The sequence below is a fragment of the Chelon labrosus genome, assembly GCF_963514085.1.
Source record: "Chelon labrosus genome assembly, chromosome: 15".
NCBI classification, from domain to species: Eukaryota; Metazoa; Chordata; class Actinopteri; order Mugiliformes; family Mugilidae; genus Chelon; species Chelon labrosus.
Genome location: NC_140348.1, coordinates 8,268,760 through 8,340,848, shown reverse-complemented (window position 1 = coordinate 8,340,848; position 72,089 = coordinate 8,268,760). Strand labels below are relative to the sequence as shown.

General features: G+C 41.2%; 3 protein-coding genes across 3 annotated transcripts; 2 read left to right on the top strand and 1 right to left on the bottom strand.

Moving 5' to 3' along the window:
* The first annotated feature begins 11,878 nt into the window (after positions 1–11,878).
* On the top strand, positions 11,879–21,593 carry LOC311500345 (myelin and lymphocyte protein-like). The gene is made up of 4 exons (XM_084561688.1): positions 11,879–12,477; positions 19,228–19,392; positions 20,157–20,297; positions 21,100–21,593. Exons 1-4 carry the CDS (start codon positions 12,391–12,393, stop codon positions 21,172–21,174), a joined length of 468 nt encoding a protein of 155 aa, XP_084417814.1. The 5' UTR covers positions 11,879–12,390; the 3' UTR covers positions 21,175–21,593.
* Positions 21,594–22,751: 1,158 nt separating this feature from the next.
* On the top strand, positions 22,752–29,051 carry LOC311500346 (myelin and lymphocyte protein-like). The gene is made up of 4 exons (XM_084561689.1): positions 22,752–23,227; positions 26,691–26,858; positions 26,975–27,097; positions 28,343–29,051. The coding sequence occupies exons 1-4, from the start codon at positions 23,135–23,137 to the stop codon at positions 28,415–28,417; spliced, it is 459 nt and encodes a 152-aa protein (XP_084417815.1). The 5' UTR covers positions 22,752–23,134; the 3' UTR covers positions 28,418–29,051.
* A 1,088-nt stretch (positions 29,052–30,139) lies between these two features.
* On the bottom strand, positions 30,140–53,397 carry mrps5 (mitochondrial ribosomal protein S5). Its single transcript, XM_084561439.1, has 12 exons — positions 53,343–53,397; positions 52,532–52,684; positions 50,001–50,126; positions 49,518–49,631; positions 48,949–49,068; positions 46,482–46,516; positions 36,274–36,364; positions 35,744–35,790; positions 35,237–35,294; positions 32,091–32,153; positions 31,830–31,966; positions 30,140–30,925 (listed from the first exon to the last, which is right to left on the bottom strand). The coding sequence occupies exons 1-12, from the start codon at positions 53,389–53,391 to the stop codon at positions 30,701–30,703; spliced, it is 1,218 nt and encodes a 405-aa protein (XP_084417565.1). The 5' UTR covers positions 53,392–53,397; the 3' UTR covers positions 30,140–30,700.
* Between the last annotated feature and the right edge of the window lie 18,692 nt (positions 53,398–72,089).

Below are 72,089 nucleotides of genomic sequence, written 5' to 3'. Positions count from 1 at the left end.
GCAACAGTGTGTAGGTACACCTGACACTGACAGATATCTATTGTGGTTTGACAGAGCTGGCAGGGGTTCCCATGGAAGTGTTTGTGTGTGTGTGTGCACCTGCAACTACATTCCTAACGGAGCAGCTAGTCCAAGGTGTGTCTCTCGTAACACTGCTTGCTTTGTTGTGGGTGTGTTTGTCTGGCCGTTAAGACAAGCCTAGAAGTCTTACAAGTATTACATTTTATTATGCCACAAGATAACGTTAGCCATTAAAGCTCAGTGGGAGAATTTAAAAGAGTAGAAGATAGTGAACTCTGGAGTGTTTTTAACAAAATCAACAGACTACATTATTATCAGTGCTGATTCATATCGTCGTCGTCTTCCGCTTATCCGGGTCCGGGTCGCGGGGGCAACAGCTTCAGCAGGGAAGCCCAGACAGCCCTCTCCCCAGCCACTTCCGCCAGCTCCTCCGGAGGAACCCCCAGGCGTTCCCAGGCCAGACGAGAGATATAATCCCTCCATCGTGTCCTGGGTCGGCCTCGAGGTCTCCTACCGGTGGGACATGCCCGAAACACCTCTCCCGGGAGGCGTCCGGGAGGCATCCTTACCAGATGCCCTAGCCACCTCAACTGACTCCTCTCGACGTGGAGGAGCAGCGGTTCTACTCTGAGCTCCTCCCGTATGTCCGAGCTCCTAACCCTATCTCTAAGGCTGAGCCCGGCCACCCTACGAAGGAAACTCATTTCGGCCGCTTGTATTCGTGATCTTGTTCTTTCGGTCATTACCCAAAGTTCATGACCATAGGTGAGGATTGGAACGTAGATCGACCGGTAAATTGAGAGCTTCGCCTTTCGGCTTAGCTCTCTCTTCACCACGACCGACCGGTTAAGCAATAATAATAATAATAATAAATTTTATTTATAAAGCACTTTACATCAAATATCTCAAAGTGCTACAGGTTAAAAAGAAGAAGAAAAGGTTTTAAAAAAGAAAAAAACATCTAAAGGGGACCAAAAGCTTTGCTAAAAAGAAATGTCTTAAGACCTTTTTTAAAACAGTCAGTTGATTGTGGTGCCCTCAAGGTGTCAGGGAGGGCATTCCACAGACGTGGGGCAGCAGCACAGAAGGCCCTATCTCCCATGGTCCTCCGTCTGGTTCTGGGTATGTGGAGGAGGTTTGATTGAGTGGAGCGGAGGGAGTGTGTTGTGTTTTGTGGATTGATGATTTCTTTGAGATAGGGGGGTGCGTGTCCATGGATGCATTGGTGAGTGAGGAGGGAAACTTTGTACTCAATCCTGGTGGAGATGGGAAGCCAGTGGAGTGAGTGGAGAATGGGGGTAATGTGCTCATGTTTCCGCACTCTCATCAGGATCCTAGCTGCAGAGTTTTGGATGTACTGAAGCCTCTGCAGACTCTTGCTAGGAATCCCAATGAGAAGTGCGTTACAGTAGTCCAGTCTGGAGGAGACAAAAGCATGAACCAGCTTTTCAGCATCTGAGAGGGAGAGAATGGGGCGGAGTTTGGAAATGTTACGGAGGTGGTAGAAGGAGGTCTTGCAGAGGTGATTTATATGGGCTTCAAACGTGAGTTGAGAGTCCATTTTTACACCAAGATTAGTGACTGTTGATGAAAGGGGGATGTTGGCGCCAGAGAAGGTGATGCTGGTTATGGATGATGATTTGGTCTGGTGAGGGGTGCCAATCAGTATGGCTTCGGTTTTGGAGCTGTTTAGTTGGAGGAAATTGTGCTCCATCCATGACTTTATCTCCTCCAGGCAGGAGGTGAGTTTTGATGGGGATGACAGTGAGGATGGGGTTGCAGCTGTGGCATTTACATAAAGCTGCGTGTCATCAGCATAGCAGTGGAATGAAATTTTGTGACGGCTAATGATTTGGCCAAGGGGGGTGAGGTAGAGGATGAAGAGGATGGGGCCAAGCACTGATCCCTGGGGGACACCGCAGGTGACTGTGTGTGGATGTGATTTGGAGTGACCCAGGGAGATGTATTCTGTCCGGTTTGTGAGGTAGGACTTGAACCAACTGAGAGCAGTGTCATTGAGTCCAGTGGTGAGGTGGAGCCGGTTTAAAAGAATGCCATGGTCGACAGTGTCAAAAGCAGCAGAAAGATCCAGGAGGATGAGGAGGGAGGGAGAGCCACCATCAGATGACATGAGGAGGTCGTTTGTGACTCTGACGAGGGCAGTCTCTGTGCTGTGAGCGGAGCGGAAACCGGACTGGAATTTTTCAAAAAGGTTATTATGTTTGAGGTGGTCCAGAAGGTGGGTGGCAACTGCTTTCTCAAGTACTTTCGATATGAAGGGGAGATTGGAAATAGGCCTATAGTTGGATAGGACGTCCGGATCAAGAGTGGGTTTTTTGAGTAATGGTCTGATTATGGCATTTTTTAAGGCAGGGGGAACGTGACCAGTTTGGAGGGAATGATTTATAATAGCGGTGATCAGGGGGGTTAGGACAGTGATATGGGTTTTCACCAGGGAGGTTGGGAGAGGGTCCAGAGGACAGGTAGAGGATTTCATCTTCCTGATGATGTTCTGCACCTCTTCTGATGAAACCACAGGAAAGCAGATTAGGGGTTGTGAGACAGTATACGCTGTAGGAACAGTTTGGGTGGGAGGACCAAAAAGGGCAGAGCGAATATGTGCAATTTTTGATGTGAAAAAATCCATGAATTTATTGCACTGCTCTTCTGTAGTGGCAGTAAGTGGAGGGGGTTGTGGTTTGAGAAGGTGATTTACAGTGGAAAAAAGCTGCTTGGAATTTCCTGGACTGTTTCTGATGGCATCGGAGTAAAACTGTGACCTTGCATCTTTGAGGGACTGAGCATATTTTTGCTGTTGCTCCCGGTACATTTGTTTGTGGACAGTGAGGCCAGAGGCTTTGAAGCGCCGCTCAAGGACTCGCCCTGCTGCCTTCATCTTACGAAGCCCATCTGTGAACCAGGGAGCTGAGCGGGTGAAGGTGACTGTTCTGGTTTTAACAGGGGCATGGAGGTCCAGGAGGCTGCTCAGATGGCTGTTGTAGTAGTCCACTGCTTCATCGGCTGATGAAAAGTGTGTGGAAAGATGTTGAAAGTCTGCTGCCAAGAGTTCTGGGTTTATGTTTTTTAGGTTTCTGAAACAGATATTCCGCTTAGGCTTGGAGAGGCTGGATGGGGATTGCAGATCCATAGAAATGGCCTTGTGATCAGACACACCTAGGTCATACACCTGCAGGTTGGTGAGAGGGGCAGAATTTGTAATGACCAGGTCCAAGGTGTGTCCCCTGGTGTGCGTGGGGACATCAACAAGTTGTTTTAAATTAAAACAGTCCAGTATCTGAAGAAATTCAGCTGCAAAAGGGGAGGAGGGGGTGTCAACGTGGATGTTCAGATCACCTAAAATTATGACATCGGCAGAGGATGTGCAGAAAGTTGTGAAAAGATCTGACATCTCAGTGATAAATGACGGGTTTGGTTTTGGTGGTCGGTAAATGAGGAGGAACAGCACAGGGGAAGGGGACTTAGATTTAAATGCAAGGCATTCAAATGAAGACAGTTCAGGTAATGGTTGCAGAGATAGCTCCAGATCGCTGCGATAGATAACTGACAGGCCGCCACCGCGTCCTGTGCTGCGAGCTTTCTGGAGGTAGCTATATCCCTGGGGACAGCTCTCATTTAAAGAGGAAAAAGTATTTGGTGGGTGCCAGGTCTCTGTAATGCACATATAATCCAGACGTTTATCCAGGATATGGTCATGAATAAGGCAGGATTTGTTTGTAATAGACTGTGCATTTAAGAGTTCAATTTTGCTACTTGATGATGCAACAGGTCTTTGCACTGGCCGTAGCAGACTTAAATCCACTCCGCGTTTCCCATTTAGCTCACTGAGAGGTGTTGCCATGGAGACACCCAAACTACTTATCCGGACAGAGCTCTGATGACGTATGCGTGGAGCGACCGGGATGGTAGGACTTGTCTGTGAGCAGACAAACTTTCTACGGGAACTTCTATGGATGTAGCGCGGGCAGCGGGGAAGTCCAAGTTGCTTAATCACTGCAGTGCATGGTGGAGTGAAAAAACTGTTGAGATTCATCAGCTGGTTGACGGTGTAACTCAACATAGTGGTGGTGCCGGCGACAGCGTGGAAGAAGTGCAGGTTGTTTTTAGCCGCGTAGCCAGGATGCTAGCTACAAGGACTTCCAACTCTGCGGCGGCGGCGATGGGTGGTTTCAGACTTCCCAGATGCACTTCACGATGGCAGGGACAAGCTGAGCCCAGGTTGTCCTGTGTCCACTTTGCCAGCTGAGGTAGCAGCAGCGATGACCAGTTCCAGGGAGTCTCCGAGCAGGTGTTGTGCGAGCAGCAACCGCTAGACTCGAAAACTACCTGATACTGACGTTATTTTGGCCCAGCGTCAGGATGGAAAAGGAGAGACACCAGCAAGTTCGAGTCCAACACAGCTCCCACCACACAAGCAGACAGCAAGTCCAACAGCAGTGAAATAGGCCTCGCCGATGGCAACCAGCAGAAAAAAAATAAAACAGTTGATCACCAAAACAGTGCACGCAGAACGCGAACCGGAGACAGACCCCACAAAACGCAACAAAAGTGTGGAAAAACAAAACAAACAATCAAAACAAAAAAGGCTATCTATAACTGTACAGCTAAAGTAACGAACATACAAGAATTTAAGAAAAATAATCGGGAATAAAATAGTAAAAAATAAAAAATCTAAACAAAAACAGGTCAGACAGAGCGGCTTGAGCAGCCAGCGTCCCCGTTCCCATAACAAGCACTGCAGATGCCGCTCCGATCCGCCTGTCGATCTCTCGCTCCCTTTTACCCTCACTCGTGAACAAGACCCCGAGATACTTGAACTCCTCCACTTGAAGCAGGACCTCCTCCCCGACCCGGAGTGGGCAATCCACCCTTTTCCGACTGAGGACCATGGCCTCAGACTTGGAGGTGCTGATCTTCATCCCAGCCGCTTCACACTCGGCTGCGAACCGCCCCAGCAGGAGCTGAAGGTCGCTGTTCGATGAAGCTAAGAGGACCACGTCATCCGCAAAAAGCAGGGACGGGATCCTCCGATCACCGAACACAACACCCTCCCCCACCCGGCTGCGCCTAGAAATTCTGTCCATAAAAGTTATGAACAGAACCGGTGACAAAGGGCAGCCCTGGCGGAGTCCAACCCTCACTGGGAACAGGTCCGACTTACTACCGGCTACACGGACCAAACTCGCACTCCTTTGGTACAGGGACTGAATGGCCCTTAGTAAGGAGCCATCCACCCCATACTCCCGGAGCACCCCCCACAGGATGCTCCTGGGGACACGGTCGTAAGCCTTCTCCAGATCCACAAAACACATGTGGACTGGTTGGGCAAACTCCCATTTCCCCTCCAGCACCCTAGTGAGGGTAAAGAGTTCAACCATCGACCGGACCCTCTTTTCCAGCACCCTGGCATAGACCTTGCCAGGGAGGCTGAGGAGTGTGATCCCCCTATAGTTGGAACACACCCTCTGGTCCCCCTTTTTAAAAATGGGGACCACCACCCCGGTCTGCCACTCCAGAGGTACTGCCCCCGATGTCCACGCAATGTTGCAGAGGCGTGTCAACCAAGACAGCCCTACAACATCCAGAGCCTTGAGATACCCAGGGCGGATCTCATCCGCTCCCGGAGCTCCACCGCCGCAGAGTTGTTTTACTACCTCGGCGACTTCTGCCCCAGAGATTGGATGGTCCAACCCCAGGCCCTCCGGCTCCGTTTCCTCTATGGAATACGTGTTGGTGGGATTGAGGAGCTCCTCAAAGTATTCCTTCCACCGCCCGACTATATCCTCAGTTGATGTCAGCAGCTCACCACCCCCACTGAGAACAGTGTGAGCGTGTTGCCGCCTACCACCCCTGAGGCGCCGGACGGTTTGCCAGAATCTCTTCGGAGCCGATCGATAGTCTTCTTCCATAGCCTCACCGAACTCCTCCCACGCCCGAGTTTTTGCCTCAGCGACTGCCCTCGCCGCAGACCGCCTGGCCATCCGGTACCGGTCAGCTGCTTCAGGAGACCCACAGACAAGCCATGCCCTGTAGGCCTCCTTCTTCAGCCTGACGGCTCCCCTCACCTCCGGTGTCCACCAGCAGGTTCGGGGGTTACCGCCGCGACCAGCACCAGCGACCTTGCAGCCGCAACTTGCAACAGCCGCCTCCACAATGGCGGAGCGGAACATGGCCCATTCGGACTCAATGTCCCCCACCACCCCCGGGACGCGGTTGAAGCTCTGCCGGAGGTGGGAGTTGAAGACCATGTTGACAGGTTCCTCCACCAGGCGTTCCCAGCAGACCCTCACTACTCGTTTGGGCCTACCAGGTCTGCGAGGCGTCTTCCCCTGCCATCTGATCCAACTCACCACCAGGTGGTGATCAGTTGACAGCTCTGCTCCTCTCTTTACCCGAGTGTCCAGAACATACGGTCGCAGGTCAGATGATACGACTACAAAGTCAATCATCGACCTACGACCTAGGCCGTCATGGTGCCAAGAGCACCGATGAACAACCTTATGTTCGAACATGGTGTTAGTTATGGACAAACTGCGACTCGCACAGAAGTCCAATAACTGAACACCACTCGGGTTCAGATCAGGCAGGCCGTTCCTCCCAATCACGCCCCTCCAGGTCACGCTGTCATTGCCCACATGAGCGTTGAAGTCTCCCAGCACGACAATGGAGTCCCCAGTCGGGGCGCCATCCAGCGTCCGTCCTAGGGACTCCAAAAAGGGCGGGTACTCTGAACTGCTGTTTGGCGCATATGCGCAGACAACAGTCAGGACCCGTTCCCCGACCCGAAGGCGCAGGGAAGCAACCCTTTCGTCCACCCGGGAGAACCCCAACGTACAGGCCGATAGTCCAGGGGCAAGCAAAAAGCCCACCCCGGCCTTCCGCCTCTCACCCGGAGCAACTCCAGCAAAGAAGAGGGTCCAACCCCTCTCGAGGACTTGGGTTCCAGAGCCGACGCTATGTGTCGAGGTGAGGCCGACTATATCTAGTCGATAGCGCTCAACCTCTTCCACAAGCTCCGGTTCCTTCCCCGCCAGAGAGGTGACGTTCCATGTTCCGAAAGCCAGCTTCCATAACCGAGGATCAGACCGCCAAGGCCCCCGCCTTGGTCTGCTGCCCGATCCCCATTGCACCGGACCTTTCATATTCCTCCTGCGGGTGGTGGGCCTACAGGGAGGTGAGCCCATGTCTCCCGTTCGGGCTGGGCCCGGCCGGACCCCATGGGCGAAAGCCCGGACACCAGGCGCTCGCCCACGAGCCCCAGCCCCAGGCCTGGCTCCAGGGTGGGGCCCCGGTAACCCTCCGGGCCGGGTACACGTTCTCCTCTTGGTCTTCTTCATGAAAGGTCATCTGAACCGTTCTTTGTCTGGCCCTTCGCCTAAGACCAGTCTGCCTTGGGAGACCCTACCAGGGGCAAATTGCCCCGGACAGCATAGCTCCTAGGGTCATTAGGACACTCAAACTCCTCCACCACGATAAGGTGACGGTTCAAGGAGGAGCTGATTCATATCAAATGAGGTAATAAAACGAAATGGAAAAAGTCCTTTTACTTCAGGTTAGAAGCAGGTTAAAAGTCCTTTTAACCTGCTTCTAACCTGAAGGATTGCTTTTAGTAGGAGCGTTACAAGTGTCTTTCAAGACAAGAACTCATCAGATTCCCTTTCCTCATTTAAATACAGCATAGATATTTAGAAACACTATCATGATACATTTAAAAATGTTACGTTTACAATGAATGCAGCAGTTGGAGAGCAAAGATGTGAACATGTCCCCATTTAAAACCACAAGGCAAGAGAATGCATTTGAACATTTTATATTGAACTAAAGGATGTTTTCAGTTTAAAGGTGCATTATAGCACCTTTCAGCTGATTGTTTTGGTTCACTCTCATTGCTCTTGTCAGCTGTTTTGGTGTAAAAGGCCACCTCAATCGCATTAACTGCGTACTGTTTGCCCAAACAGTCAGACAGACAAGGTTCTATTGTATTCTTACACATACATAGTTAACATGAACTGAAACTTATGCAGCTGATACGGCAGCTTTAATGATATTTAGAAGCACATTTATAGAGCTTTTAACACTTTAGTTTTTGGAATTTACAAACGTATTAAAGAATATTATAGTCGGTCTCGGTGGTTTCACCATATTCCAGCCCCCAGCCTCTTATGCGAGACTGCCGTTGATGGTTATCTTGGTTAGGAATGCCACTTCCTGTGTATTTATGCTATAAATCAGGCAGAATCAGTTTGTGAGACATTTGTGTAAGACATGGAAACTATATCAGAGACTGCTAGCTTATCCTTCCAAATAAAATTGAAGACGCAAACAATGCTACCAATAAGATAGATGGAAAATGTCCTGCTTCCTCTACTTGAGATGAAACAACAAATAATAACTTTAATGACCTGCATTGTTCTGGAAGTTTCCCTCTCCGCAGTCGCGTCAGTGTGACTGGACCAGATCACCATGGAGCTCCATCTACATTCAAATGTGTGTGTGTGTGCGCGTTGTCATTTATTTTCCAGCAACAAAGCAGGTCCAGTGAATTGAGTCACAGATAAAAAGGTTGGAAGATCTCCACCCACACAATAGGTTTTGTGTATTGTGCAGAGTTTTAATCCCCTCAGCCTGGAAACCGTCACGCCGTGTTTGGCAATTTGACACTCTCAGAAATGAAAGCAAAGACTAATTTGCTCTCGCACATACGGTGACTTACACCTGAGTGACTGTCATTTTAGATAAACAAAAAGCAGGAATGGTCTTTGTTACAAGAGATGAATGAAAGGAACTGAAACTATTTCATGCATGAACAGTAAATACGACACTAACAAGAGCAGCTGGTTAACTTAGCTGAGATATGCAAAGATCACAAAATCCACCTATCACCAATTAATACATTATACCATCGGTTTAAACAACGTCCTCGCTATAACCTGACTAGGACCTGTGACACAGAGTTTGTTTCTTTTATGTTGCCAGGTGGAAAACTGCAGTGTAATGGGTCACAAATAAAATCCCAGCCGCTCCCAGCCTCTTTCTTTCTCTCTGTGTTTGCTCTGTGTTTCATTTCTAAACCACTTCACCTCCTGGTGTGTCCCTATTTGTCCCTTTCCATCCCATCCCCTTGCCGTCCTGAAGCCTCATCCCTTCTTGTTCAGTCACATGCAGGGCCTGAAGTTAACTTTTTCGGCCACCAGCCACTGTGGCAGGTGTATTTTAAAATCCACCTGCCACAGTAGTTTTTTACCAGCCAAATTTTTTTTGTGCCTAAAATAAAGGTGAACGACTGCATAAATGCATAAGAATGGTTCTTTAACTTGTACAGAATACACATTAAAGTGCTGTCTGGTTATTAACCAACTTAACCAATCTCATTTATGACTAGACCTACATAATGATTACAACTGTATCTGACCTGGTGTCGTGGCAGGCATTTAGAATAAAAAATAACATAAATACAAACAGCCAATCATCTCACTGACGGTCTCATTTATTTAGTTAACTGCAATCCATTAGTCACTGTAGGGTATTCAGTTTAATTTTTAATTTTTTTTTTACATTTTAGATTTTAATCACATTCAGTAATACACAGGATAAGATGTTATAATCCCTTGTGCCAAAATCCCAGGCAAAACACATTTAGAGGCCCTGTTCAGCTAAGAGACCCTACCAAACCTATGGTCATATAATATGACAATTAACCTATAATCTACATAAACTAAGTAAAAGCTGCTGGCTTGTAAGCCCATTGAGCAGCATAGTTCAGACATTGTAAAACATTAACTAAACGCTGCTGGCTTGTATGGCCCGCTCAGCAGCTAACCATAGCTACCACGTAACAAGAAGACAACAGCAGTATGCAGCATGTCATTGGGGTTTTCAAGTGGGCACCTCCCTTCACCGATGTTTCGTTAAGTTAGGCCCACGACACCTCGAGAAGGCTTAACAGTGATTTCCAGCGTCCTGGAGTCACCCCCCTCCACACCGCCACTGCACAACCCTGTTTCCCTCACCATTCGATGTCTATCAACAGCTAATATAGTAACTAATAACCACGTAACAAACAAACAAATCTATCATGATTCGCCCCGTTGATGCGGACTGAACCACATTTATATCAAAAGACTATTTTTAAGAAATCGGGATATGCTCATTTCCCGATTTCAAGAAACCCGGTTTTGCTACCTGGAGTACTCCGATAGAAGCCAGGATACTGGAGCATGTATACACCTTATCCCGACTTCTGACGGCTGCCCACTGTCTGCGCAGGCGCGAGTGACGCCAAGTGACGCACTAGATATACAAACAACATGGCGGCAACGAGAACTTCTCACTTTTGGAGCGACGAAGAGACAGAATTTTCCCTTAAAGTAATGAAAGAACTAAACATAACAACGTGTTTAGATGGCAGAAAACACAGAAATGCTTATGTATTCAAATCTGTTGCGGAAAAGCTACGTGACACTGTTTTCCACCTTGCTCCGTTGAACAAGTTAGGTCGCGTTGGAAAACATTGAAAAAGACGTGAAACACGCATGCGCAGATAGGATACAGTGATCGGAAAACGGTTACTGGTATTTACGGGGATATGAATAACCGGGTTTCTCTGTGTTCCATGTAAACACCATATCCCGGATATGCTCAAAGCCGGGATAAGCCTCAAAATCGGGATACTAAAGACCATGTAAACGCAGTCATTGGCTACCCGCCAACGTGGCAGGTAGATTGACAGTTTCAGCTGCCAATCACAAAAGTTACCTGCATTTGGCGGGTGGGCGGGTGCCAATTTCATGCATGTGTACTTTGACAAACCAAACAGACCTTTCCTCTTTACCTGGTCTATATTTTAGCCTTAAAATTCTCATAAAAACATCAGGAAGGCAATTCAGTGGGATCCTGTACAAACACATACACATAAAGTCTCCCATTTACAGCTGTCAAGGGTTTAAAAGGTCATTCAGATAACTTGGTGGTGGGAAAATACTTTTAGTAGACAGCAGGTTGGCAAATGAAGAAAACTGGCAGAAGAGCTAGATTTTTGGTTCTCCATGTGTAGCTCTTGGGGTACGTTGTGCTTTACGCCTATGGTGTAGCCTATGCCACTCCATATGCTGCACCCCACACCGTATCCTTCACCCGCCGTACGCCCCAACCTACGCCACAACCGAAGCCATATCAATGCCGCACTCTGATGTGCATCTCCCCAGAAATGTGATGATACACATCACAACAAAAATGTATTTCCTCTTTCATTACTCTCAGTGACCGGGCAAGAATAGAAATTCCACCAACTACTTGGACCTCATCTTTCTTTTGCAAATTGCATTAATGTGGGTAAAAAAATAACTGTTGTTAACATTTATTAGCTCCAGCTCCAACATGAGCTGCTCACTTCCAGAGAGACATTCAACAAAGTTGAAAAATTGCAGACTTCTGTTTTAGTGGTGAAATTAAGAATGATGCCGACACACTGCAGGCCCACTTAAGTAGGCGCAATTGTAGTTAAGTACTTTTACATGCTTGTTTCTGGTAGTGGAGTTTGCAAGTTCTCCCTGTGTCTGTGTGGGTTCTCTCCGGGTACTCCGGCTTCCTCCCACCATCCAAAGACATGCTGGTTAGGTTCATTGGTGATTCTACATTGGCCGTAGGTGTGTATGTGAGTGTGAATGGTTGTCTGTCTCTCTGTGTTAGCCCTGCGATAGACTGGGGACCTGTCCAGGGTGTACCCCACCCCTCGACCGATGACAGCTGGGATAGGCTCCAGTCTCCCTGTGACCCCTCACAAGACAAGCGGTTACAGAAAATTATTGAATGAACGAATGAGTGTTTTTGGTAGTTGCTGCCCAGCACTTCCTTTCTGATCTCATTAATTATCAGAACAGCTATAAAATTGCTATAAATGAAGCTAATATGAAACCAGAACAACAAAAAAATAAAAATGAAGCTATTCACACTAATCTCAGAGGCATTACTGAATTATGTCGGCTGTAAACTCATTTCAGTCCCACACAGACTCTGGATTAGTTGCACAAGCATTTTGTTTGTGTGTATGTAAACGAGGCCATCGCCATTTATAGAGACACACAAACACTTCAAACACATGAGGGCACAAAAACCGCAGCATGGCAGCACACAAACACAAAACAGAGATGAGAGACATCCTCCCGCTGCACAAACAAAGCCAAAAAACACTTGTCAAACTGGTAGTTTCAGCCGGGATATTGGATGCGGAGGTGGAGTGGGGGAAAGGTAGAAGGAGGGGAGAGGAAAATGACCTTTGAAAAGCAGATTAAAACAGGTTAGGCATCTCATTCTTCAGGAAATCGCACACGCATACACACACTGTTTGGGACTATGGCTTCCACCACCTCAGGTGATACTCTGCCTTCGGGTAGCAAGATCTTCTCCACCATTCCTGACTTGTTCTTCCTCCCTGAATTTGTGAGTTTCTCATTTGTTCATTTTGTTATCTGTTCATTTTGGGAGTTTCCTCCATCTTGCTTGTTTGAGACATGTCATGGTTTTAAACTCCTGTGGTGAGCCAGGGGATCTTATTCCGTCTTTTATCTGCCTGTCTGCTTCTTGCACATCTTATCCACTCAGGCTAGAATCATTTGACTACGATCTTGTTTCCTTTTTTATCTATCTACCTCCTCGTCACTGCTCCACTGAGGCGAGTCTCTGCTCAGATAAGAATCTGCCTTTTGATCAGTGGAGCAAACACAGAGCGAAGGTGCTGGCTCACCATCCATGAAGATTACAGGGATTGACAGGATTGATTTGGTCAAGCTGAGCTGAAGAAACTAGCAATTTTAGCAACAAAAAAAAAACAAAAAAAAACAAAACAAACAAAAAAAAAAATTGCAAGCACTTTTTGGGAGCACCTGTGCAATCCGGTCCTGCAGGTCTAACGAATCTTACCACTAACTGCCAGGATGGTGATTCTATGGTATGATTATTACTAAGATTGTAGAAGCTGTTAAGCTGCTTGCTCTTTCACTTCAAATGCCACTTTCGTGGAAATACGTTGGCACCGACACAAAAGACTAATCCACAACTGTTAATGGTAAAAGGACTTCAGCTTTGCAAAACAAAACATGGCAGGTCACAACAAAGTTATAAATAATAGTAATAAATATGTTTAAAACTCTTGAAATTTCAACAAGCCATAGGTGTGCATGTGAGTCTCTCTCTGTTAGCCCTGCCATAGACTGGTGACCTGTCCAGGGTGTACCCCACCTCTCACCCGAGACCCCCCCCCGTGACCCTTCACAGGACAAGCAGTTACAGAAAATCAATGAATTAATGAATTTTCAACAACTTTGTCACCAAAGCTACACACACCAAATTCCTGTACGAATGGACAGACCAATCGAAAGCTGATAAAGAGAAGTGACTTCTTCTATGCAAAACAAAACAACTCACTGTACAACTAACTGCACAAGGAACTTGGAAGGTTGAATCTGTGGTGGAAAAACACCATTGTTGTCACACAGGTTTAGTTGCAGAGCGAGATGTAAATCTAAACCAGCCATCAGCTCACAGGGTTTACTCTCTGGCTTGCACCTATTCACAAAATGATCTCCCGCTTAGGAATGGAAATGCAAGGATAACGTTTACTGTTCTGGTAGGGGCTGGCAGGTTAAATTTAAACCACGAGGGGGGGTGAGAAAGGACTGAGGGCGTGGCAATTTTTTTTTGGCAAATTTTCAATGTCGTTGTCCTGGAATGAACGGTGGAGTAGTGTTAAACAAAGAAAGCATAGAGGTGACAGGAAGCCTTCATGTTTTACATAAAGTGTTTTGTGTAAATTAGCATAAAAAAGTTAGAATCTTTCAGTAATTTTCAAGCAATTGCTGACATAAAATGGGTACGTTGTATGATTCCTTTTCGGACTGATTAAGCAGATTTAAACGAGTACTTCACTGTATCTGTAATCTTTCACTTGATTCACAGGTTCACAGCAGTTACAGCTATGATGAGTTTTCAATCGTGAGCCAGGGTCAAGACAAATAATTTGTCAGAACTTTTAAAGCTTATCAACTGGATAAGCTGCATCAGAGCCATTTTGTCGTAAACAAATTCAATTCCAAGGCACTCGGATGACGTGTGTGACTACATTGCTCTTGCTTTTCTGTCCATGACTGCATAAAGCCAGGTGCAGTCAGTCAGAGCGACCCCAGATCAACTTTTTGGAGCCATAATTTTGGGGGCAGGGGAAGTCGGGCTAGCATCCAGGCTACTAATAGCATACAATACTTTTTTACCACATGAAACACAAATGAAATCATTCTGATCAGAGCCCTGCTAAACTGAATAAAATGGTCTAATAAGATATACTGTATGTGCTTACATGCCTAAAATCAGTAACAACAACATTTTTGCATTATAATAGAAGATTTTTTCCCCCGCCTATATCGACAACACGGAATTCATTCAGTGAAGAAGAAGATGACCAAGACGGAGGAACATTTTCAACAATACTGGTTGTTTTGCTACCTCTGTGTTTCTGTCCTTTCTGTCCAAGTTTTAGAAACTTGTCATATCAAATGATTTTTACTCCTCGTTGGACAAACATGCACTAAAAGAATGGATTTATTCCAACGAAAGAGAAACAGTCGGATCAAGTGTTTACATTACGATATTAGACGCTAAGATTCTCTGATTGAACGGACACTCAAAAGTTTACCCCACCCCGTCAGTCCATCTTTTTGGGCCAGTCTGTGCAGATGAGGTGGCTACACAATGCACTTTTAATTCTGACTGGGCTATTATTCTGATTATTAGCACAATACTAGTGTCCATGTATATGGAACCAGGGTTTGATTAGACTATGTCGCCAAAAGTATCATATTTAACTGTGGAGTGGAAACCCAAGGCCTGTTCTGAACCCATGAATCATCAGTGGTAATATAGATTATGGATCATTAGAAGATGTGTGGTCATTTTTTAAACATTTTGCTGCGACTGCTGGAATCCATTTCAGCTGCAGCAGGACTGAGAGCATTTGATACTCCAGAGATACAGTAGAGTTCAACGGGCTGCAGGCTACATTCCCGTTTACCTGAAATGGAATTGATACAATCAGATAATGTTTCTCCCGTAAGGGGGACAAATAAGTCCGATATGGAGCTGCAGTGATATGAGTTGTGTAATATTCGCTGATATCCCTTCATGTGATAGCTTAATGTTTGTATGCAGTAATGCAGTGTTTTCACAGTCGGGCGCTCCAGGACTTTGTTTTACTTCGTTCCCCATGTTCCTCGTGTTCCTTGTGATTCTTTGTGCCTCAGGTTGTTTCGGCTTCAGCTTTCATCACTGTCAGATATTTAATTAATGCGGCTTTCACTTATCAAAGATTTGAATTCAGAAAGAAACGTGGACGTTTCATAATCATGGGAGCTGAAAAGGAACTGTTTCATCACTTGACTGTAAACATCTGCAATACCAGAACAGATATGTATTCCTCACATGAAAAGGCATGTTTTCCCCTTAATGGCACATAGATAAATTTAGATTAAAACCACCTAACTACATCCAAATGATTGCAAGAGTGCCAGTGTATTACTATAATTGAAAAAAAAAAAAAAAAAAAGGAAAAAAGCCACTGTCTTTCTTTGATGATAAATACCAGAGACCATTTGAGTTACATGAATGTATCGTGCTGGAGAAACATTTGCAGGGCTATTGTTTAATTCAAGGTGTGGCACATTCTTATTGGAAAGGCTGAATGCTGGTTGCTAAGCTAAAAAAAATGCGTAGCGGTTAGACTGTGAATAGACTGACCATGCTGTGAACTCAGCGTGTTTACACAGCTGATTGAAAGCTGATTTCACAGAAGACATTTTGGAGAAAAAAAAAAATCTTATTATATCACCTTTTTCCCAGTGGCCTGTTGTATTTCCATGAAACAATTATTGAGATAGCGTGACTGTTTAAGTCGACTATCTTCAAGGCAGAAGAGGTGGTCAGTTTCTTCTTATAATCTCAGACATTTCCCCTCAAAAGTCTTGTCTAACAGTATAAAAATGGAAAATTCCCATTGTTTACTTTCCCATGGTAAAAATAATGGGCCTCATTCACCAATATCTTCTTAAGAATCTTCTTAGATTCTCTCTTAAGCTGTTCGTAAGAAGATTCTTAAGAAAACTCTACGTCGCATTCATCAACGTGTTCTTAAGCCGCAGAATTGTTCGCAGCTGTGTTCTTAAATTGATGAATGCCATTTCTTCGTAAATTGAGAGCGTGCCAGGTGAGTCTAATTAGCATAGAATTAGCATATGTAACCGCCCATCAATGCCCATAAAAGGGACTGCAGGGCCGTGAGTTGACACAGATGTCGAACAGAGGAAACTACAATAAAAATGTCTAAAGCAAAACGTAAGTCAATTGGAGCGCAGCAGGCAAAGCGGAAAAAAAAACGTTAGTAATTCAGAGGTGGAGGTACTGCTGCAGGAAATAACCCGCAGGAAAAAAATTATATTCAGTAGTCTCAGTACAGGTTACACCAACACACACAAAAAGGAAGCATGGGAGGCAGTCACACACGCAGTAGAAGCAGTATCTGGAGAAGGACGGACAATAGAAAGTAAACAATAGGAAGTAAAAAAAAAAATGGTTTGACCTAAAATCCGAAACCAAGAAAAATATAGCAAAATTTCGACGGGAGATGCAACAGACTGGAGGAGGAACATCAGAGAGGTGGACCAGCGCATCGGGGCCATCATCGGGGAGACTGCACTCTCAGGTAGCTAGACTATATGGGAAAACTCTAAATCACTTTTCTTAAATTCATTTATTTAATTGATAGTTTAATTTCCCCCAATTTCTTTTTAGGAGTACCATCGACTGAGAGTCTAGATACAGACCTTGGCCCCGAGGCAACGCTTTCATCCCCTCCCTGTGCTGCTGGTACTCCAGAGGAATCGGGAGGTAATTTATTTATTTAATATTTATTTTCTGAAAGAAAGTTATTTTAAACGTGTGTCCTAAAGGCAGGAGTTTGTCATAGTGTGTGTAAGATCAAAATACGTCTTAGTATTGGACTGAGTGTCGCTACAATGGCTTGATTTATTATTTATTCACAGATGAAGTCCCGCAGAGCCAAATAACGACAGAACTAGAACCATCCTGCAGCAGTACCTCCACCGTACTCGGTCCCGTGCCTCTCCACGCCTGATCACAGAAGCGGTGTTGAACAATCAACAAAGGATAGCGGACACTCTAGATAAAGTTGCCTCAACGCTAACAACCATATCCAACACACTAAAAGAAATGAATGAAAATTTAAAGAAATAAAGATGTGCACAGAAACTGGTCCGTCCTCATTTTTTAAGTGAATCAGACTGGTGGATTCAAGCTGTAATTAATGTGACTTTATTTACAAACGGGCAATTAATTGCTCCCGAACTTGAATAGCGCGCCTGCAGTCTGGTCCCATCAATGCGTCAGGACGCACATCTTCACGGTGTGGTGGCTCAGGGGGGAGAGGCACACCACGCTTCATGGCGATGTGTGTTTTAAAATAAAAAACGCTCTGTAAATTAACCAAAAAATAAAATGAATAAATTAATAAATAAATATGACAGAAATGTTACTGTAGTATCGTATTTTAATGAACTGCACAAAAGAAGACAACACAACCATGCCAACATGTCGGCACTGAAATGTGCGTAAGAGTACTCCTGAGTGTTCGTAGGATTTGTTCTTACCTAAGAACAAAGGCAAGATAAGAAAACATTCATGAATGCCACAATCTTCGTAAAAACTTCGTAAGTAGGACTTAAGAACAAATTTGTTCTTAAGAACGGTTCGTGAATGAGGCCCAATGTTCTTTGCTTAGGTTAGCCACTTATTTGAGACGCAGATGAGTTCATTTGATGTTGCTGAGAAATTTCCTCTCTAGAAAGACCAGTTGCTAGTTTGGATCCAAACTTTTTCCCAGCAGGTGTGTGCTCCGTTTTTACTCCTACACACCTGATACTTGACGACTTAATGCTGATTGGCCGATTGAAACGCCCAGATTGCCTGTGTGAAACCTTTAACTTAGAAGAAAGGACACAATAGGCCTTTTTCCACTCGCTTGTCATGGTGAGAAAAGCACTCAGTGTCAGCACTACCAGGTAATACCAGAGCAGCTTAATGGATTCCAGTGGTAACATGTCACAATGTCTTGTGACACCAAGAAAAAAGTCTTATTGCACAATAAAAATGAAGGGACAAAATGATTCACCTGCACACAGTATCTACAGTAAAACATTTCAAAGAACCTCTTATCAAATGCTGGAGGTTCATGCTGTATCTAAATACCACAGACGCTTCCAAGCTCAATGTTTGTCAAAGGAGGAGAGCGAAAGTCTGAGACAATACACCACAAGCGACAACATTGTGTGTGTGTGTGTGTGTGTGTGTGTGTGTGTGTGCGTGTGTGTTGGGCTAAACCTTATTTTATAGGGATTCATATAAACTGGAGAAGCATTTTGAAGCCTGGACAATAGCCCTATTTTCAGTAATTCTCTTAAACTTGTCTACTGTTAGTCTTAAAATTTAATATCTCCTTTATGGAAATTCTCTTTTTTTATTACAACTCTTATATTTTGCTAAAGCCTGTCCAAATGTGAAACGACACGTTTAATGCCAACGATTTTGTAGTTGACAGTTGGTCGCCAGTGGACAGTCCAGGTTGTGGTTGCCTTGGTAACCCTCTTGTATATTTTGCAAATGTTTCCCCAATCCCAAATGTGAGACAAGCAGAACATAAAAATATTACTAGCTCTTCCATGCTGCCACTTAAACTGGCTGATGCTCCAAGCCCTCGCTATCAGCATGGTGAGTGTGGTGGTAGGAATCATACTTGTGCATGGTGTTTCCCTGTTGTAAACGTATCAGACGATCCCATTAGTTGTTGCCTCATTCACCTCGCCGCAAAGTTGAGATTATTTGAACTCAGCAGCTGCACACTTTGTGTCGTCGTCAGTTTTTCCTTCTATCATCGCTACAACTCAATAAATTTCATGGTGTCTTGTTTCCACATAGCTACTAGCCACTTCCAGTGTATATGCCCCTCATCTGGTATTAGCTTGTGGTACTCTTTCAACTCAGAGCATCAGAAGTAGCTTTGTTGATGCCAGATTTTAAAACTATTCATCACTCTCATGAATCTCTTCTACCTTCTCCTCTGTGACGTTACAGGTGTTCGGAGGTTTGGTGTGGATCCTTGTGGCGTCAACTAAAGTCGACTTCGTCAACCCCCTAGGCTGGGTGATGTTTGTGTCCGTCTTCTGCTTCATAGGGACGACGCTCTGGTTCTTCATCTTCCTCTGTGGAGCCAATCAGAGCAGCATCTGGCCCGCCATGGTTAGACATGCCTACCAGCTACTGATTGATTATTTGGATAAATAGTGAGATAATAGAACAAAGGCCAAATGTGTGCAAACATCCACTTCAAATGCTATGTATTGTACATGTCATTCAAATCCAGGGGTAATACAATGCTGCTTCCACTCTTCTGGGAAGAGTTTGACATTACTTAGCTGTATGGGACAAAATTAAAGTGCATAGACATATAACTTTGTTCCAGTTGATTGCTGAGTAAACCATGCCCAGATCTCTAACAACACCCATGACAAGAACATTGAGGTAATGTGGCCCAACTTTAAGCAGTTTAAGTTCAGCATGCAATTAAGGTCAGGGATAGTTCTTCACCCTAAAACTTGTGTTAAAACGGGGAAGCTTGCTGCCTCGATATTGGAAGCACACTATCTATAATCTAATTGTTTGCCGTAATCTTATATACTACGGTCTCTGGCATGTAGTGTTTAGATCAGACTTTAGATATAATTAAATAATGATTTTTTTTACTGACCCCACTAGAAAATAAATCTTCCTTAATTTGTGTTTATGGAGTATCATGTGGTGAGTTTGCTGAGTTTTTGGATGGGATGTGCAGCTTTAGCATCCATCTTTAAGCCTGAGTTCATGTTTCTAGCCATCGAATGCAAAAAAGTTTTGAAATCTTGTGAAATGCGTTGGTTTGCTCTTTGTCAGAGAGGTACATCTCTCACATCTCTGTCCTCATTTTCATTCTCCAGTATTGATCCCCACTATCTATTCTGTTGCAGGATGTGGGCTTTCATTTTGTTTCGGCAGTTTTCTACCTCAGTGCTTCGGTGGCTCTGGCCTACATCACCATTTTACATGACACTGCACCATTTTTCACTGATGAATCACTCAAAATCTACCGACTGGACATTTCTGCAGTGGTATGTAAAACACACGCATAGAAGAAGTGAGACTTCCATTCCATCCATCCATTCATCCACGTAGAAGGTTGTGGGGGGCTGAAGCCTATTCTAGTAGGCATTGTGGACAAAGGCAGGGTACGCCCTGGACAGGTGCCAGTCAGGGCTGTCACAGAGACTACCAACTATTCACAACAACACCTACGGCTAATTTAGAATCAACAGTTCATGTAACGCATGTCTGTTGATGATCACTGTATTTCTTTGCTAAAATTAGTGAAAAGAACTTCAAGAGTCTGATAACATTGAAAGAAATCTGAACAAGCGATCGATCAGAGATATGGCACCTGATTCCAGATGCTTTATCAAAACAGTCTGAAATTTTCCCACCACATATTGTTTCACTATAACAAATATTTCTTTTGCAAGTGAAAAATAGATTATTAATAGTAGATTATATTGTGGAGCAGAAGAATAAAGTATGGCAGATAATGGGGATATGAAAGTAAAGTGTAAGTGATTTAAAATTGTGTTAAAGTGCAGTACTTAAACAAATATTAGTGAAAAGAAAAAGAAGACTTCCTCTTTTATATATAACATATATTTTTTGATATATTACATGTTATACTACAAATGTTAGACAGTTAGAAATCAAGGACCTTAAACTAATTATAATTAATTTGCTTAAAAATTATAAAAAATAAACGTTAGTTGTACCTTCAGTTTAATCTGAATATTTAAATCAAAATGCATCCTTGTCTGTGGTCTCTCCATCCTCTTACGTCAAGGTGGCGATCATCCCTCTGTGTCTGTCTGTTTTCAGGTGATGTCCTATGTGGCCACTCTTCTCTACTTCATCCATGCCATTTTCTCTGGAATTCGATGGAAGAGGTCCTAAAATAAAACACCCACCACAAAGAGAGAAGATTACTGATTGACTGATCCCAGAATTATTTTTTCTTGTTGTTTAACCCTTTTATTTTCATGTCAACGAGAACAACCTTTGTATCCAAGTGCCCAGCATGACACATGATGAGTGGAAAACAAGCATGTGCTTGATAAATGTTACTTTTTTGTTAATCAGAAATGCAGCGGTTTGGTAAATGTAAAGATGTTCAAGAATGTCAGAATTACATGAAGTATAAAGAAGGTGGATGATTGTAAATAACTAATTAAACCACTGATGTCAGCAGGTATGTTCATTGTACCTTGTGTCAAGAACACACTGTACTGAAGTTTTCTTCATTCTGAAGAATATCCACAGAAACAAGGACAATGTTGCTGAATCTTTCAAAGTAAATTCATTCTTCACCTCCATTGTTTTGGTGTGGTGGCATACATTTATTTAAAATCTAGACAATACAACCTTAACTATCTGGTTAAGTCAATAGTTAGGTACCACAGTAGGTTAGAGAAAACATTTTGAATGAATTAAAAATACATTTAATATGTTACTCCAAATAAATAATGTTTTAAATTGTGTATAATTACCTGGAAATAAAGAGTCCTACCACTATGTGTATACAACAGCCCAGAATCTAATCTAATCTAGCTCTAGAGATGGCTTTTCACACTTATTTTTTTTCTGACCACTGCAGGCATATCTTAGTTGAAGCAAGAGGTATTAAAGTGATTGCAATCTGTAAACTCACCTCTAGAGGACACTTAAACCCACACACTGGACCTTTAACCCTAGTGTGCAACTCATTTAATAGCAGAGCTTACTGTTAGTCGTGCATTAAAATTGCTAATAAATCCTAGAATACTTTTCATTTCCTCTATTCTTTATACAGTCACAAGATACATGGATAAATGGATAATAAACTCCTTCTTCTCTTTCTCTTTATTCAGCTTCAATTCAGTAACATATGTGTCCCTTTTAGCGTCGCTATGTATGATACGAATAAAGGTATGAAATGTGAGAATCCAAACATTAATTTTCTCTTCACAGGTCATTTTGGAATATCTGATGTGAAATAAAAAAAAACACATTCAAACATAATGTGTTCAGTTGGCTGCTAAAGTTAATACGAGTAAACTGAAGATCGACAACAGATTACCATAACAAAAAAATAATAATTACGGGTGTGGGGAAATTATTTGTCAGCACTGAATAAACCTGTCAGTAAAAACGAATGATTAGCCCAACAGTTACCAAAAAACCACAACAATAACTAGAAACGTCCTAAAATACCACAAAAGCTGAAGGACGCTGCAGGGCTGGATGATAATCCTCTGTGGATTTTGTTAGTTAGAATTACACCTTTCACACTGCACACAGTCATTTGAGATACAGTTAATGTAAAGTGGTACAGCTTTAAAATAAAGCTTTGTGCCTGTTAGACGGAAGTATTTTCATTCATAAAGATAACCATCGGCATCTTATTTAAAAAGAAACTGCAGTTAAAGTCCCTGTGTCCACAAATAGAGCCCGTAGGCACTCAGCTAGCCCGAAGTTGGGGCCATAAAGTTAGTATCACCTGAAAACTCACTGAGCTGTTTCTTTACTCAACAGAAACAACAGAGATATTTCAGCTGCACAGGATGAACTGTAGCCTGGGAACACAAAATTCCTCCTTGGGACCTTTCAAAAGCCCCATCACAGGTCACCAGCTCACATTAAAGCACCAGGCAGTCTTGAGTGCTCTAAGGTGAAGGGTGTGTCCGGTTTGTACCAGTGTGAGGAGCCGTAGTGGGATGGGATCGCGCACCCACAATAGCGGAACAGGTTTGTCTGCTAACCTGGTTTTCCTATAAGGGTTGGTCACACCTGCTGCAGCTCCGTTAGTTTTAAAGGCTTAGAGGAGAGGGCAGGTTGCTCGCTGTTGACTCGGCACTGGGAGAAGGAACAGGCAGAGATGGCTGCAACGACTGCTCAGCCTATGGGGAGCCTGCCCAGCGGACTGGGGATCTGCACCACGGCCCCAGATATATTTTACCTGCCTGAGCTGGTGAGTGGACGAATTATACGAAAGGACAAAGACGCTGACCTTGAGGACATTTATGAAAGGGACCTGTTGATTTTGGAGCAGTTAGGTTTTAAACTAGTTTGACGTTAACGTTTTATATAAAGAACATGTTTCCATTCTTAGAAAATGATCAAAAATATGATCAGCGAGATTCTACGCCTGAAGATTAGCTGCAAGATATTTGATTTTTTGTTCTTTTCAATCCCCCAAAACAAATACAAGTTATATTTTCACTGAAAGTGGAATGCAAAAATGTGGATTTCAGTGAAAACTATGAGACATATCAGTTACGAGGAAGGAGGCACGTCTTCACATCTCAAATTTCACTCATATTGTGCTTGTGCTAATACTCTAAGAAAGAATGCGGTCAAGCCTTTGTCCCACAGAATGATAACAAAAGTTAGATAATAGAAAAATAACAGATGATGGATGTTATTCTTTTATATGTAATATGTTTACTTGTGGGTTTGTTGTTGTTTATTTTGGCTTATTTAGCTGTGCATCCTATCCTATCCCAGCCATTATCCCGAGGCATAATGGTGTGTCAATTTGGTGGTGAGGTTAGCTAACACGATGGCTGGAGAAGGAGAGAAAAGTGAAGGATACGTGGGCACTCTTCAGTATTTGTATTTACTGAATTGTGATCAAAATGAAAATCGCTTTCTCAAAAACAGATTTTACAGACTTTGAATCTGTCAATATGGCAAAATCCATGCCTGTTTTTCAGTTTAAATGATTTGAAACTGGCAGATTACTTGCAGTACAGTATTGTTATATAACTCATAACAAAGCAACTCAGGGGTCTTTTCAAAATAGTTTTCTCTTCTAAGAGCTACATTTATGAACTGCACCAGACTCCCAAGGAGGTGCTTGGGGTTGATAGTGTGTGCACAGTGCACGGCCATTAAACTAAAATTGGGTTTGCACTTGATCAAGGTTGGGCCAAAATTGCCTGAAGTTCCTAAACTTAACCCCCAAAACTTCCCAACAGATACAGAGCAAAACTCATATTTTAAATTGTGTCATGCTATTCTGAAGTAGACACTGACCGCTGGCACAGAGTCTCCCAACTCAACCGGTGAAAACTATTGCACAATATCAAAAAAACGCAGCAAAATTAGTTCCTTACTTTATAATAGTACAAACTAGTATAGTACAAACACGACAAAAACATCAGTTTTCTTTGTTTTCTGTCGTCTGTAGGGGCTAAATGTGCTAAATCTCACACAATATGCTTTTATCCTTTTATTAACAACACGACCTAAGAAACAGTTCGCTAACACAGCTGTCACTACAAGTGAGAAGTATGTGTAATAGCAAACAGTTTCATTTGAAAACTAATATATCAACTCAACTCAACTCAACTTTATTTATAAAGCCCTTTAAAACAGCTGTGGCTGACACAAAGTGCTATACATAAAATACAACCTAAAATATAAGACATCAAACATAAGAGACAATATAAAAGCAATAAAAACAATATAAAAACAATAATAAATGATAAACAGTATTAAAATAATAATAAAACAGAACAGAAAACAGGGTCTCATGCTGTGTTAAAGGCCAAAGAATAAAAATGGGTCTTAAGATGTGTTTTAAAAATGGACAGCGAAGGGGCTTGTCTGATGTGTAGGGGGAGATCGTTCCGTAATTTAGGACCGGCAACAGAAAAGGCTCTATCCCCTCTGAGCCTCCGTTTGGCCCTTGGTACCTCCAGGAGCAGCTGATCAGCTGACCTGAGGCACCGGGCAGGAGTGTAAGGATGGAGCAGCTCAGAGAGGTAAGGCGGGGCGAGACCATTTAAAGATTTAAAAACAAATGAAAGAATCTTAAAATGGACTCTAAAATGCACAGGCAGCCAATGGAGAGAGGCTAAAATGGGAGTAATGTGCTCCCTCTTACGTGCTCCAGTTAAAAGGCGAGCGGCAGCATTTTGAACCAACTGGAGACGTGCGAGGGAGGATTGGCTGACTCCAAGATAAAGTGCGTTACAGTAATCCAGCCGCGAAGTAATGAAGGCGTGGATTACTGTTTCAAAATGCTTACGTGCAAGGAAAGGCTTCACCTTTGCCAGCTGCCTAAGGTGAAAGAAGCTGGACTTTACTATTGCACCAATTTGCCGATCAAGTTTAAAATCACTATCCATCCTAAAACCCAAGTTTGTGACTATTTGCTTCCTGTAACCCACCAAGGGGCCCAAATCAACAGGAGGTGGTTTGCTGGGGCCACCGGGACTGAACACCATCACTTCAGTTTTATTTTCATTAAATTTTAAAAAGTTCAAGGACATCCAAGCTTTAATGTCCTCAAGACATAAAAGAAGCGATTTCAGGGAGAACGCATCCTTCTTTCTTAGTGGCACATAGATCTGGCTGTCATCAGCGTAACAATGAAAAAAGATCCCATGCTTTCTCACGATTGAACCCAGGGGCAGCAGGTACAATGAGAAAAGTAGGGGCCCTAAAATAGAACAGAGATACACTACAAAGACATTTATTTCTGACATTTCTTCACTGTGCAGACAGAAAATATCAAATATTTAAACACCACACACATCGAAGTGAAGAGAGCTGTTTGTTTAGTCAACATTCAGAGAGATAGGCCATCTTACGTTTCAGATTTTTTGTTTGCAGTCTTTATTTTGACCAATCTCTTAGGAACTTTTTGCTTTTTCTTTTACTTTTGATGATCATTGTCAAATTTTGATTGTTGAATGTATGCACATTCTCTTTACAATGAACAGGCAACAGTGCATAAGAGAGCTCTTTGCTTAGTGTTTACTACAAAGAGAAATGTGAACCCAGACTGATAATATGGTTATACCAATACCAATGGTTCTTGGTGTAGGTTCTGGTGTAAATCTGTTCTATACAGCAGAAGGATTTGAATATTGGATAAGTCTTTTCACCAGTTATCATTGTGAGCAGTAGTATGTTTCATGAGATATCTTAGAACGGCTGGAAAGAAAGAAAAATATGTGTAGTCATTTAGGGAAAAGCAGGTTGCCTAAGGAGGAGAAAACGGCTGCAGATAGGATTTCACGTCTTCAGGGAGATGATTTGCTAAAGTCACATTGGGATACTAAAAGGAAATACGGAGTTTTAACTCCTAATTTGACTCCTTAGTGACACAGTAGGCATTGCAAAAACCATTTGTTGTTCAAAATAACAAAGTTACTATTTATTTTAAATCCTGTCTGACTTGTTTTCAGTGGGGGTTGGATTATCAAGTGATGACTTTGCAAGACTGTTATTCAAGTGTGTCATTGGATTGTCTACATATATGCATGCCATTCTCACTTTTTTTGTGGGGGGGGGGGGTAAAAATGATTGGGCCATACATTATGTCTTTTGTGCAATCAAGTAACCTTAAAGTGGAAACAAATGAAAATTGAATTTGAGAAGTCATCATACCTGTCTACCCACTTCCTCCATGTCGTTTGCAGGTGTTTGGTGGTTTGGTGTGGATCTTGGTTGCATCGACTCATGTGGACCCACCAAACCCTCTGGGATGGGTGATGTTCGTCTCTGTCTTTTGCTTTGTCATGACCTTCCTCTGGATGATTATCTTCGTAGCCGGAGGTCACAAGAACAGCTCTGGCTGGGCTGCTGCTGTAAGAGAGGAAAAAATAATTGGGAAATAAAACTGAGGGTAAAACTGATGGTCTGAGGTCATGTTGTAATATAATTTAATCTGTGTGTATGTGTGTGTTTGTGTGTGTGTGTGCAGGATTTCGCTTACCATGGCTTGGCCGCACTCTTCTTCCTCAGTGCAGGGGTTGCTTTGGCTTATATCACCATAATACGGAAAAATGGTGATTTTAGACTCTACCAGATTGACATTGCTGCTGTGGTGAGTATCAAGAGCTGTTGTCTCAGTGAAATGGCTGACCATGTGTTATTTGTTTGAGCACATTCAAGTGTTTCCTGTTAAACCTGAGCTTTGATTGGCCATGGAAAGGAAGGAATGGACATGAAAATTTGAGACACACAATTAGTTAGGCCCACTAGGTCAAAATGAGTCATCAACATTTCAAGATCGTTTGCCAGGGAATGGCAGACTCTAAAATACAGTAGTATTACAAATCTATAAAACGTCATTTTGTTATTGTTGGGCCAGATATTAGCACATAGGTGATGGATAAAACAAGATATATCATACTAAGAATTTCATTTCATGGGAGCACTAAAATTACACACAATGAAATAGCGACAGCATGCTTGATTTAATTGTCATATATTCTTGAAACATGGTTCTTACCAAAATGTTCTCAAATAGCACCAGTTTACTTTGCAGCGGTAGAAATACGCGAGTGTGATTTCTAATATGAAATAAATATAAAACTGAAGTTGGCTAACTGAGCTTAGCAGAAACACTGGAAAAAGTAGCAAACAGTAAGTCTGGTCTGAAAGGTAACTCCTAACACCTACAATACTATGCCTTCTCTACTCGATTACCCCATTATATCTCCCTTAAAGTATTTTTATATTTGTGGGAACAACGAACAACAAAACATAATATAAACAACCACTGAGACTGCGCTCAAGCTAGTAAAGGCTAATAAGTGCAGGCAGCCACAGCTAGTCTTCATGAATGTTTCCAACTAATTATATGCTAACTAGCATAGCTCAGATCTACCTTACATCGTCTGTCTACAGTCTAAATTTTCCTTACTTAGAAATGTGTGTCTGGAAACAGATTATTAAATTGTAAATTGTTGTATTATTTATAGCTTAAATATTATACACTAATGTTAAATGTTTCTCTGGTTAAGTTTATCTGCATTTATATGTCAGAACAAGGCTAAAAACTAGCTTACTGCTGTTATGTTAGGTGAGCTTAGCTTGGGAAAATGGCTGGAGGCAGGGGGATAATTTGCCTGTTTTGTTATCTCTTGACAGTCAGGCATTTTAATTATGCTAAGTTTTTGCTAAGTTAACTTCTTGCTTGCTTCATGTTTAAAATGTTATTTATAATTTTGCGTAAAGCCCATATTCCATACAATTTGAACATATTTAACGTCACAAAATAATCTAAGGTAATGCTAAGGACTTATTTTATCTTAAAGCACGTACTTTGTGTTAATTTGTGTCTCAGGTGTTCGCCTTCCTGGCCACACTCCTCTACTTCATCCACGCAATCCTCTCGACCATACGATGGAAGAATTTCTGAGGAGTGAATAATACATCTGCAAGAAACATGGTGCATCCTCTGTGCACTGGGGTGTCCACGCTCGTGTGTTTGCATGTGTGTGTGTGTGTGTGCATGTGGTGGAAATACCGACAGCGACATCAGCCTGGTCAGGATGATTGTTTTATCAACAAAAAGTATGACTTTACTTCTTTTTTGTAACATTATCAAACAGCACATAACTAAGGCTGAACAGTCCTATTGTGCAGATATTACCTGTAATGTTGGTTGAGACTTGTTAATGCATGTTGAAAAAAAAAATGAAAAAAATGAATGAACAAATGAAGAGTTACATCCTAAAAATCTCATACTGCATATGGAAAAGATGTACTTTTTACTTTAACGAGGTAATAAAAAATCAATTTGCTACCCAAAAGTCTGATTACAGCAACAAATTTTGTCTTATAGAAAATGCTATTATTACAGACAATGGAAACATTATATAGAGTCCTATTCTATGTTTCTTTATATTGCCTGATCTGAAAACATTCCAATATATTGAAGTTGTATTTTGGAAAATAATGAAAAAGCAAACCAATGAAAAACACGATAATTATTACTATTTGATGGATGATGAAGTGTGCTTTTAAGACCCCACCGTGACATTTGTATAGTTTTGCCGTTTCTTTTCTTTTTTTTGTATTACCAAGATTAAAACAAAACACTGACGTCCACTTGTCTGTGCAGTTTCCTTGGCTCCGTTTCCTTCCTGAAATATTACTAGTTAACGCTTATCTACTTATGTATTTTTGCCTTCATTTCCTCAAAATGCAACAAAGCATAAACAGCTGCAGTCAGCCCACAGTGTCAGTGTTGGTCTTGTGTAATTCTAAATCCAGTCGTTTAACAGCAGGTAAACACTGACCTTTTAAGATAAGATAAGAAAAACCTTTATTCGTCCCACAATGGGGAAATTGCAGTTTGCAACTGCATGCAGAAATGACACAGATATAATAAAGAATAGATATATTGCACATGTTAGGAGTGCTCGTGGAGCCTAACAGCAGCAGGAAGGAAAGACCTTCTGTATCTTTCCTTCACACATCGAGGGTGAAGCAGTCTGTCACTGAAGCTGCTCCTCAGTCCCGTCAGGTCACCGTGCTGGAGGCGGGACAGGTCGCTGGTCTATTGCACGGCAAATATATGTCTACTTAACAAAACAAAGACTGTAACAACATTGGTTAAGTGCATTCTTGGTTCTCAGAGGATAAATCCCACAATGATTGCTGACTCTTCCATTTACTAGCTACTTGATAGTTGTGGAAGCATTCAGATCAAACTCATCACAGATAGGTATGGGATACTCCACACAAGCTCCAGTGGCGCAATCGGTCAGCGCGCGGTACTTATAAGACAGTATACTGCAGAGCAATGCCGAGGTTGTGAGTTCGAGCCTCACCTGGAGCATTTAGATGTAAATATTACTTATGTGAAGCTGGAATACAGCAATAAAGGGTATTAACTTTGTGCAGTATGGTGGGAGCAAGCATCGTTTATACAGAAGATGCACAAATTGTGTTATAGATATTCAACTGTCTCCTTTACTCTTTTCCCTAAAAGGAGGAAAACAACTTCAGCTACTGGAAAGATCATTTTCTCCTTGCCCTTCATTTCACTTCTACATCTGGTTCCCACTGCAGTTACTTCAAAACTATGTTAGTTCAATAAGGAGAGATGAAGTGAAAGTGTGAAGAATGAAATGTATTCAAGTAATAAGAGCTTTTGAGAATAAATGTTTTGGTGGGATAGACTGATACAGTGATACAGTGTCGGGACCTAAAATTTTATCTGTTCAGTGCTTCGTCTGACCTCAGACTTCCTTATGCTACAGATATGCACAGACATGCATGAATGTTGAGTGAATCTCATGAACAACTCAGTGACTTTGACAGCTTTATACTTTATTTCTGCAGTACACTGTATTTCCAAACATGTCCATGTGGATCAGAAAGTAGAAGATATAGTTTTGAAGTTACACATTATGTCACTATTGGCCTACGCATCTGGAGAACTGCCATCAAATGAGATGTCATCATATGGAGAAACATTTTTTAACTCTAGTCGTTGGTTCACAAAACAGACATTTACAAAGTGAATCCATTCAGAGGTCAATAACAAAGACTGATATTCTACCTCAGTAAAAGGTTCTTGAACCACAACTACTTTCAGCTTAGCTAAAAGTCAGATCCTCCATCACACTCCTGGCCTACATCAGTCCAATCACCTCTCCTAAAGCTCTGCTCTGAGCTCCAGATGACTTCCACGCTACCAGACGGTGCGTTTGACTCCAGCCCAGATGGAGCGTTTGGTTCCCTGTGTGGCGCGTACGTCGTCCCAGCGCAGCCGATCCTTGGTGATCTCGTCCTCGGGCTCCGGGTCGGGCCGCGCTCCGTTTTTGGGACTCGCCACCACCACGGGCAGCGGGCCGCAATGCTCCTGGAACTCCACGACATGGAGCTGCTTCTTGTCTGCCAGTGTCTGGTGGGTTTTCTACAGGGTAGAGGCAGAAGAAGAAGTGGTAGGTGTCAGTGAAGATAAAGGTTAAGGAAGAGGAGAAAGGATACAGGGGCTCTGGATTCAATACGTTTACAGCTTTAGTGTTTAATGGAGGAAACAGATTCACTACCACGACAATGTATTTGAACATTCAACCACATACCTACTTGTACATGGAACCCTACAGAATTGTCACCTGACTAAGGTTTCTTTCAGCTTACGTATTCAATTTTCTGAAACTTTAACTTTCTGAAACTGAAAGTGCTACATTCACGCCCATTTCAGGTTGTCACTGGTCAGCTGTGAGGAGGTGAGAAAGGATTTTTGAACCAAGATGAAACCCAACAAATTCCTTCCAGGACAGACGGTCTGATAATGTGCCTAGTTCTATCGATATTTTAACAAGATTGCTAAATTGACCGGCAGCTTTCCACCTTGTCTTTGGGGACAACTGTTTGGGTCTAGTACAAATGTTCTTAACCTCCAGTGTGCTGTGAACTGTGTCTTTCAACTGTATTGACTCATCATCGTGCCTTTACCTTGCATTTTTAACTTAAGACTACAGTCTGCACATGACTGCACGCTACCAGACCAAGTTAGCAACTCACTGTTGCATAATGTGGACCATTTAGCAGCCAAATGTACCAGTAACGATTCAGTGACAACACAAATTGTATTAAGATGCTCTACGGAACCCACAGTTGGTGGAGTAAGATGTAAAAGTAGAGGGAATTTTAGACTCATATTATTCAGACAAACCAATAGTTTGTCGAAAAGTTAGCTGTATTGACCTTTAAGATAATAATATGCTGCTGTTTTTTTGCTTCATCATGCTTTGGAGGGCCTGTTAAAAACTCTCAACGTGAGTATCCCTCCTGCCGCGCCGACATGCCCTCACCTGATTGGCTAATCCAGTGAAGAGGGCCCGGGTGATGTTGAGGAGATTGACGGATCCCTCAACTTTGCAGTACAAGTCCTTTATGCCGATCAGCTTGCACAAAGTGATGACCGCCCGGTGGCAGTGCAGGCCGTAACCTGCAGAGACAACCAAACACTCTTTGGGTAATGTAATAATTTTGTTTGAGAGCTACAAAGTAAAAAGTATAACATTACATTTTGGTTTTTTTTGTTTTTTTTTTACACCTGAAGTTAAACACACCTTCATTTTGTTTCTTCATGCACAGCGTAGTCCTCTTGAACTTGGACTCGATGTTGTGATAAACTGTTGGGACAGAAAGACAACAGCTGTGTTACACGCACAGGCTGCAGAGAGAGAGAGAGGGAACAAACGGCCAAACTAATACGGAATAAACACACACAATTATCCCAGACATTATAATTATCTTCATGTTTTGTGCCATTTCCAAACGGAGACGCTTGTGTTTTGTTTTGTTTTGCATCTTTTCTCCTGTTCTCCCTCCGGTCTCGAGTTTCTCTACCTGCCCACCAGATGTCCTTCCACATGCCGGCGTCTCGCGCTCGCCGCCGCAGCAGCTGTTATTTAAGTTATTCAGACACACGCCGCCCCTTAGCGGGAGCAGGATGCTGCTGGATGAAGCCAGCTCCGTGGCCTCGGGCTAAAATTTTGTTCTCGTCTCACCTCGGTTTAAAACACCTCGCTGGCTGCTATCTCCGCAGCCTCTGGACGTTCGAGTTGGAATTGAACAAATTAATGAATTAGGTTTGGTGCAGGGAGGCTGCGGCAACACAGGCGTTTTGGGCGAGGGGGGAGAAACAGAGGGGACAGTGAAGCAGAGAAGACAAGAAGAATATTAGTTGCTCGGGAGAGGCGTCCCGCCAAGTGAAAGAATTTAAAATGTAAAACTAAATGTCACAGACAAGCTTAAAGACACACAGGGAGCTGAACATTTGCTGTGGCTGCAGGAGGTCCGGCTTCGTCTGGCAAAATGACAGAGCAGACAGAAAAATCTCGACAAGCGCTCCTTTATGGTCCAACAGTTAGAACATTTAAATAGTCTAACATGAATTAAACCAAAGAAAATTCAGATTTTTATTTTTTTTTGGTTAATTTTAAATTCAAAAGGTTTCCTCCAAGGAAAGATGAAAAAGGTAAAATAAGAGATAGAATTGGCTTTGTATAGTCCTCAACCTGGAAGGATGCCAACAACAACTACAAGATGAGCAGGGCAACATCTGCTGGAGCTGAGCTATCCCCAGATTCTGAACCCTGACGTGTTCTTATTGTTTACTAAGTTGACTTGTCCGACAAAACATGTTTAGTGATGTTTAGTGGATGCTGGTTTTTGTAATCGCAGAATGATTAATAAAGAAAATTCCCAATTTGATTGACATCAAAACTTCCACTCTGGTCGCTAAATTAAAATGTTCGAGTACCAAAACTTAAAATCTTAGCAAAAAATGATTTCACAGAGGGAGGAACAAAGCGGATAGAAGAAATAAAACAAAATCCCCTTGAAACTCTCCGAGCTCCGACACGATTGTGACATTCAGACAAAGCAGTAAACAGCACCATCACACAGACAGGGTGCAGATGGCCGCGCAGAGAGACCTGGCATGTGGTGGCATTTTCTTGGTACGACCCTGCAAAACTTCGACGTACCACGGTTTTGAACTCAAGCTGGGTGGAAAGAAGCGCACACGCCTCTCTCCTCTGGTTTCGGGCCAAAGCAGGAAGCTAACTTTTTCCTCCGGTGGGCGCGATGGTGGCCAATGACTCACACACATTAATCTTTCTGGCTCCGCTCTCCGGCAGCAGCAGGAGCCAAATTGAGTTTTACAATAAGTACGCGCTGTGCATTATAACTCTCATATCTTTCTTCATAAATCCAGTTTTTTAGATTATGTCTCCTGGAAGAGTACAAGCAGGTAATAAGAGGGGGCAGTGTTGGACATGAGGAGGACATGATTTTACATTAATTCAGGAAGTATTGTGCCATGTTTTGAATTTGCAAATAATTGCTTTTAATCCTAATAATTGCTTTCTTCCCAGAGCATGTGTGTTGTAGTATTTATTCCACCATCCACCATGCCAACCTAACAGACAAAACATGATAAACCCAGAGGACTGCTGCATTATACCCGGTTATCCTGTGTTTCTCTGTGTCATGATGTCGACTGTGGAAATTTTGAAATGTTAGTTGTTAGTTGTACTTTCCTGGATGTATCCATGTTTCTCCTGGATGCATTACCTTGGCCAGTTTTCATTGCCTGTTTCATTCCAGTGGTTCTTCCTTTTTTGTGTCTCCTGGTTCCTTGTGCCTTCCCCCTGTTTCTACTTTGCATTTATTTAATTTCCCCTGTGCTGAATTACCCGTTTGTTGAACTTATGTTCGTGAACTTCATCTGCTTTACGATTGCAGACCTTTTTATTATCCTGAAAATTAAGTTTTTTCATTATTCACCCTGCATTGTCCCTTAGTGTGTGTTGCAACTGGGTCCTCCCTTTAGCTGTTACATCCCGACACCCCTGTTGAGGAGTTCAATAAGCGTCACTTTGATCAGTATGGCAATCGTCTCCATGACAAATACAATAACAAAACAGCAGCTATGCTCATCTGTAGCATCACGGGTAACAACAGAAGTAAAAATAATCAGTTCTTCCTCATAAATATGCTAATTTAGAGAGCATGGCATGGCAGAATCTTATTAGATCCTCTACTCTGTTTGTGGTTTAAGAGTGAAGTTTCCCAGAATATATGCTAATAAAATCTTAAAATAAACAACTGAGGTCTTTTAAATGCTTAGTTAATTGTCTATCCAAAAAAACAAAGCTACAACGAAAGCAACTGGACTTGTTCAGTTTCACTGGGAGATTAATTCCCTTCTTCGGTTCTAAAGGACTGGTGGGGAGTTTAGGTTTTTATTTGGAACATCTGTGGGTGGTGCCCACCTGAGACGCACAGGACCATGGTCTGTTACCTGCAATTAGAATAATTTGTTTGGATGGGGGAGAATCACTAACATATTTATTTCATCTCATCATGTAACCATGGTCCTGTGATGTTTACATGAGACGGTATAAAGCATTTAGAGGAGTTTTGTAAAATGAAGTGGAGAAGACTAAAAACTGCAGCCGCAGAAGGAGGCAGAGGTTCTGACTTCAGGTATAGTTTTCCTCATTAAGATGCACATTTAGGCAGCAAAGTGCTCCGGAGTATTCTGAATCAGATCATCTATTCCTTGAAGCATAAAGTTTGAATCGCTCTGTGTTCATAAGTCTTGCATTCAATCATTTAAATTTATTATCTTGACATGTAAGAAGAGAGGGGACAAGGAAGTCCGACGGTGAATGAAAGGTCAAACTCAAGTGAAACAGTCACTTACTGGTGTGGTCTCTGTATCGCTCTATATGGTACAGGTAGTGAATGGCTCTGTTCTTGGCCTGCGGATCACAGTCAGACAATAAAAACACAAAATTAACACTTCTGTTGGAAAGTTGATGAAGCTACAGTCAAATGACATGAATGTTGACCGAGGGAATTCTATTATTAGCAGAAAGCCTGGCACAATACATCTAAAAACACCCCCAGTTAAGTTTATTATGCAATGTATGTGAACTGATTGATTCCAAATATGCCAATATTAATTGTTAATTAATCTACATATACATAAAATCTGCTATTTTTGTTGATCTTTGGGTTTGATGTACGCAATTCCAGGACTCCAATCCAGGTGCATTATTAAAAAGGTTATTGTAAGTGTCTGCTGATGTTCATTTATTCATTCAACAATTAAAAGCACTAGACTAGATTTGACAAACTGATGGCATTGATGTAAAATCTAAGTTATTGATTATTTTACTCGGAATAGCAAAAACGTCTCAGGCCTTACCTTCCTCAGAGCTGTATTTCTGTCTGTGGCTTTACCCAGCGCAAAGCCTGGATGGAAGGAGGGACGTCACAGTGTCAGAAAAAAAACTGAATGTTCATGCATTATTGGTTGATAATTAAGTCACATCAAATTCCAAGCCGTTTCCTGTGCTTTTGCGTCTTTAAGTTGATGAGCACTGATGACGTTTTGAATGACGCAGCCCTGACACACTCTGTAATGAGAGGCTGCAGGCAGGTGAGCCTGTGGAGTGTGTGAACTGATTCCTCTGCATATTTTTCCTAATTTGCCACCCTCTCTTCTGAAAAAGCATGAAACCTGTCAAACCTATTTCCTGCACTTCACCGCATCTACAGGGGCTGATTTAGAAAGAAAGCCAATTTTCAACAAAAACACCGGAGTTGTCAAAATCCTTTCCGCTTCTTTTTCATTTTTAATGCAGAATAAAAGATTTCCACTGTTCATTCTATATATTAAAATAACCTGACATTAATCTGTACAAATCTATGTTTATCTTTTAGATAGATTCAAACCTGCAGCTCCGTTGCCATTTCCCACAGCGACCAAACAGCTGATGGACCTCCTCCTGCCCTCCTTGGCCGTCATGTTGAACACGCTCTTGACCTGCAAAACAAAAAAAAAAACAATCACACATTTAACAAACCCCATCTAATATCTATCAGCAACTGTGTACGGTTATCCAAACACACACAAACCAGATGTTTCTGTGCATGTTCTGAATATAATCACTGTCTCATGATATTGAAGCAGAGTTTCAGTGCCTGCTTTTTTCTTTTGTTATAATTAGTTTTTTATACAGGTGATGTGCTCCTGCTGGCTTCATTTGGCTGTGACCTTCAGCGGGAACTGGAGCGTTTTACAGCCGAGCGTGAAGCAGCTGGGATGAGGATTGGCACCTCCACATCTGAGGCATGCCGCGCTGCTGGAAACTCTGGTTTCCCCGCTGCAAGTTGGCAGAAAGTTTCTGAAAGAGCTGCATCTGCAGTGATGCAAGTAAAACAAGCCGTGCCGAGTCGTGCTGTGGTCGTAAGCCCCGAATAGCTCTTGGTACAGAAAATTAGTTTTCTCCATTGGGTGAGGACAGGGTGAGGGGCTCAGAGTTGAAAGGAGCCAGCTGAGGTGGTCAGAGCATCTGAACAGGATGCTACCTCCCTTAGCGGGACCATGGGCCGGATCCAGATTACACAGGAGGGATGATAATGTGTCTCTTTTGACATGTTGGAAACGACCAGGCATCAGGACACCTGGGCTACTTTGCTTACACTGCTGCCCCTGCGACCTGATTCCTGATGAGCAGTGATGGATAATGACGACACATGTTATGGCTAATATTGCTCAGTAAAAGAAGAGCACATCAACCAATCAGTGTCATCTGTGGCATAAGAGGCAATCTGACCCCTTTAAAGCTCAAAAAAGAATAAAAACAGGCCAGTAGCAGCTTCAGCCTAGTAATCATTCTGAAGTCAAGGATCTGAAAATCACAAACTTGATTGTATATTCTCACTAAACACACTCTTTCAAACTGTCGGTTTTCCCTGATCCATGTATATTTTACATTCTAAGTTACAGAAACATGTGTCGGCGTAAAACGACTGCAGTTATAAGATCAATGCATGTCGCTGTGTATGTTGTGAATCCACCCAAATGCCTGTCCAGATTTAAGTGATTCTATCATCTCTATCACATATACAACCCGTCCTCAGCGAAGGCCGATCACTGCCTGCAATGTGACTCTGAAACACCAGGGGGCAGCATAGATACACAGCAGAGATGAGGGAGGAAAGGAGGAAGAAGCAAACAGGACAGAGACGACAGGAGCTGACCAGAAGAGTTGTGGAGGATAGGAAAGAGTAAGAAAAGAGATGAAAACACAGAAGAAGAGAGGGAAGAAGGCAGGTGGAGAGGTAGGGTGAAGACAAGGTGGGAGATGGAGGAGAGGGGAAAGAGGAAAACAAAAAGAGACAAAGTCAAAGAGATGAGAGAAGAGGGAGAGTTTTTACTGCCTCTTTAAACATGAAACGATTCAGAGTGGTGATTAATCTGATTAAAATGAACAGAGAACGTGAAGCAGAAGAAGAGAAGAAACAAGAAAAGCAAAGAAGAAAAAAAATAACTGCAAAAAGGAGATGAGGAGGATGAGGACAAAGATTTCTCTGTCCGGGAGGCAATGATGGCTAACTTCAAAAGAACAGTGAGAGCATATGTGTGAGTGACAGATACAGGAAAAAGAAAGCGTTCAACCAAGATCGAGAAGAGACAGTGTCGTACCGTGGCGTCAGAGACAGAGTATGTGCGGTGTCCTAATAACACGTGAGCAAACTGCTGACTCTCCAAAAAAAAGTAAGAATCACAAAGAACGACAGAAAATAGACACGCACACAGAGTTAGAGGAGATGGATGTGTCTGATATAAATTCACCACAAATCCAAAACGCACACGCTAAGTGTGACACATAAAACACTTTGACTCATACAGATGAGGCCATTAAGTCGAGTTAATTACAGCACTGATTAGAAAATATTTTAATGTCGATGCGGCTTTCTTGACATTAGGTACATTATTAATAAACTTTATAAACAACTTTTGTATTTTAATTATCTTTTAGCTGCAGACGGACAGAACATGCAGAAACACTGCATGTTTTCAGACATATTGCAGTCTAATAAAGTTGAAGCAAATAAAAAGCATGAGTCTCCTGAGACCTGGCTCCGGCAGGTCCAATTTATGTTTTCTTTAAGCTCAGTTTTGTTTTTAAATAACTCCTGAGAAAAATAAATGGCTCTCTAATGGCTAAATGCTTCACCAACTAGCTGCTAGTGCATGTTTGGTTCAGGACTGGAAGTGAAATGATCGGAGTTTTACTGCTGAAAACAGGTGCCTGCTGCAGGAAACAGAGCCTGGAACCAGTGCTTTTTAAAAGCAATCAAATAGAAACACTGATTAGTGCAGCTTTAAGTATAATAGCTAGATAAAATGTGCTGCTTGGGTATGATAATAGTTTGCTGTGTTCATGTTCGGGCTGGTATTGGTCTCGCTGACGTGTAAAGAAAAAGAAAATGTCAAATATTGAGTCTCCGGAGCTCTACTCTATATAAAGGTGGGAACCAAGTGAATAACTCATACTATGAGTAAGAAAAGGGCAAGAAAACGAAGAATATCAGTGAATGTGGAAGGAGGGAATGTGTAAGAAGTCAATGGGCAAAAAGAGACAGAATATGAGATTTTTAATTCAAAACACATCTATGTGAATATTGTAGAAAGCATTAACGTCACCAGGACCCAAACTAAATCCAAGACAATGGCTTTATGGTCGACGCAATAAATTCCGTGTTGGATTCAGGACCTTCTCAACATAATTACTGTGTTGGAGCATGGGGAGAAACACATGTAACTTAACTGTTAGCTCATCGCTAACACATACAAAATCTTAATATTTTAGCTAACGTGCAAGATGCCTTATGCATTTTTACATGACGCTAAAACTGTACAAGAACTGGATACAAATCAGGAAGCATCAAGAAAATAAACATTTTCTAAAACAGATTTCTGAATCTTAACCTGGTAAGAAAACCGGCTAACAACAGCTAAATCTAATCTATGCTGCACCAACAAATCCTGAACAGCCACAGCTAAACACCTTTTTAATCACTATCGACCAGGAGTGGCAATAAGCTGGTTATACCCAAAAACACACCTCAAAGAGTATTTCATAAGAGAAGTTAACGTCTTCAAACAGTCTATTGAAGCTGTAGATTTTTTGAAAGTTGCACTTAGTGACTTTCAGTGGTGTTGCACTTTAAGGTACGCCACTTTAGGTTTAATTTCAAGCTAAAGTTGTATTGGTATTGTGTGAAACAAAAAGAAACAAAAGACCCAGACAGATCAGAAGCGTCCATCGTTCATCTCCAGCCATGGGAAATTACTAATCCTAAAGACAGTTTGGAGCTCAACAATCTGTCCATAGTTGGATATTAAACACACTGATATTGAGCCCAAACACCACAGAAATAAAGGCCACACAACCTTATAGTTTTGATCCAAGTGTGCTACATGTCTGTCTTTAATCCATTGCCCTGTTTTTGTTCACTATGAACAGCTCTACAAAGACCACCAGCGGCCTTTTGGGGGAGGGAGGGGACTTATCCGGGCCAAAAAACGCACTTCACCTCGATGCTTTCATCCTCACCAGAAAGTGCGAGTGACAGAACAGTGTTGGATTTCAGCTGCGGGAACTTCAAAGTCAAGATCTGCCTCCAGCTTCACTAGTTATGTAACGCACATTTCAGTAAAGGGTTTATAATTTGGCTGCAGGGCCGCAGCAGAAGGATTGGGGTCAGGGCAGCAGCAAACACTGAAAACACAGCCCTGCAGGACACAAAAACTCACACTCACAAGGTCCCAATACATCCACACACCTCCACGTATTGTCTTGGCTCACACAAACACGTATGCACACACCGTTGCTCATGGTTTATATCGTAATTATTGAATGTTTTATAGCTTAAAGGTATGCCTACAGGCTCAGGGGCTAACAGCATATAACTTCTTGCTGTAAAATACGTGTGTAGCTGAGGATAAGGAAACTCTCCGCCTCTGCAGAGAGTCGGACCAGATGGCATCTCAAACCCAGTTTTTGTAAATCAAAATTCAACAAGTTATTAATTCTCATCTCTCAGCTACTCGCAGCCACTTTAAAGTGAGCGCAGACATCTCCAGCGACACTGAGCTCCGAGCTACGTTTGTCGTTTTAGGTGAAGATGCAGCAGTTACGCCGGAGCGTCAGCAGCAGAGCAGATGGGCTGAGTTTTTCTCCACCGGATGAGCGACAGCTCGGCGGTGGGAGGATGCTTCTAGCTCACTCTCACTTCTGTTTAATCTCTTATTTTCTCAATCTGTTGCTGCATGTCTCCCGATCTGTATCTGTCTATACTCCGCAGAGCCGGGGAGGAGTTTTCACCACATGGAACCAGAAGGTGCTGAGAGAACACAAACGTCCGCCAACGCCAAGCACTTCTCTGACTTGCCGTCGCACTACATACACATCGTTTCAAGTTAATGTCTTGACTCTGCAAACACGGGACATTTGAAATTGTGTATTTTACCCTATGCTGCTGAAAGATGACAACTCCTGTAGTAGAATAACTTCAGGATAAAACCTAACTACATACATTACAGCTATATCTGTATGTCACTGATGTATTCCCATGAGCTGCACCGTTACATTTGTGCGTCATTTACTTGGTTGCCACAGTTAACTACTGGTTATGTTTATATCTCTATGACAACAACATAGATGGGGATGTAATTACTGGGTGTTTTTTTTCTTGACTTTGTAGAATAACCAGTGGCTACGTTTACATGGACAATATTTCTTCAAACAGATTTAACTCACTCTGATTACAGATACCAACTTAGCTGTAAATAATTACATGCCGTAAAAAACATCCCTCAGAACAGAACCTCTCTGACAAAGCGCTTCTGTTTAATGTGGCGCTTCAAACACGCTGGAAATTCAATTCAGAAGATTAAGATTCTCCCCAACTTTTATTTTGTCAAGCTTTTCCCCAAAAACACTGAATTCATTCAATAGCAGAAGATGAGCGATAGACCCACATTTCCAGTGTTGCTGCCTGAACCAATTCCAGCATCTTTTCAAACACTCGTTTTAACAACAGGTTGTTTTTTTTTGCTACGTCCATGACTCTGCCCCTTCTAGAAACTCGTTATCCCACATGCACACAAACATGTATCTATTCTGTACGGAGAAAAACTATCAGATCAAGGTTTAAAATTTCTTTGGATTGAGGTGGTTACATAAGGCATTTTTATTCTGATCATTAGTGAAAGTCTTTGTAAACATAGTTGAGTTTATTGTTGCTATGATTGTTCATAATTTTTGTCAAATTAGTTTTAGATTCTGCTTAATTGTGTTCCTGAAGACTAGAAATTAGCAATAACTTAGAGAACTGGCTAGAAACGAAACAGATTAGTCTCCCTTTCTTTAGACGTATTTGAGACAAGACTCTTAATATTCGAAATCTATTTTCTATGTAAAACAGGCAGGGTTTTTTAAAGGTTTTGAAAACCCTCAAAGGCCTTTCAGAGATTCTGACGCTCTGTCATCATGTCTGATTGGGAGGAGGAGCGAAGGAGTTAAAGTACATTTCTGAACCAATATGAGGTCCAAATGACACGACAAGCTCTATATAAAGGGAAATGATAACCATCATGTTGGCTCGAGGAACCGTGCATCCGTCATGCAAATGACTCAGACGTATGCTTGTTTGTGACTGTGTGAGTGAACGAGACGAAAATAAATGAAATCTGATGCCAATTGATCTTTATACTACAAAAAGTTAATTTACTTAAATGTGTGAATAAGCACTTTAATTAAAACCGCTCCCTTTTTTTTAATTGACTACACAAGGTTAGTGATGAATTAGCTTTTCTGTTAATTCTTTTCCTTCAGTAAAATCTACTTCAGTGGTTTGTACAAGTCTAAGGGTACATCCAAAGTCACATGCACAAACCACCATCCTGAAATAAAATATGGACCTGAACAAAAAGCTTTTCGTGCCATCACTGACTAAGCTGTGCCATAAATTAACTCTGATAAATATGGTGTTCCTAAAGAGTGCTTCAACAACAGCGTTTGGATGAGCTTTAATGAACAGTGTGTTCCTGGGTCAACTTTAATGAACGCCATGTTCCCAGATACACTTTTTACAAGCATCCTGCTGCTCTAAATTAGCTTTCAAGATTATTGAGACGCGCGACTGAAAGTTTGTAATTTCTAAAACTGAAAACATATGAAAAACTGTCTTAATCACGCTTCATTTAAGCTGCAATCTTGCTGCTATATTAGTTTCTTGTAAATCACCAGTAAAAGTTCTGTCTTTAAGAAATCTCTAATAAAGCTGTGTTATTGCCTTTTGAGTGAATTCCACTTTAGATATTAAGTTGTGTACGCCCCTCAGAGGGTTCCACATCTAATCCAATTGAAAGCTCTTGCAGAGTTGCTCTCCTTCCAGCCTGCTGTGTGTTTACTTTCAGCAAAACTTTCAAGGTTGATGACTTCAGGGAGGAGAAAGGGGGGGAAAAAAAGATGACAAAACCCCTGTTCTGACATTGAGCAGCGCTTCATCTCTGTTAATGAAATCCCTGAGTCCTGTCCAAGTGGCTGCTAAACCTGGAGAGAGGCCATGAACATCACTTTTGTCTGTGCGGCACGACTCGCCTCCCTTTCTTTAGGGTTTCCTCAGCTCTCCGTCATGCCTCCCTCTCTTCTTCATCACACTTCTCAGAGAGTAATGCCGGGTAAGTGTGCTTAGCTTGATGGGAACGTTTGAGGCTAATGTTATTGGACTGGATTAAATTGAACACTGAGGTGCATATTTTTACACCATTTTGACACTTTTTTTTGCCTTCACTATTATTTTCTTCTTTCTTTAAGCCTGTCCTATCTTTTCCAGTAGCTTTATCGTAAGGACTGCAGGCTGCTGCTGGAAATATGGAGGATGGGAACTGTGAGATCACAGCTAAAATGCAAAGTTGTGGGCTATAAAAATCAAAACAATATACTTTAAGAGGCTAAAACGCTCCACAGAGCTCAATAGCTGGGTGACGCACAGTTCGATTTCATGTTTATCAAACAGCATCCTCATAATTATGAGAATGTGAACAACACCTAACCTTTTCTGGCATGCACACACATGCCATTATTAATCATTAAAAATTAAATGATACAAGCTGAATTTTAGTGGAATAAAGGTGAGCTACGTCGCATCAGAAAAATCATCACCTGTCTGAACAAGCAGAGAAATCTACACAAAAATATCCTTATTGATATTTTAGCTCATTGTTATCGCATTAAATTAGGTTATTATTAGCTGCATCCTTAAGTGACATCCGCAAAGAAGTCACAAACTTTCTCCTCACATAAATAGAATTCATTCAATATCAAAATCTAATTCTGTCTGTGGAGCTTAATCTCTTTTCCTGTTTTCAAGCATAAAATCGAAAAGTTTTTCCGATTTACCAATTTGGGATTCTTAATTGAACCTAAAATACAAATAATACGTGTATTATATAGAGCTTTTTTTTTTATATATATTATTAATAACACACAGAGCCTTGTATGAGTCAAGCCCTCATGTTACTATCTTCTACACCCCCCCTGGCGTCCCAACTAACTCAACTTTTCCTCCACCTCTTCCTCCCTCCCCTCCAGCTGGATGCGTTCACTAATGGCATGCCAACATCCTCGTCCTTGGGAGACAAGCCTTTTATTCCTGTAAGCCTCTTTCATTTCATTAGGCCTGAATTTATAGTGGTGCACACACACACACACACACACACAGTGGGTGTATTTATAGAAGGCAATGGCACCATAAAAGCGTCTGTCGGTTTCTGGGGGAAGCCTAATGTCTGTGACACCACTGTTATTTATGCAGGAGGGAGGACTGGGGAAGACTATCAATGTGACACACAGACATAATATCTTATATAGCGCGTGTGCAGAATAGATACACATGAGGGTATAGGTCCACTACATGAAGAACAATAAAAGATGCACAAAAGAGGCACTCATGTATACCGGAACACGCTGTATATGTACTGTTAAGGTACAAGTAAACTGCTGTTAAATGAACATCAGACCTCTAATGTACAGGAATAATGTACAGATTTAATTTCCCTGCAAGAAAAAACAGTATGTGTGTGTGTCTGTGTGCGTATAAGAGAAACACAGAAGGACATACACACACATTTGGGTATCTTTGTGTGTGTGTGTGTGTGTGTGAGTCTGTGACCTTGTGGCACTACCCCATTAGTTTAGTAGGGTCCATTAGTGCTAATTGAATTAAGGTAAGATACAGCACGACAGACAGAATTTAAATGAACTGTCCACGCAATGCATCTTATCTCTCTCTCGCACACACACAGCAGCTTTGCTTTCAATCTTTTTTTTTTTTTTTCAAGCATACTGTTATTCAAAAACACTTCAGTAATTACAGAGCTAATGGAGGTCCCAACATTATTTGATATTTTGACACCAGAACACTGTTAAAGACAAATGCCAACAAGCTGAGTTATTACAGAATCGCAGCAAAGAACTACAAACAATGACCACGTCTGGACCAAAAAGTTGCCAATGGCCAACTAGCACATATGTTCTGTGCTTGTGTAAAAAAGAAATAACTTTTCACACCGCCTGGTGGCAGTAGTCTCTATTTGCCATTAAAAAGAGGAAACAGGAAGAGCTGCTATTAGACTATTAGGTGGGAGGCTACGAAGCTAGGAAGTGTTACAAACAATGGTACAAAGCTGGTTTATCCACAGCTTTTTGTTGGAGAGCCAATCAGAGTGTTCACTCTAACATGCTGAAAAGGCTGACAGAAATACAACTAGTAACAATGATGATGACTAGCACCAAAATTAAGGCTGCAGGTTCATGCCAACAAGCCTGACGCTGCCAGACGGTTGACTTCCGGCTCGTTGTGTCATGGCCTTACGGGTTAAACATGCCGAGTTGTCTTCAGGTCTTATTGTAGACATTTAGAATAAACAGCAGTTTAATCCACCTACTTCCTGAACAAACACCACCGCTTTACGGGAGATGACATGCATTTTTATCTGCTTTGTACTAAGCACAGACGCAAACGTGACTGCCAACCATCCCTGCTCAGCAAATTCGCCCCCAACACCATCCATGTGTACACGCCACACTGGATTTTCCACCGTTCTGAGGCTATGAAAACAGTTTCCCTCCTCTCAGCCTTTCTGCAGGGCTACTGTGTCTGATTTAGTTAGAAGAAAAAAAAATATTCATACTGTCTGTGCAGTTGTGGTTGTTTTATGAATCATTAGTTTACTGCTGACATGAAAAAAATAAGATTAAGTCTAATTAGCAAACCTTTATTAATAAAAAATAGTTGAGTATAGGGTGGATTTAAAACGTCTTTAGACCCCAGTAAAAGCAGCAGGTTTTTGTGATGTAAAACAATTGAACAAAGGTAAATCATATCAGAACTTTTTTTAATTTATTTTTCAATATCAACAGAAGAACGGCTTAAAGTGATAGAAGATGAATGTATTGGAACGGCACAGCCAGAGCGCAGACCTGAATCTTACAGAAAAGCTCAGGAAAGTGGGAAAGTCAAGATGAGCTGAGCTGATACAGCACTCGCTCTGTTTGCAGAAGACTTTAATAAAATCAAAAGGTGACTCAACTAAGCAGTAGCTCAGGAGAGCACACAATTACACTGTTAGGTTATTCTGTGTTTTTTTTTTTTTTGGTTATGTTTTGTCTCTAAAAAGTCACACTGGGTTTCAGTGTCACTGCATAGGGAGGAGTGTTTAACATTAATGTATAAAGGTTAGGACATGATTTATCTTAGTTTCATTTTTCTATGTGACACAAACCTGTAGTTTTAATGGGAGTGTATAGACTTTTTATATCCATAGTAGAGAGCTGTAACAGGGTTCAGTACTATACAAGTATCAGTTTAAGCTGGAAAACGTTATTAAAATGTGAAAGGATTTGATTTATTTAATTAAAACTTGACTGATGTGACAATTTGATGATAGTCTGTGCAAAGCCTGATGTGGTTTTATCCCAGATTGAGAGTTTTTTGATATTAATAACATTTTTAACGGTTATTGAAAGTTCAAGTGTGTATGTTTGTGTGAGTTTGTTCAGTAACAGAGAAGTGTCACTCACCTCAATGACACGTGAATCAAAGTCTTCGTAAGTTTCTGTGGACACAGGGCAGAAAAAAAAGAAAGCTTTAACACACAAACACATTTAGATACGGCCACACACACGCACACACAATAAACAGATTAAACCAGGCTCCTGCCAGCAGAACAAATACCCAGAAGCCCTTGCAACAGCGTAACGAGTATGCACTTTCCATTGTCAGTGACCTCTGAAGGATGTTACTCTCCCAACAGCAGCCTGTTCACTTCTAACCAATTAACAACAAACAAAAGAGGGCAGACTCAACGGCCCCAAGGAGAAAACACACACATACACTGATCAGCTGGGACATTAACCCACCATCTGTAAGAAACCAACCTGATCAGAGACAAGCAACCTAGTTACAGATCTCTGCACATCATTTTCACAGGGCCCCGGGCGTATTTATGAACGTAAAGAAACAGAGTGTGTGGATATTAGAGAGAGAGAGAGAGAGAGAGAGAGTGTATTTCACGGAGATTGTTAGCAAGGGGACAAGAGTGGAAATATCAAGGGGACATGAAAAAGGTAGAAAATAAAGGAGGATTCACCGCAAGAGACCGAACACAAGAAGGAGCGAGCAGAAACTACAAAGCCTCGTCCCTCATCTGCCGGCTGTGTGAGGTAAACAGGCTGAACACAATTCCAACAAAGACCTGAGGCTTAAACATGTAACGAGGCTGGGAACAGGAGGCGAGCAGCTCTATCAGTGCATCTGCTGGAATTAGCCAGAGGTGGTGCTCGGGGTTCGTAATGACGAGTAGATTAGACAGGAGTGGCACCACTATCAGCTTCAGAGACTGTTTACAACATTACATCCAACCTTCAACCCAAAGTCCTCATATAAACCCCTCTAACAATGTGGAGATGAGCACTTTTCAATACCTTTTACATGTCTACACTAAAAGTCTCCAGCTGTTTGAGGAGATATTTTTGAGTTTGCGACAATTTATCCAGAACAAGGTACAACCGACTAAAAGTCAGAATGCAAACGGTGAGACAGGATATTTTAGTTACTTAAGCTTGGTACGGTCACAGTTAATATTTCTTGTACCTTTGATGTATTTACTTTTAGATTGTTTTTCTCATCTCTTTCTACTTCGGCTGTAGAGAAGGCAATCTTGCCGCTGTAACAACAAAATTTCCCTCTGGGGATCAGTAAAGTCTTCTAATTCTCTCCTGAACAAATCTAAAAAAAACATCTCACACTTATCTAAGATTCAAAGACAAGAACTGTTCGCAGACTTTAAACTTTTCTTTGTGAATTGTCACAGCTGCATCGGTCCACCAAAGCTCACATTAGCTTGTTAAGGAAAATGTAACGATAACACATTTATTTGACTGATCAAATCTGGACTTTCAGAGGTACTGGTTTTCTGGTAACATCCTTAATTCCCACCAAAATCTGTCCATTAAGATATTTTCTATGGTATGACCCACGGTGCGTATATATGTAGTTCTCCTACTATATGTCAAAATATCCACAGTGGGAAAAGTCGTCTGTTGTTTGCTAGGACAATCTCACTGGTGCATTCCTGCAGTTTGAAGATAATCTGAACGATTAGCTTGGTTTAGCTATAGTCTGTTTGTAGGAAAGAAATGTTTTATGTCAAAATAAAATACAAGAAAATGCAGCTAATGTCACTGGGACTAGCCTCTGATAATGTCAACACCCTCTGTATGTTCAGACTCACTCAAAGTGTTAGTATTGTTTAAAAAAAGGCTAGACAATGCTAGCAGCTAAATGGGGCCATACTTGAGCTAAGAGCTGAATCCAGCCAACATGTTCACAATGATAAAAGTTTTAAGGTGCAACATTTTCCACCATTTTGGATTAGCATGTTAGCATGCTAACAGCACTAGACACTAAAACTGAAACTAAAAGGAATAGCTTTAGTTTTGAAAGTATTTGATGACAAAAAAACTGAAGAAAAGGAAACATGACTTTGGAAAAGATGAACACAGAGAGAGAGAGAGAGAGATGTCTTCCTAAATTAGGAAATTGTCCCACTTGACACTTTAGTCAATTCCTCATCTTCATCAGCCCTAATGGGCCCACATACTGACCCGTCACTCTCCGTCTGTCTCTCTATCACACTGCAGCACGGCCCATATTACTCCTCTAATGCTTCATCCGTCACTACCATCATTATGTCTGTGCTATTCAGTGTATATGTGAGCGAGCTGTCCCTATCAGACCTGCTGCGTCATGATCTAGAGTCATCGTTGCTTCTTGATGCTGCACTGAAGCCAGATTTTTAATTTTGCATCTGTCTGATTAGATGTCGATCATGAAGACAACAAAGAAAATGTAAAGGACATAAATCTAATCTTCTCTTTTTAAGAAACACAACTGACGCACATTATTTCAGAATGGGCTCCTGTATTTGTTTCTATTAAGAAATCTTTTAAACAACTGATTATTCTACACTTTGTGACTGTAACTTACCTCCATTGGGACCAGGGTCAGGGGGGCCCAGGCTGACGCCCCCCCAGGAGTTTCCCGTCCACCCTCTCTCCCTCTTCACCTTCATCTTCTTCCGCTTCTCCCACTCATCCCTCTGACGCACTGCAGGGGAGACACAAGAGCCAAACTTGTACACAGGGCTCAACTGAGGAGCACGACATCATAAACAACGTATCTGTCACTGTCAAATTAACTGTGTAATTACTGTTAACAAACGAGATCACAGTGGAGTCACACTGGTAGCTTCTGTTTCTCAAAATTAAGACCTCATTTCCCCTGCCAGTTCTTACTGGTGGCTAATTAAAAGACAATGTTATTATCATGCACAATGCTTTCTACTTGGCTTTGCTGAAGCTCCCAGTGGAATAAGAGCTCATGATTGATTGACAAAGGTGATATCTGATAACATAACATCTGGGGTACAATTAATTAGTTCCTGAAGTTATACAGATTTGTAGCATAGGTTTGTTATGCGATTTATAATTGAACATAATTTAGTAACATGCGTGTCCAGGTGAAAGTGAAGTGCGTATATACGCTTGTTTGAATACCGAGTTCAGCTCGAACCTCCTCCTGCTCAGCCTCTCCTCTTTTACTAATGCTCTGTGGAGCACCGTCCTTTAACACTGGAACGTTTAGACCAGGCCACAGATAACCACCACGACCTGCAGGGGAAAGACAGACACACGAAAGCAAGATGTTCAGAAAATTAAAATATATTTAAAGGGAAAGCAACAGCCCCTGAAGTGAAAAGTGAATAAAACATCAACAACAACAACAACAAAACTAGGTTAATTCCTCTCCCTTGTAAAGCGGTCTCATGAATGAATCAACACAAATCTATGAATATTGTAGTGTGCCGTTCATCGGGGCAAACTTTTAAGCGGCAGTACTCACGTTAACAGCAGAGGAGAAGACATTTAAGCACTCAGAACAAAGAAAATGATGCAAACTATGCAATCTGAATCTACGAAAGGAATGGAAAGGTTTTAACTGCTGCAAATCGAGAGAGACAGAAAATGATGATGTCTCACCTTCTCCGATGTTCTGTCCTCGGTTCAGATCTCTCTTCAATTTACGCTTGGTTCGCTTCCCTCTGCCTTTCCTGGATCCAGCCCCCGACTCCGCCAACACACCTTTCCAGAGCTCCTCCGCCGTCACTGTGAACACACACACACATCGCAGATAAAACATACGTAACTATAAAGGTTCAGATCATCTGGCAAATTTGTATCTTTCCATCATCTTGCCTGTATAAATCAGACAAATCAAATCAAACTTTGCTGAAAACGTCACGATGTTAATACAATCAATTTACAGTCTGTGCTGCTCTCTCATTTTTAAAACAAAATCTTGACAGTTAAAGAATTATTCCAGTTTATTCCACCTGCTGTATTTCCCATTAATGTGTTTACTGCAACTCTAAAGGTCATGCCGACTACACTCACTACCTCCATTGTAGAGACTCGCTGAACAAGGAGCTGTACAAAATGTGACATATCTGCAGCTTTCCTTAAAACCCTTTTCCAGTCTGACCCAAAGTAAACACAGTAATTGGCTGCCTGCTCACTGCATTACACATTTAGGAGATTTTGAAATTTCAGTGTGAGTAAACCACAGCCACATCATCCTAATTAGTGAAGAGCTGCAGCATGTTACTAACTGATAATCATTTAAATCCTTTTTCAGTTAAACTGCAAAACATTTCATGGTTCTCAATTCTTAATTTAAGTAAATTTCTTTTTTTTGTGAGTATAATACGTTGAATACCTTTGGGCATTTTAAGTCACACAAAACACCTGACCTCTCCATATGCAGATGAATCAATAGTGTAAATAATTATTAGTTACAAGGATAAATTAAATGAGAGTGGCCTCAACAATGTAAATATTCTGCCAAAACGCATCTTTTATTTCTTCCATGCCCGAAAAGCTAAAATGCTGCCAACACAGCAGACGTCCCCACCTTCAACTGAGTCCACTTTCTCACCTGCTACTCCTTCACAGCAGAGTTTAGCTCCGCTTGACAAGCGAGAAACAACTCGATTCAAGAACAGCGTGAATGTAGTCTTAGGTATTAAACTGCTGCTGTCAGTTCTCTCCAAGCCTACAGCGTACATCAAAATGTTTTATTGCAACTTCTGTTACGGTTATTTCACAATTTCAGGGTTCCACAACACCTATAAGGGGCCAGAAATACACGTGTCCACAAAGTAACATACGGGAGCACCTAGGGACTGTATTTAAAATACAATAAACTTGCAGTGTTGCACCTATAATGGTTAGAGAATACTGCAGGTCCAGTTTAAAAGTTGCAGTAAATCCACAGATGAAGACCTATCAGAAACTCATGAGCAACCTGGACAATAAGTAAAATAACAAGACCAAATATCTCCTAGGAGGAAATATTGAAAGACGAAATGTTAAACTAGAGACAGTCAGCGTAACGTGACAGGTTGTTGATGCTTCTGTGCGTGTTTTTCTGTGATCACAATGCAAACTGTGCACCAGACACGTTGACAAGACCCAAACTAATTTAACTGTCTGAGAAAACTGCTAAGGCAGCTCCTGTAAATAACTCACTCTGGAAAAAAAAAGTGCAGTATGAAGCCGGTGACGATGTGAGGCAGAGATAGAGAAAGATGAAAAGTGTTTTGACAGCACCACGTACGCCCATTTAAAGCACTGTCATCAATCTGACATATTGTCCAAACAAGCTCCGCTAACATGCACCTGCATTCACTGACAGGAAAATCACTTCAGACACACACCACACGTTCAAAAGTATGTGGACACTTGATCACTGAATTGTCATTTTACCATGTTAATGAGAGCCACAGATCATTCAAACAACAATATGTCAAAAAGCATGTCTCTTATCCCACTGCTACAGTGACCAGCACAATAAAACACAAACGGGGGAAAAAAAATAATAATAATAATAATTTGTTATTTTTCAAATTCTGCAACTCTATTTTTATTGGTATATTTTGATTAATAAAATAATTCCAAACATTAGATGTTTCCAGGTGGGTTCAAATGTGAGAAATTACTGCTTTTATTGATCAGAAATTAATTTCAAGGTTTTGGATCGTTGGTCAGATAAAACTACACCTCTGAAGAAAAATAATCTGTAGATGGATCCATATTTTCAACACAACACTTTGCTTTCAAAACGGGACTTTATTTTTATTTGTTTGATTGTGTACCTCATAGCCACCATATTTTCAGCCAAACGGAAGAAGAACCATGCAAGAAGTTGTGTTTTTTTCTGTGTACATTACAAATGCAAAATAAACAAGAATAAATCAATTTTATAAGAATAACATCTCCCTTGTCTGGGATCCTCCTCCCATGCCACTCTGAACATCAAGGGAAATCTCATGTGAGTACATACCATCTACTGGCACAATGGACAGTCTTAACATCACGTCCCGTGTTTTATGATTCTTAAACAAACTGGTTATACCATTTACACTAATCGTACATATTCAACTGCAAATCTGAATCATGCTGAAGGATAGCTGGTCTCTTTGAGCTGTAGTAAGATCCTTTAATTAACTTACACTTGTTGAAGAAGCTGCCGTGTCTGGTTTGCTGCCATGATGTTGGAGGGAACAGAGGAAGTGCAGGCTGTCTTTGGAGAGAGGCAGCTGAGGCACGACTGGCGAAGTGGGACACCTGAATGGCTCCCCCTGCAATACGGAGAGGTGCTGCACCTGTAATTGAGAGGTATCACCACAGGTGAACACATGTATCAAAACGACATTGTGTGTATGGCATCAAGCAAGACACAATTATGAATACACATCAGTTCAAGTCAAGACAACAGCTAACATCAGGCTTTAGCAGCTAAGCAGCATCAGGCTCCCAAGTTGGTCCCTGGTTTCATCTATATCTCGAAATAATAAGGGACAGCACAGCCTGATACAAGTAAAATAAGTGCTCTTACGGTATGCCGAATAAAAGAATGGAGCCAAGTTCTCCAAACTAGGTTCAGTTCTCTTGTCAAACGTGTTCATAGTCTCTAATAAACAGGGTGACCCTAATTTTGAATAATTTGGAACGGAGTTTGGTTAGAAGACGTCATACATCATTTCTATGTGAAACGAAGACTGAATCAATTACTACAACGAAAATTTCCATTGTTATGCGATTCTGCCATAAATATTTCGGTCTGAATTAAAATTTATTTTCCCGACGTGTCTGGTGATGACAGCCCTGCAGCATTGACATCCTCCTCCGCGGTCTGTACACTAAACGGACAGGAACCAAACAGACACACTTCGAAAACAAAACTATGATAAACATGCTCCGATGTCTACACTGAACCGTGTTAATAAAGTTGTGAATGATAAATAAGCAGAAATAATTCACCTCCAAGTGTAATGCGGAGGGCACAGCACACCCGTATGGACGCCGCCATGTTTGAATAACGAAGGGTCCTTCAGAGACAACAAGGCGTCTGATCTATGCCTGTTGAAAAATAAGAAACTGCGAATTTCGACATTATACATAATAATAGTAATGATAATAACGATTATTATTATTATTATTGTTGTTGTTGTTAATATTATTATTATTGTTATTATTATTATTAGTAGTAGAAGTAGTAATAGTAGTAGTAGTAGCCCAAAGCGCTCAAAATAAATTGCAATAAAACTATACTAATTTATTCAAACTTACTGTACAGAGAATAAAAAATACGTAAAATGGGTTTCTGGAAACTAGGAAAAATAGGTAAAAAAAAAAAAAATCAATGAATCAGTACTGGCAGATTGACAGAACACCTTTTGAATCTTGCTGTCTAATGTTATAGAATAACAAGAACATAACAGCAAATATCCTTTCTGAACTACCAAGTCTTATTTTTCTTCTCTGGTTACTGTCTAATCTTACTGACACATCATTAATATTTTTTTTTTTTTTCCTTGAATTTAATTTGCACTGCTGATACTGATACTTTTAATGCTTATCCTGCTCTCATTATTTGTGACAGAAACCATTTCGCTTCTGCATCTAAAAGCTGTTCATAATTTCTTTTTGTATTTCATTTTGTATTGATTCCATTGGTTAGATGTGATTATGTTACTTTACCACAACCAAGCCATTTCTGTGTTTGTAGAATGATGAGTTGTATCACGGAAGGAAAGACGCTCTGAGAGTAGTTTCAATTAATAATTTAATTATTACATCACGATATGAGCAAAAAAGACAGTTATAATGTGAAGAAGCTGTGGAGAAGACGCAGGGGAAAGGTTAGGAAGACAAGGGGAGAGAGGCAGGTGACAGCGAAGAGAGAGGGAGGATGGGGAAATGAAATTCTGTTTAGAATAAGGACACAATACATGATGATGCACAGCGTGACTTACAATGGGGATAGGATGGAATCTGCTGGGAGGAAATGCATTGTCTGACATTGTGACAGTAAATGGAAAATAGCATATAGGTGGTAAAAAATTGGTCCCTGTAGAAAGAAATCAGCACTGCATGTCTTATTTGGATTTATTTAGGTGTGTGTATATATAGAAAGTGCTTACATTTATACGCCGTATATATTTGTGTATTCTGCATTTCCCATCATTTATTGGATGATTATTAGTTATTAACTAAATGTGTTTTGATTCTCTGTCCATTTAAATATTAATCCTGTCTTTCCAAACCAAACTGAAAGTAATTAAATTAGCGCAAATTAATTACCAAAGGATTTGTCTTTGTGTCCCCAGTGAGTCTGTGGTGGTATTCATACAAGATAAGCCTTGTATGTATTTTACAACACAATATAAACCTAACTACATCTCTTTAATTTATTAGAGATGAATGGTAAAAGAGATAAATGCTGATGAATGTGCTGACCATGTTCAGCCAAACAGGACATATGAAGTGCCCCCTCTTGTGGTATTCACGATGGATAATTTTCAGTATAAGGTCTAAATGAACAATCTGTGATGTGTTTGCATCATATATATATTTTTTTTCATATAAATAATAAAATATAGATTTTCTAAATAGCCTCATATTTTCATTATAGCTTTGCAGTTACCTGGACATTAGCTTGCTAATCAGTTAGCCTGATCCAGTTAACAGTTAAACTGACATTGTTAGCTTACTCTCTAGTTTAGTATCCTACACAATGAGAGTTAAAACTCTAAAAAGAAATGGCAGACACTCTGCATATTTCAATTACAGTAAAAGTTGACCGGTTATTAATTGTAAATACTTAGTTTGACTTCTAGCTTATTAATGTTCTTTCAGCTTCCTAGCAAAGCTAACAAGTTGAGCGGAGGCGGACAACACAGCTGAACACACAGCTCTGCTAGCTAAGTTAACTGACGAATAATATGATGCTAGTGGAACTTACTTTATTCAAACGTCTCTCCCTCATAGTTAAGGCTATACCAGCAGCATCCAGTTAGTTATTTAGTAGGGCCGGGACTTTAACGCGTTAATTAAGATTAATTAATTACACAAAAATAACGCGTTAATTTTTTTTTAACGCATTTTAATCACACTTATTTTTGCACCGCGGAACGTTTCTCACTGGATGAGTTTCGGCGGACCGATTATACTGGAGCACCAACTAGCGTTCATTACCAGTGTCCTCAACAAGCAGCGGGTGCTGCCGTGAGCCCCTCTCCCGTCCCAAAGCACTCACAGGCGGTCAGTCTCACAGTAGCCCCGCGCAGCAGCGGTCAGAGCAGAGAGGGAGAACCACGCCACCGCGTCCAGACTGCAAACGAATGACGCATGCGCAAAGCTGCCGCTGATCGCGCCCTGGTTTACAGAGCGGGATGTAAATGTTTCTTCACTGTCACACTAAAATAAATAATAAAATAATAATCCATTTAGATTGTTAATTTTGTCAAGTAAAAACCGTTTGTACAAAAAATGTTAAAAATATTCTAGTTATGGCAAAAAATGCTCATGTTCTTCTGTGCCTGTGACTTGTAGGCTAGAAACTAAACCAAACTTAAGAAAACAAAAAAAACAAAAAAAAAAAACAAACTTAAGTTACTGTGCCAGAGTGTCTCTTTAGAGTCATTTTGCCAATACCAAGCCCGGATAAAGGAATAATACAGCGTCCATCACAATTACATCCAAAAGGTAAATTATGCAAATTAGCCGATGACGTCATTTAGCGACTTCTAGCGACTTTTAGGACAGCCAATAGCTACTTTCCTTTCCTGAGGAGTTGGCAACACTGTTCATTACTTCAGACAACAACAAACCACAGTGAACATGAAAGAAGAAGCTGATGAGACCGCTTTGGTTGGCCCTGTGGATGGGAAATTTAGTCATTATTCAATGGTATAGTAAAAATCCATATGAAAAAAATTACTTCTCACTGTTCTCAGGTAAAATATTTATATGCGATTAAAATGCGATTAATTTCGATTAATTAATTACAAAGCCTCTAATTAATTAGATTATTTTTTTTAATCGAGTCCCGGCCCTATTATTTAGTATTATTAATTTTCATTATCTGCTTCACTTACCACTGCCCTGCTTTGCTGCCTTGCATTTTAAACTGGGCGTCACTGTCATACCTAACTTTAAAGAGTCATGCACATGACATATGTAACAGGATTGAGTGTGCAGAGTTGTGTCAGCCGTGAGCCCCTTTAGGAGATCTCCAACTGTAATTGAAAACTCATTATCAGCCATTGGGGGGCCTCTACTGGCCTGGGGCGGCAAACAGATGCTTGTCTAGTCTGTTGATAGGCTTCGCCTCTGCTCGGTGGCTTCTACCAAGATTTGCAGCGGTATTCTCACAACTTACGGCTGATGTGAAAATCTACTCTCATGTTATAACCGCAAACTCTTTGAAGGCAGTGGCACATGATCCAAATGAACATACGGACATAGATGTTAACAGTTTTTTTTGTATGGTCACGTATGGATGTAGTAAATGTCTTAACTGCACAGACACGCACACACACAAATACAAACACAAACACACAGCTGTATGTGATCATGTAAAGCTGGCCACCAATGTGCACCTCTAGCCTTTGGATGTGATTGCCATGCAGCAATGTGACTGGTAATTACTCACTGTATGTGTCTCAATTTCACCTTATTCAAGATAATTTCCTCAGTATTACAGCCCTTTTCAAAGTACAAAGGAGATCTGCAATCATAGAGCTGCTGAAGAAAAGACAGCTGCCCAGCTGTGTGTCAGCAGGCAGTGGGAGTTGCTGTTGAAAGAACTGGTGCCTTTCGTACAGGAACTTTTCTCTAAAATAATTGCCCCGTAATGACAGCTTCATACAGGGCTTTATGTAAAAGCGTGAGTCATTTTTTCTCGGCTTTGTACAGTAGGGAGCGGAGGAGTGGAGAGTGGGAAAATAGTTTTTTTTTAAGGTAAACACAGCGCTGCTGGAGTTCACTGCAACTCAAGTCAAAGTAAGAGAAGTTTGTCTCGAGTACACAGAAGGATTTGTTTGGTTTCTGCGTGTTTCAGTCGGTTGTTTCACAGCCTAATGGTCAGCTGTTTGGATCATTTTATTAACAAGGGATGGAGGAGTAATTTGGAGATGCCAACATCTTTTTTGTTAATTTTATACAAGACCATTTTAAGTGATTGGCACTTGCAGCACCTTTATTGCGTGCACAGTCCTGCAGACAGCATAATCAGACCCAAGTATGTAAACATAATGATAATGCTAACATAATGATAGTTATTTGGCACTGTACTACTAATAATAATATGCGAATTACAATGATCTGGCATAACATTATGACCAATACTAATGTTGTGTAGCTCTCCCTTGTTCCTCCAAAACAGTTGTGACTCATCAGAGAATGGACATGGTCCTTCTGAGGGTGTCCCGTGGTGTCTGGCAACAGAATGTTGTTAGTGGGGCCCTTTGGGTCCTATGGGTTGAGGGGAGGTGCCTCTGTGGATCACCTCACAGACACTTGATCAGTTTGGGATCTAGTGAATTTGGAGGCCAGGTCAACACCTTGTGCTGTTTTCATATTTTTTTAGTTGTTCCCAAACTGTTTTTGTGTGTGTGCCTGTGTCAGTAATAGTCTAATAGCCACATGAATGAATGCCAGGTCCAAAAGTTTCCCAGCAGAAGACTGAATTGTCACACGATGGTCAATGTTGTTTACTTCTCCTGTCAGTGGTTTTAATGTTGTGGCTGATCGGTGTAGCTTTCTAGTATACTGAGTTCAGATGTCGGGGATGAAGTTGTGGTTATTTTTGCACATATTTAAAACCAAGGTATTGGACCAGTTAGTGTTAGATGGGAAGTCAGGGATCATCTGGGATCATCTTTATCATCCTGAGTATGTTTTGAATGTCTGTATCAAATTTCGTGGGAATATATTTGGTAGTTTACTCAAAACCACCAGTCGAGGCAAAAAGATGGGGATCTCTAAAGTCATTAGGAGTCACCATGGTACAATTTATGTCAGACAAGATTTCATAATAATCTATCTACTATATTGGATTGGAGTGGAGGACAGAATCACTGGCAATCAGACCAGCAATGCCATCCCAAGAACCTTGCTATTATTTAAAACCTTAGTGAGTAACGTCATTTACCAGTCCTGAGGAGAAAGAAAGATCAAATTACTCAGACTGGCTTCTTGTTGAGGCTCATATATAATGTAGTATTTATGCTGCATTCACATGAGCGGGTGGCCTTATTTTCTAAGTAAGTTATGAAGTCATTTTTCCCACTTTGGTTTGTTCATGTGCTTTTCAGTCAGACTGCGGAAACAACACAAATGTTACGAGCACGATGTCGTTTTTGCTTCAAGCTGTACACAACTCATTGATAGGTTTCTAGTATTTGTGTCCCAATGGAAAGGAAATGGATGTGCATGTGCAAATTAATCATAAAAGTGTCTGCTGTGTTTCTACATCAAAGATTTAACAACCAGGTCAAAAATCTTTTGCTGACTTTCAAAGTTGCCTCTTCTGGGTATCAGGGACACATTTTTCCAGTTAATCAAACACCTAGTGAACACACAATTGCTTTGCTATATACACAAAAAATTATTAAATAATTAATGCTGATAAAAATGATACATGTAGACCTATACATGTAAAATTACAAGGGATCTCTCAGTGTTGAGGGACATTGCCGAGATAATTAAAGAGGTTTCCATTTCTTCGGCATTAGGTTCAAGTGACAAAAAGCTCAGAGGTTATCAAAGTCCAAATCTTTGGAATAGAGCTGCAAGAAAAAAAAAATAAAAAAAACAGGAGCGAGAAAGAGCAATTTCCACTTTCCCACAGAGTCCCTTCACGAGGCCTAATCACGCTAATCAAGAGAAAAGCCCTGTGTGGGTGAGCTGTGGCTGTGTATGGGGCCGAAGAGAAAATATTGAGAAGAAAAGCCGTCAGAACAAATGACTTTTCATTTTCTTTAAGGCCACTGCACAAATGTTCTTTTGCCCACAGACTAGGAGGCAGAATTGGTGTTTAAATGCAGCTTTATTGCCATCATAAATCCAATAAGTCCCATCGTGTTTTGGGGGCAAATATCTGCAAAAAGAAGACAAATCACACTGCGACCACTAACTAGGTATTTCACAAGAACTTGGACATAGATGACTGATTGTTCATTGTCATACTCCCTCTCCTATTCCGACGTTATTGTAACTGAACTTTAACTACACATTTTCATCAAAGACTGAACTCTCCAGGATTGGCAGCAGACCTGTCTGCACCTCTGCTCCAGTGCTGAATCCTAATCATTCTCCTTCATACTCTTAATGTGGATCTTAAACATCACCTCCACCTCTCGCCTCAGCTCTTATTGCTTTTTTCTTAGCAAGTGCTTTTTCTTCACTACATTAGTTGATACCATCTATTGTCTCTGAGCTACAGCTGTGACCTTTTGACTACCTAGAGTGTTTGCACTGCTGGTGGCCCACTTTTACTGAGCTCCCTAAAGGCTGCCTCCTATAACAGCACATCTTTGAGAACATTTGTGCTCATCAGATAATACAAAATCTCAACCATAATTATCCTTCTATTTTTACTATATATTTTGGGAGTGCCATCAATGACAATCAGAAATGAGTATATTGTTTGGTGGTATCACCTGTAATCATTACAAAAGTTGTAACCACCTCCTGTTCGGTGGTAATTTCTGCCATAAGTCAGGAGAATACTGCTGCTTGGCCACTGTTGGTGTAGAAGCTTTGGAGGCTTAACTTTAGCAGCCGGGTAGATTAATGCAGGATATGCGCAGGCATGATGAAAGGATGAGGCTGTTGGGAATATCAACATATTCTACACAAAATAACCAAGAAAACCTGAAATGCAGGATCTGAGATCCTGTTCAGACGTCCTGAGTAATCCAATCATGAGAGGCCCCATTAAAATGCATCTCCACAAGCATCCCCAGCCAGCACTCAAGATCAGATCTCAGTTTTGTGCTCTGTACGCAAATAAATACCAATATAGTTTGGGGCTCATGTAATGAATTGCTATCGCTGTATCAGAACCACGAACAGCTGTTTGTTGTGTATGCATCATGACTTAGGGAGATGACAGATATTTGGGGACAAAGTGTGAAGTTTCTCTCACTGAAAGCACACTTGTTAAGGTTTCATTTATTTATTGATTTATTTACTGATTATTTATTGAGCGTGTGTTGAGGAGGCACTCGTTAATGTGACCCAGGATGAACTGTGTGTTCACACTACCAAAGGAACGTGGTCAAATGTGTCCCAGACAATCTACAAATGTGGTCTGGGACACATCTGACCAAATTCCTTTGGTAGTGAAACCCCATCTAAATGTGGTCTGACTCAAATGTGTCGTCATTGCATCTTCTCAGTTGTATTATAGATGATCATTTCTGAAAACGTTAGCAAACTGTGACATTTCCAAAAAAATGTATTTCACCAGGTTGCGAATACCACAAAAGTCAGCTGTTCATATGGACCTTTTCCATAAACACCACTCCATTTGAAGGTCGCAAACAAAAGCACTGTATACATCTATATTATTGCTGAACATCAGCTTTTGGAAACAGCAGTCAGTTTTTGGCAACTGGCCGTTATAACCTAGTTCAGCCAAATCCTGATGCAAACCAACTGTACTATTTTAGACACACAATTATTTGACACACTGTTACAGTATAAACAGACTGATGAAAGAGGAGCAAGAGAAGGAAAGGAAAGAGACACAGAAAGAGAGACAGAAAACCTCCTTCAATCATCTGTCTTCTCCAGGTGGCTTTAAGGATTAGACATTTATCACTCTGCCCGCCAAGGACCCCTATCTCTCTTTGGGCTGGGAGTCAGGAGTAGGAAAGTGTAGTCTGTTTGTCAATGTGTATTTTATCTGTGTGAGAAAGAAAGAGTGAATGCCAGTGTAAACTTTATTTATAATCCACCTTTTGAACTTATCTCAAGTGTAAGATACAGCAATTGATCGGACTGAAAACCACCAACCATCCTCAGCGAGAGCAGAATAAAACCACGCGGAGGAGAGCAAGAGAAACGCATTACCTGCCTATTCAAATCATTTTAAAAAGCTTTTTAAAAGGAAGAACTGACTCAGGTGACCTGAGGAGGAGGCAGCTCCATAATGCAGCCGAAACGGTTAAAACACAGTTTTGTTCTCAGCCTTGTTCTGCAGAACATTTAACAGCTGTTGACCTGCCAATCTGGATGCAGTTTATGGAGTTTAAAGGGCAGAAATATATGGAAGTTAGTGGGAGAATGGTATGATGGCATTAACAATGAGAAGTAGACCTAGTTAAACTCTTGTAATTAAGATTATCTGTCAGTCAAAAAATAAGAAACTCACTTTGACACCCTGATCCTTAAAGGGTCGATTTCATAACCTGATAAACCAAATGGCTTGTTACACAGAACTATCTGGGAAGTCCTCCTTGGATATTATTTGATAAAGGCAGGTACTTCAACAAATCAGATCAATCAGTCATATGGCACAGTACGAGAGCACCAAAAAATAAAAATAAAAAAAACACAACAAGCAGCACTTAAAGGAGCCTGGAGCCACTTGGTTACAGTCGTAGCATCTGAGGTACACAACTTACTTACCACCGACTAGTGTTTTACTGGCAAAATCACAGAATGATGCAGACACATCACCATGAAAGTATAAATGTTTACAAGGGCATAGGCCATTAGCACAGGCTACAAAGAAGGCTCTACATAGATATTTTGCAATCAAGCTTTAGGACTAACTGTTGTCAAACCTAAAACAAACCCATAGCTGCCAGTAGTGAGTCATGGGACGAAGATTGACTACATCTCTGAGAATTGGTAACAACTACAAAGCTTGAACCCTGGTAAAGTGGATTGCAGTGTGATCTCAAGAGTTTCGCAGGGTTTATTTATATAGCATCTGGACAATGGAGCAGGAAATCAGTGTTGAAATAGCTGAGCCACAGAGTACAGTAAGAGGCCATTGTTAAGGACTGGATCCGGCCAGGGAAAAGGTGGTAGAGGGTCCAAGGAAAGAGAAGACAGAGCCACGTCAGGCAATGCAGAAGGGAGAAGGTTGCAGGGGTCAAATCTAGGTTATTTGTAGGCAAATGGGACAACAGAATCAACACAGGAAAAAACCTTTGAACTCACATAGCATTTTGAGAAGCCTTGAACGAGACTTACAAGCTAATTGAGTCTATGATCTGGCGGCGTTGTGGAGTTGAAGCCAGGGATTCAATGCAGACAAGACTGGAGCTGATTGACAGGTGGTAGGCCAAATCCCACACACTTGACTCCACTTCTGCAATCAAGGCAAAAATTAGACAGACACACAAAAGGAGGGAGAAGTCTCCAGGCTTGGGTTAGGGAGAGGCAGAGGATGTGACAGCGTCTTTCTGGATCAGACATCACAAATGTCACAATAATAGAAACACAGCATAAAGGTATTCAGTCCAATATGAGTTACAAAGTTTAGGACCCACAACTTCACTTCAAGGCAGAGTCTCCTATAGTTTTGAGTCTCTTATCTGAAGTCCTCAGAGACCTACTGGGGACCTAAGGCTGTAGTAGCTCTCCAATGTAGGCCTGATCATCCAGGGCTCTGAAAGTGACCACAAAAATCTTAAACAGAATTCTCAGTTTGATTCAAACAGTAAAAGACTTCTTGAATAAATCAAGTTCTTAAGAGTTGGGATGCAAGTTTGAAAGAACCTTGAATTTACTTGAAGTAAGTAGTGGCCAGCAGAGCGAGGGAAAGCACAAACCAGCAGGAAGTAGGAACGGATAGTTAGAGTGTGAGTTGAAAGCTGCTCCCAGCGGAGTTGTCTGTAGGTCATCTTAACCTGACGTGGATCGATACCCCAACTCCCTCCTGTCCCCTCTCTGACACCTCCTCTTCCTCATGCCCTGCTCCTCCTCCTCCTGCTTTCCTCACACAGGGAGGAGACTCTGAATGGAGGTGACACCTCACCTGGCAGTAACAGTGAGAACCAATAAATAGCAGTCAGCAAATCCCTTCTGGCTTTGTTCCAGTCACCTTATTAGTGCAGAAAATCTCTCGTAAAAGACATAAAAAGGCTCCCAGAACTTGTTTTCACTGGTTCTTGTAGTTTGTGGTGGGCTGTTTGTTTTTAAGTGAACATGTAAGCATCATATTTAGCTTTGAATTACCCAGGAAGGCTATATTTGTACTCGTGTGAGAATACTCCTTACATGTCTATAAAATCTGTTTCTCCTTTACTGTACTCAGATGTCTGTTTCAACATTACACACTTAGCTTTTCTATATCTATCCTGTTGCTGCTATAGCCTTTCACTTTACATACTTAATATTCTGTCATTAAGCTGCACAAATCAATATATTTCTATTAACATATGGTTTGAGTGTTTATATGGAATGCAAAACAGTTAAAGTGACTGTGATGGCCATATGTACAGCCACACATTTAAAATGAAATATGATAATGTGCATCCACGCTCACTCCATTCATTACAGCAATGTAGGTTTATAGCCATAATTTTTTTTCCACTTAAACAATAAAAAGTCTGAGGTCCATCCCAGGTCCATGCTGATCTGGGGCCTTTAAATCAACATTTGATGCAGACAGCAACACACCTTGGTGTAAGACTGAACAGCGATCTCAAATTTGATGCACAGGTTAAATCAGTAGTTAAGTCCAGTTTTTTTCAACTGAGACAACTGGCCAAAGTGGAACCATTTCTTTCTCTGCATTACTTTGAGATTTTACTGCATGCTTTCATCACAACTCGTTTAGACTATTGCAGTGCACTTTATGTTGGGCTTAGCCAAACCAGTTGTAGTCACTTTCTCGACTACAACTGGTTTTAAATGGTGCCAGAAAATAAGAACATATTGCACCAATTTTAGAAGCGATTCACAGGCTCACAGTTTGTTTCCAGATTCATTTTTAAATTATTTTGTTTTTCACTTTCTCTCAGTTCAGCAGATCTGTCATTGTTGGTTGTCCCTAAGACCCTAAGAGGAAGTTAAGAGGTGACTGCACCTTTTTAGTCACTGCCCCCAAACTGTGGAACTGTGCATTTGCGCATCAGGCAGGCTGACTCACTTCTACTTTTTAAATCCTCTCTTAAAACACATTTTTCTCTTTGGCTTTTAACTAATTTACAGATGTTGCTTCTTATGGTTTGTATTGTCTGATTGTTTTATGATTTTAATCTTGTTTCCAATTCTTCTGTGTGTTTTATACAGTATATCCTCATGTCTGTTCACAGCACTTTGGCCAACTGTTTTTTAAAGTGCTTTATAAATAAAGATTGATTGATCTAATGTTGGACTAACTTTTTAAGAAGTAGTTACTGTTTTGTGTTTGGACTAGAGTTAATCAGGAACAACTCATGTAAGCCAGATTAATGGTCGCACGCTAACTATATTCTAGGCCACAGTGTTGTCTTCTCTAATTTTACTGTCTTGCAGTGATTTCAGTAAAAGTGTTGAACTGTAGTTTAACATTTATTAGCTCCAACACCTAACATGGACCACTCCCTTCTGGTTGCCACAGAGTACACAGAGAAATAAATAGTTATAGTAAATACAAAAAGATGCCGACACACCAGCGCACACGTATAAATGCCTACACCGCCGTAGCCCACTACTCTGCGTGGATTAATGTCACATCAACTTCCTAAATTTTCAATATTTGTTATTTGATATTTTGTGTACTAAATTGTATAATGCTGTATGTGTCTGAAGTAGTCGGAGACAAAAAAAGAGCAAAAGGAAGTATATTCATTATAGTACTGAATATACAGCAGATTCATTAAGTTCACATAAATGTTTAAAATGTTTAAACATATATCTATATCTATATCTATCTATCTATCTATCTATCTATCTATATATATATAATCTATTCCCCACTTCCTTTCTCCTCTGTTTCACCTCCTTCTTTTTACTGTCTTTTCTTTTTTGGCCTCACGCAGACGAGTCCTGTTTTCCCTTGCCAGCGTCACCTTAGAGCTTCAGTCTAATTCTCTTTGTCATGAAGCATCTCAAGACAATCTTGATTGTTACTGGCAGAATATACAAAAAATGAAATGTACTGAAATGAATTAAGATTGACCTCTAACTAACTGGAACTGCAGTATCGGTCATAACAACTGAACCAGTCAATTTTCATTTGCTTCCATTAGAGCCTCTAAAAAAAACTGCTTGCTCTAATTGTGACTGAAAGAAAAGTGCCATTATTGTTCTCAGTCCAGATAGGTTTGATTTAATTGGGCTCAGGATGGAAAATTGGAGGTCATTTAGAGACCTCTACCAGAGAAGATGTTTGCAGGAATACAAAAAAAAAAAAAAAAAATGCTGAGTGGAGGGAATGTGGTTTAATTCCCGTCAAGCAAACTTTTATCTGCCAACAAAGCTACCATAATTACTTGGACTGCTTGTTTTTTTTTTACTAACCCTTTGTTTTCTTTTCTATTTCTTCTGTCACTTTCTTCAAACCCTTCTTCCTTGAAGTTGATTTCAGTAACCACTATTGAAATGAATCTGTGTTTGAAACCACACACTCTCCCTAAATTTTCCAGGCTTTATGGAACACAAAAAAAGGTTCCCAGTTTCTCACACGGATCGTGAATTATGCAGTCACTTCAGTGTCAGATGAAAAATTTACCATGTGAGGCATTATGTAATATTAATTGCTATAGCGCTTGTGTGTGAAAAGGATGAGGATGTTATCAAGGAGGAGGGAAAAGATTATTTAAAGTAGGCAGAAAAGTAAAAGTGAGAAGTGTAATATTAAAGAGAAAATCAAGGGGAGGTAGAGGGACAAAAGATGATACTGAGAATTAAGAAAAAGAAGGGGTGAAAGAATAGGAGACAGGGAGGAGAAAGTTTAATGGTGAATCTTAATTAAGTTGGTAAATCGGGATTGTTATTTCATTTCATTCTCTAAAACTGTAAGGCTGTGTCCCACCCAAAAATCTCTCTCTGCTGGTTTAGACTTCCTCCTACAACAAGGAGAATTATATCATCTATTTAGGTTCTGCCTTGCAGTAACACCTCGCAGACAGAATGTGGAAGCTGCATGCTCATAAATCAGATGCTATCAAATATTTCAGACGGTAAGGAAAGATCAGTGCTTCACCACTCTCCTTTCTTCTGGAGGGTGTTGCTCTTATCATGGGCCTTTTTTTTTTCATTGAGAGCTACTGTGACTTGAGGGCAAATTCAAATTCAGTTGTAGGGTTAAAAGGAGGGATCCCAGGTGTAGTCCACAATCCTTTTCAAGTGAATGTTTTGTTTTTCTCACTTCCTTGTTTGACCTTCACTAAGCAGAATGAAAGTTTGACACTGCAAGGCTGTTTTCATCTGCTGAAGAGAGACTGATTCATCACTAATAGTTTTATTACAGCAGGCGATGCAGAAACATAAAACCTCTATTGCACATAAATGAAAATACATTTCCAACAAGGTATTACAACATGAGTTGGGAAACATTTTGTGTCCCAGATAGAACCCAAGAAAAAACCTGGACAGCCTATAATGCGTAATTTATATTACCGTGGCATGTAGACAGCATAGCTACGCCGTAGTGCTGGACCCTACACCGTAACGGCTGTGATTGGTCCAAATTGCATTTCCCTGTTCACGTGACTCATCGGCGGGACAAGCACAGAAAGATGTCCCTTGTTCAGGCACATACACACCGTCGACTCAGACGTCTTCTTTTTGTTCTGTTCTACAATGAATTTGTTGTAACTGTTGATCCACATGTATTAACTTAAGAGTGAAAGTCATGGCACATGGCCAGTTGCCACCGAGTGTATACGTGGCGTAATTACTTAACAATACGGACAAACCAGCGCACAGCTATAAATGCTTTAGACGGTGTAACCCCCTACGCCGTAGCTATGCCATCAACATCCTGCAGCACTATTAAAAACGCTTAAGTGCAAAGACTGCAGTTCCTCAAATGGCCACTGGAGACTGGCTTCAAAAGCGAGTCACTCCCCACAGAACTACATGTTAGAATGTCCAACTGCACAGCAGAAACATGTCTACAGCCAAAAGAAAAATGTTTTGGTTTCTACTGTTATTTTCTCTATTCGCGACTTACCTCAAAATGACGACTTTGACCGCGCCATTCCTAAAACTCAAGAAAATCAGATACACTTTGAAAGGTTCCATTCAGAGTTTTGAGAGAGTTTGGAATCCCTTCTTATCATACTATGAGAGCATTCAACACCCATTACAAGTAGACTAATAGAGTAGATGCACCCCCCCATTTTTGTTCTCGCTTTTAGATTCTGTTTGTCTGTTGTCTGCAGAATAACTCATTCTGAACCAGCTCTGTCACATCCTGCAAACTAAATTACCCTAAGCAAAACTGGGAACAGTTTTGCTTAGGGTTGCACCTTAAGTGCCCTTCAGTCAACTTAAGGTTTGTGAAAGTAGGTGACAACCACCTGTGGAAAGCAACCAGAGGGAGATTTAAGTAAATGAACTGTGAATATTGTAATTCGGTGACAACAAGCCTGACGGTTTATCTGATAGAGATATTATTCAGGAGGGAGCCGCTATTGGAATTTGTGGAGGCAGTGTGAAGAAAAACGTTATTGTGGCCGGGAGGAATAGCAAAAGAAAGGTAGAAGAAAATGGAAAGTGGAGCGAGAGGAGGAGGAGGAGAGGAATGCGATGAAATTCAGCTGTACTTAAACATTTGGCTTGAGGGAGCAGAAAAGGTGGCGGTAAGTCAGCGAAACTCCAATCTGAAGAGGGGTGGAGAGAGACAAGCGGAAATGAAAAAGTATGGTGAATCGAAATTTAGCAGGGGAGAGGTGAGAGGAAGACGATGAGCAGAGGTGGGAGGAAAATGAATGGAAACTGAAGAGGGAGGGAAGGAGTGAGGGGATGGGTAAAGGTGGAGAGGGACTAGACAAGAAAGAGGAGGGAAGACATTTTATGCAAAGGAAGGGATGGCAAACGTGGAGAGGATGAGATTGTGGGTTAAGTGACAAGTGCCATAAAAGAGGAAAGGAATTGGGAAAGCACAGAGATGGAAATAAAAGAAGGAGAAGAAGTCACAGGCAACAGTTGTGAGAGGAGGAAACAATATGAAGGAAGTGTGTGGAAAGAATCAAATTGGAAGTGATTACAGATAGTATAAAAATAGAAGAAGAAAGAAAAATGAAAGAAAGGATTCGGGGTGATCAAGAATAATTAAAAGGAGTAAAAAGGAATGAGGGGGATGAGAGGATGAAGGAAGGAGGAAGAAAGTAGAGAAAGGGCATGCGGGAGGCACTTGGGAATTGTAAGCACATAAGTATATTGTTATTCAGAGGCCCAGCTGTTGATAGGCAACAGAATCATCAGGCAGGGGTGACCTGGCCACCTACAGAGAAACAATAGACAGATTAAATGAAGTGGATCTTTAAAAGACGGAAACAAAAGAAGAGAAGGGTAAAGAAAAGGACAATACAAGAAGAGTTTTGTTTTTTGAGTCTGATAGTGGAAAAACAAGCTAATGAGAAAAAATAGAAAGAGACTGACTGTACATGCAGAGAATCACGCAAGTCAGAACATTACCAAATAAACGTGTGAAAATGGCTGTAACTACAAAGAAGGTAAACAAGGTAGAGAATACTGACAGAAGACTAGGTCGTATTTTATCCAGCAGAAACCAGAACAGTATGGATAATGTGTTCCTATTTTCCAGTTAAGAAAGAATATGAAAGGTTTTGGATGTGTTTATCTTACAAGAACAGATTACACCCATTCCTCTGTTAAACAGGGTTAGGGTTAGTCTGTTTGATGGAGCAAAAAAGTGCTAGTGACGGCATAGTCTGACACACCATTAAGGTACTGCACTCAGTCAGTTGTTGGAAACCTATACTTTCCCCCACTTTTAGACCGCTGTCGTAGGTAAAGCAGTCAGCGCGTGATTTAAGTGTAGTATAATGGCAGGAAGGCACCATCATCTCATCTAGTGAGATGTTATTACTTCCTTAACATGTACTTTAGAGCCAGCCAATTAATGTAATCTAGATTGTGGTTAAGAATATAAAAGCACATGAATTGTGAGACTGAATCCTGCCACTTAGGTTACCATTTTGTTATGTCGATTACAGCAATTTCCTGTTTCCTGTGATGCCAGCCACCTGTGGCTCATTGTGTCTTATGTGTTTATTCTTATCCTTCAGCCTCCACCGCAAAAAAAAAATAAAATAAAAAAATCATTTGTTCATCATCCGTCAGTATATTTCTAACAGTTGGTTGCTAGTGGACATAAGGCTCTGTTTCCCTGGCTAACTAACATTTGGGTTGGCTTCATGTGTCCACAAACATTATATTTCAATGTGCCTCAATCCTATTTTTTTTTTTGGACTTGCCATTTTGCCTTCTCCTTAGCAGATTTCTTTGCTAGGTTTGGACTGCTCCCTTGGTAATCTTACCTTGGTGTTGGCATGATTCTTCTGTTGGCTGCCACATGAATGGCCTGCAGAGGCGGTTCTAGCCTGTTCAGTGCCCCGGGTGTACTTCGGTAATGCCACCCCATGTTTTTTTTTCTGAGGCTGCGTATTATCATTATAAAACAGTGTGAAATTCTATCCAGTTTTTGCTGCCGGACTGACAACGGAAACTGTCACCCTATGTAGGAGTATAGTGAGCAAGCAACATAGCAACAGGCTCACATAGTTCTACTAGCCATCCTATTTCTTTATGACGTGCATAATATCATCATCATCATACATACAGCTGCATACCTTTATCTCTTGTATGTTTTTCCTTCTCTCTTTTTTCTAAATTGGGCACCTAATGGCTTTGACCTATTCTTCTCCATTATGTTAATCTGGTAGTGGAGAATCACTACGTTACTCATCAGTCAAGAGTCAGGACTAAATCAATTCACCCTGATGGTGTACACACTGCTTTTGCATCAGCTTTTACACAAACCTGAAAAATCTGAAGTTATGGGCTTATACAGTGTTAACAGCATAATTTGTGTTTTATGTGACAGCATTTCATGGTGTTATTTTAAATGCATAGTAGTCTACTGTAGAGGTCCATTATTTGATAGATCCCCACCCTACCCCGCTCCCCACCTGCTATCACCTTGCCCCAGTCCGCATCTGCCACTCCATCTGAGATGTTCTGGCCAGGAAACAGAAGGCTGTCTACTCATCTGAAAATTGGAGGGCGCTCCCATCAGCCACAAAGTGAAATCATATCAAACTGATGGGGTGCAGTGTTAGGATGCTAGAAGCCGAACATACAAATGTAACAAATGTTCAGATCATTAAAAAATTGAATTTGTACCCCGTACCTAAATCCCCTTCTGATGGCCTGACATTTTGCTTAATTGTACCACGGGTTAGCTTCACCTTCCACTGAAATATCAGATATGTCCTCCAGACCTTCATCTCACTTAGTTACTACAATATAACCCATAGTGTTGTGTAAATGTATGTCTACTACCTTGAAATAACTTCAGCATTCATCTGAACCGCACTCTGCTCCCTTCCTTCTGGACATCTGTTCAGCATCTACTATTTGTCTCTTTCTGCCAACTTATCTTAAGGTCACATACACTGTGTCATCTCAGGCCGTGGTAAAGGGAGAAGGGCAAAGCAGCCAGAACTGGAGACAGACTCATATTTTCACCTGCAGTGATGACGAGCTGGCCATGAGCAGGATTATTCATAATTACTCACTCAGTCTGACACTGTGATGACACTATGAGACACTGTTTGGGCTCTTCTGAAAGGTCTTACTTATTACAGTTACATCACAGTCTGCTCTACTTGGACATTGGACAACATTTCTTTCTCAAGTCCTTTACAAAGGCTGGAACTTATCTGTAGTGCATTGTATTGCACATGGTTAGAGATTCAAGAAACATTAACATCTTACTAGTCACAGAGAAACAAATACTATTTTACAAATTATCTGATCAGATGGAAAATTGATACCACCATGATATTAGTCAGTTTAGTTGAAGCTATCCTCAGTGTGGATCTGTTAAATGTGCACAAAAAGTATAAAATTAAATTAACCATTTTATACAGGATTATGTCTCTGTATTTCTTGGTATTTGATGGCTTTATATTTAGAATACAGACATGTAAATATAATACGTTTCTCATTAAACTTGTGTTTTGTATGAAATGATTGATTTGAAATGATTTTTAATCCACATTACCCAGATAGTTGTTAACTCCAATACAAAAAATATCAATATAATTATATTTTGCAGCGCAGCATCTGTGCAGCATCACATATTCAGAGCATGACCATGACCTACCACAGCCCAGCTCCGGAGGTCAGCCCGAGTGCCCTTCAGTCATGCAAAAGTGGTTACCAGTTAGACAGAGTGAGAGATGTGCTTTTTTTTTAAAAAAATGATTGCCATTCCATTATTCATTTCAGCAGCATTTTGTACTTATTACACTTGTTGAATAATGCAAGCTGATAAATAATTAACCGTGAGATAAAAATGGCTCCTGTTATAACTGAGGGCTCGCAATTAGCTCAGAGTAAAGGAGAGAGCCAAAAAGAGAGAGAAATAAACGAGCAAATATAACAAGGGTTTAGATCCACAGTGACCCCGCGACCCTTAACAGGAATAAGCGGTTACAGAAGATAGATCCACAGTGTGTAATTTCTCAGTCAAAACAATGATAAAAGATGTAATTTGGTAAAATTGTGAAGCATCGT

Coding starts and splice junctions, on each gene's coding strand:
- LOC311500346 (XM_084561689.1), top strand. CDS start 23,135: ATGGCTGCAACGACTGCTCAGCCTATGGGGAGCCTGCCCAGCGGACTG. Junction 23,228..26,690: donor TATTTTACCTGCCTGAGCTG/GTGAGTGGACGA, acceptor TGTCGTTTGCAG/GTGTTTGGTGGTTTGGTGTG. Junction 26,859..26,974: donor GCTCTGGCTGGGCTGCTGCT/GTAAGAGAGGAA, acceptor GTGTGTGTGCAG/GATTTCGCTTACCATGGCTT.
- LOC311500345 (XM_084561688.1), top strand. CDS start 12,391: ATGGCTTCCACCACCTCAGGTGATACTCTGCCTTCGGGTAGCAAGATC. Junction 12,478..19,227: donor TGTTCTTCCTCCCTGAATTT/GTGAGTTTCTCA, acceptor GTGACGTTACAG/GTGTTCGGAGGTTTGGTGTG. Junction 19,393..20,156: donor GCAGCATCTGGCCCGCCATG/GTTAGACATGCC, acceptor ATTCTGTTGCAG/GATGTGGGCTTTCATTTTGT.
- mrps5 (XM_084561439.1), bottom strand. CDS start 53,391: ATGGCGGCGTCCATACGGGTGTGCTGTGCCCTCCGCATTACACTTGGA. Junction 35,791..36,273: donor AAATGGCAACGGAGCTGCAG/GTTTGAATCTAT, acceptor CCTTCCATCCAG/GCTTTGCGCTGGGTAAAGCC. Junction 32,154..35,236: donor GCGATACAGAGACCACACCA/GTAAGTGACTGT, acceptor CTGTCCCAACAG/TTTATCACAACATCGAGTCC.